The 72,089-nt window shown below is 35.6% G+C and overlaps 1 protein-coding gene and 1 long non-coding RNA gene across 4 annotated transcripts; both read right to left on the bottom strand.

Moving 5' to 3' along the window:
- Positions 1 to 26,423: 26,423 nt before the first annotated feature.
- On the bottom strand, positions 26,424 to 47,165 carry LOC119642849 (acetyl-CoA carboxylase). 3 transcript variants are annotated; one of them, XM_038042146.1, is made up of 15 exons: positions 47,060 to 47,165; positions 40,149 to 40,414; positions 39,934 to 39,978; positions 39,691 to 39,818; positions 34,386 to 34,752; positions 34,031 to 34,319; positions 30,867 to 33,972; positions 30,160 to 30,781; positions 29,627 to 30,100; positions 28,850 to 29,543; positions 28,594 to 28,787; positions 28,125 to 28,535; positions 27,717 to 28,064; positions 27,520 to 27,654; positions 26,424 to 27,081 (listed from the first exon to the last, which is right to left on the bottom strand). In XM_038042146.1, the coding sequence occupies exons 1-15, from the start codon at positions 47,067 to 47,069 to the stop codon at positions 26,932 to 26,934; spliced, it is 7,239 nt and encodes a 2,412-aa protein (XP_037898074.1). In that variant the 5' UTR covers positions 47,070 to 47,165; the 3' UTR covers positions 26,424 to 26,931. The 3 variants fall into 3 exon arrangements, with proteins under 3 accessions (XP_037898074.1, XP_037898075.1, XP_037898076.1); XM_038042147.1 differs by lacking the exon at positions 39,934 to 39,978; XM_038042148.1 differs by lacking the exons at positions 39,691 to 39,818; positions 39,934 to 39,978; positions 40,149 to 40,414; positions 47,060 to 47,165 and adding an exon at positions 37,333 to 37,665.
- Positions 47,166 to 48,781: 1,616 nt separating this feature from the next.
- On the bottom strand, positions 48,782 to 49,493 carry LOC119642855. The gene is made up of 3 exons (XR_005248151.1): positions 49,284 to 49,493; positions 49,061 to 49,207; positions 48,782 to 48,972 (listed from the first exon to the last, which is right to left on the bottom strand). It is a non-coding gene; the product is annotated as an uncharacterized LOC119642855 (long non-coding RNA).
- Positions 49,494 to 72,089: the final 22,596 nt, after the last annotated feature.

Genomic DNA, 72,089 nt, shown 5'->3' with positions numbered 1-72,089 from the left:
TCCGTACTCACATACCAACCAGGGATGATCTAAGGCAGCTATGACACTGGCAGCGTATTCGGTCCTTTCTTTCAGCGCCCGCGATATTAAAAGCGTAACGAAAAAGAAGTGCAAGTTCCAAACTTACAAGTAAAAGAAGAAAAAAACAAACCGGTAATAACACGACAAGTTGGGACACTTCGCTGGTTCCTTGCCTTAGCCCAGTTCTACACAAATTGCTGTACTTCTATCCAGAAAAGAGGAAACAATAAATCTAGGAAGCTATACACCATTCCCCCCGAAGGTCCGGATTATTTTTATTTCTAAATTTTCTTGCAACGAATCCTGGATTGACTGAGTCATACCCCGCCCAAGGAAACGCGTTACAGTATAAACGATAGTAGTTAAATAAAATGTGAATAATGTTCAATGTATAGCAATAATGTTCTTGAAATTTTAATTATTACTTCAAAGACGATCCGCCTGAGTAGCCGAAGGCGAGGAATCTCGACTAGCAAGTCAATGGTCGTGGGTTCGAATCTCAAGTGCGGTTTTTAATAAAAGCCGATAGTCTTAGATGCTAGTGCTTTTAAGAGTTTAGTCTTAGAATTTATTTCTCTGGCGAAGTTAATAATAACAATAATAATACTTCAAAGACGATGGTGGTGTAATTTAAGGTTAAAAATTACAAAAATTACAAAATTACAAAAATACCTTTTCCCAAAATTTTCTTGAAAATACATATATGACTTGCAAATTATAACAAGAAAACAAATGGTCGTCCCGGAACTGCATGGTGTTTCGGGGAGGTAAAGCGAATCGTTGGGGACGATTTGTGTGCAAGCTATATACCAAACTAGTTTTGTTTCGCTTACACATACGCGTATAATTTCTTTTACTTTCAGAATTTGCTCGCGATTGTTTCAAGCGACAACGTTCATATTGGTCTCGAATTTTCACTTAGTAACATTGCTGTTTGTGATAGAGAAGAGTTTTGTCACAATAAACTAAGTCCTATAGTAGTGGTCAATCTTGCATCCATTTTCGAAATTTCCAAAATTTAGTGAGTAATGTTCTTAATAACTCAGACGGAGACTAACCCTGATAAATTTACAGAAAACAACAATAACGTTAACAGAGGATCAATAAGAGGAACAACAACTACTGATGTGTTGAAAAAAGTTATGAAAGCCTTGAAACAATATAATAAGCTGGCATTAAGTAGCATGGAGATAATCAAAATTCAAAATTTCGAACATAGATTACGACACATTGAAAATAAAAAGGTCCCTAGCAATATCCAGGACGCACCAGTGATAACATCAACATCCGATTGTGATAGTCATACGAAGCAGCGAAACAGAAGTAAAAATTTCCAGCCAAGTTCACAGCAACAACATCTTGCACTCCCGAATAAATTCAGTAGTCAAATGAAAAATTTTGACTGCAACTCATGTTTAATTCGATGATTCTGATAAAGGTATAACCGTCGAAAGTTTTGTTGTTAGAATTGAAAAACTATAGGGACAACAGTTTCGAAGAACTCTTTGCTAAGTTTCACTGCCGAGTAATTGGCAATACGGACAAATGGTCTTAAAGGACCAGAAGTGTGACCCAACTTTTGACTATTTCGCGCTCAAAGGAATGATATTAGGACAACACAAGGCAGCTGATAGCGACTACAAGTTGACTCGTGAGCTTATGAACAGCAAACAGAAGCCAACAGAATCTTTCAAGAGCGTTTATGCAGAATTATATAACCTAAAATTCAGAAAGAAAGAAAAATGCTTGAACAAGTATCAAACAAAATTATTAAGTTCAATATTAGGCCCAGTTTGACATACTTGATTTTCGCTATTAAAGTTAATAAGATGTCTCAATGTAAAAACAGAGAGAAACTACTAAAAGAGAACAAGCAGAAGTCGAACCGCCTCAGCAGAACGAAATTATTGAAATACACTGACACAAACATGAAATGTACGCAGCAGAATATTATGACAATATACATTAAGTATTAAGAAACTAATTTTTGATAAGGTTATGGAGAAAACGAGTGATTGGTTTGCGACGGACGACGACTGCAGCTGGCGTAGACGTCACTTGTTGATCTTCATTCATTTATTTAACCGTTTAATTCTGGAATATTAAAAATATAATAATTGCATAATATAACTAGGCGCTGCGTAGAATAAGTTATTTTCGATATGGCATTTTGGATAAAACACGTTAAATATCTATGTATAAGTAAATTAGATGAACCTATATATAATAAACTACAGCATAATTCTTTTTTAACACTAAAATATTTCTTCATATTCCGTAATACGAAAATTTTAACTGAAATTTGCCAAAATAGTTGGCTAACATAAAATTTGGAATTCTTCAATGTGATATAAACGATGACAAGAGAACTTTTGCTACGTACATATATACTATTTTGTTTGAGAGAATGCGACGTCTTAGCACGAAACGATTAACAGAATCGATGAGACTGGATGACCAAGCTGTCAAATGACCACTAATTAACAGCTCCCCTATTGTTATTCATAAGAGAACTAGCAAAAGCTCGTGACATTTCGTAATAATTTTAAAAAAATGTCGGATCATGTATATGTTTCGTTGTCTCTGCTAAAACATAGCCATTTAAACGAAAACATAAGCTAGGAACTGCAGACAGCAATGACGCAAACCCAAGTTGAACGGATAAACAAGAAACGACGAACAGACTAACTTCCCACATTTGGTTCTCTGCCGACTTACTCTGGCAAATAAGCTTAATGTTAATTTTTTTTGTTGATACTAATCTCAATCAGTTCCGTACAAGAGAAAACTGACCCAAGATACGTCTCAAATAGTCTTTAAATGCATCTGTGGACTTTTTTATGTAAACGAGTGTTGGTGGTGAATACAGACGAAGTGGAAGTATACCCTTCAATCTGTGTCAGCTAAGTTTTACGATCTTCAAGGCGATAAAACTTATAACTTTTAATAAGGCGTCGATTTTTTAATAGCTCATTCTTTTCAGATATTATAAAAAATCTCTCGGTAAAAGCAAACCTTTTTTTTCATGCGTGCGTCGATCTTAATTTATATTTCAACCTAAGCAGAAAAAAATACAGTTTATTTTGCTAAAAGCTGCAAACAAAAAATTTATCCCTACATTAGAAAAATCAAACTTAATCAGATGAAATCTCTTCTAATTTTGGGCAGCATTTTAAATGACAGTTGCACGTTTCGAGGACATTAGGTGAAAGCTTTCAAATATTGTCAGTCTAAATGTGACAAGCTCTGACAGTATATAGATCATTGGACCAGTCTAAGAGCGAATCGGCAGACACAACATGTTGCGATCTTTTCAGATAAATAGAAAAAAAAGAAGACATTCCGAAATAGAATGTTCATCATATCCTCAATGTTATTTCTGGAAAGAGCTTTCTTTTGTGCTTCTAAGGAATTAATTAAGGTCAAGATATGGAATTCTTCCTTTCGCCAGAAAGCGATTAAGCCCGATGAACCCACACATTTTCATATCTCAAACTCCCACATATTTTTGTCGAGATAAGCCAAATTTTTTTCTGCAATTTCATCATCATTAATATCTGGAAGATCAAAATACTCTACAAACTCATTAATGGCCGCAGTCACGATAAAGTCTATTTCGAAAAGAGGTTGTCATATCAAATTCAATTTTCGAAGTTTGTCATACAAGAGAATCTGCCGAATATATCGATTTCGGATATCACAGGTTTTATAATATTCGAAACAAGCAATGTTGCCCATCTTGGAGAACTAATTTGGTTCATTAGAAGAACCAACTTGTCTTTTTTACTAATGATAACTTTTAACTATTCCTTACTGTTACTTTTAGTTAAATTTGTTTTTTAAATAATTTTATTTTAGCCAAAGCTTGCAATCTTATTCTTACATCATTATAAACACTCTTAAAATCTATTAATATTGTAGTGCGATCGCATACCGTCGTATGCATCCACTTTGAAGTGCGACAGAATTATGCAAATTCAGCATAGTTCTGTAGCAAAAAAAAAGTAAAACAAAAACTTTGTCGCACTTCAACTGGCTGGGTATTGCATTACGAAATGCAATATGATGCCAGGCGCCCTAATTAAAATAATTGATAACGTAGCATAAAATCACCTATAAATTTAAGTATAAATATTCCACCTGGCAAATAAAGAATTTTAATTGCTATCAAACAATTCAATCAAAGCGTATCGACTCGCTGTTTTAATAAAGGCGTTCTATCCGCCTCGTAACTTTAATTAGGGACCGTCTCTTGCCGAGTTCTTTTGGCACTATATGAGACGGATAGACTTGGCGTTCTGCAGCCGAGCAAATTAGGGCTCTAAAGCAGTAGGACTACCTACACTTGGAGAAGGATTCATAGGGAATCCTCCTAAATACCCAACGCATTTTTCTATCTCCACTACACATCGGCTAACTCTTAGCCTATATCATTACAATATACTTAACTAACTTACCGTGGTTTAGTAAGACAATTAAATATTAGAAGAATAGAAAAAACACGTTTTTCAAAAAATGTTCGAAAAGTGACGCTACTTTCGACTATTTCGCTTACTCGGCGGCAAGGCTTAGATTTAACTCCCTCATTATTGCAGATACCTGCAATTTATTAAATCCGCTCTGTTTGCTAAGCCTAAATCATTTTTTAAGTTCGTTAATTCCAAAAGAAAAATCTCCACAAATCCCTCACATGTTCCTTTTAATGATGCCTCGGATGATTTTAATATCTCAAATCTCTTTGCTAAATACTTCCGACAAAACTTTTCGACGTCTATTTCCAATTTATTAGCAAACTACCCATATCCTATAACTAATTTGATTTTTGATTATATGTGGAAATGACTTTTTTAAAAGGGTTGAGCGCTCTAAATTATAGTTGTGCGCCTGCACCCGATGGAATTCCATCATGTACACTTAAATTTTGCGCTGTCGAGTTATGTGGCGTTATCTCAAACATTTTTAACCAGTCCTTGAATTTAGTTGTTTTCACTTTGTGTTGTTTGATCTCCTTCATTTAGGTGCTATGTAGATTCAATTGAATCTGTTCAAAAACAATTCCTGCTGTTTGTCCTTAGGAATTTGGGACCCGATTATCTCTCTTCCGCCCTATGAAAATAGGTTGCTTCTGCTGTCCTTACCGTCTCTTGAGAAACGTAGGTTTGTACTTGGCGATTCCTTTGTAATCAAAGTAATAAATGGTGTTATTGACTCGCCTTTATTACTTGGTGAAATAAGCTTTAAAGCCCCTAACCGCTTCTCTAGGCACTTTATGTTGATTAAGCTTAGTCAATCTAAATACAATTATGAGCTGTTTAACCTGCTCCGAATTATTGGCAGAAACCTAAATGATGTCTATCACTTACTCTCATTATCAGACTCTTTAAAGTCTATTAAATCAACTTTGCTTAATATGCGTGATTTACCTACGTCGTACTAACTTTCATTCTTAATATCTCATTTTTAATGTAAAATATTGTTGTGTTGTTAACGTACTGGTTTCCAAGCTTATTGCAATGATTTAGGGGTTCACTTGCAACCTGGATCTGTTCTTGTTGATGGTGTGCTTCTGTGCTAGCTGTGTACATGCTTTCTCTTCTTTTTTTCTCCCTTTTTATTTATTTATACCTGAATTATTGTTTTTAACTTTTTAATTTATTATTAAACTTGCTTTGTTATTATTCTTCTTCTTTTTTTCTCCCTTTTTATTGTTTTTAGAAGAATTAGTATAAGATTTTGTGTTAAGATGCACCGAATTCGACTGTAATGTTTTTTAGTTGAATGTATAAATAGATAAATAAATTCAGTCCTCTTTTACCACAAGTGTCACAATAACGGCATGCCGTTAGGTGTTAGGTGCTGTTTCTCTGCATAATGACGGGTAGCCGTTAGGTATGCGAAAAGAGCAGAGAGAAGGAAAATCATGCGAGCCTATTGGGTTTTGCCTTTGTGTTTTTTGAGAGATCAAACAGTGAGTCGGAGGATAGCAGCCTGAACGGTTGAAAGCTTGAATTAGTGGAGTGAAGCCAAACTCGGTCTTTTGAAAAAAAAAAGTAAAAACAAAATGGCCATACGCTGTAAAGAATTCTTTTTGTTTCTTACCTAAGTTGTCATAAAAAAAAACAAATGAATTTTGCTAATTGACACTAATTTGCTAACATTGAAAAGGAAAAAGAAATCAAGGCGTGCTTCTTAAACATACACGAAGTAAGTATAAACAAAATTTTTATGCAACTAGGTGTGCTAAATAACCAAAATTGATAAGCAAAGATTATCCAAGCAGTGAAAACAATAAACGTCAAAAAGCTAGCAAGCAGAATATTATTCACAAAAGAATATAAAAAAATACGGTATTGCTATATATTCCGAAACTACAGGAAAAAAGTGAAAGTATTCCCTTTCCATTAGTTACAAAACGAAACGTACAGATATGCAGAGTATCGTTTATTCGGTTGGACGATAGGTCTTAGAACATGCAAACTCTTGTCATTAAAATGCGTGGATAGTCGGTTGAAAACACCATTTTCGTATAGAATACCTTGTAAGAAATATGAAAAAAAGCGATGTGTGTATATGCGTGGGTATAATTGCAAAGATTAGATGACCTTTTTACTATTGTCCAGTCTTCAAATAAATTACCTATGTACGTGATGAAAGAAATAAGTAAGTAATATTTATATAGATATGTAAATAAGTTAAATATGTATATATTGATTTGCAACTAACACCAATAAGTGAACCTTGTTTATTGCACATATAAAGGCTCTTATAGAATTAACGAGAAACAAAACGAAACAGAAACAAAACAAAAGAAAAAATTAATAAAAAAATAATAACAAAAGAGTAAATTTTATTTTGCTAAATAAATGAAAGAGGTTTCCTAAGCATCTAATGTCGAGAAATATGAAAAAAGTGCTTTGTAAAATTGTCAAAAGTTATAATAAACCAATAAACACTGAAAGTAAAATATTTGCAATTTCTTATTCATTACTACGGGTTGCTAGAAGTACTCATGTAAAAAGGAAAACAAGGTATCAGTAAAACTGCCTGTGAAGTAGATCAAGATATAAAGAAGTGAAAGATTCCCAAGAAACTAATTTACTTAATGTGAGTAAACTATAAAAAATTTACGGCGTTTGAGGAAAACTGTAAATCAATTAATTCTTGAGCAAACGTTTAAAAAAAAAAGGAAAAAAACCATTCGGTTTAACTAAAGAACAGTTTTAAAGGAAAAATTGGAGAACGTTTTAACGATATTTAATGAAACAATTGCTTACGGCCACACCATTTGTCGTCGCGACCACTGGAAAAATTGCTTATTGGAAATAGGATAAAGAAGGCGCAGCGGTTTTTTGCGTTTGGACAAAAGGCATTAAGGGCTGGGGCTGCTACAAAATAGGGAAAACTCATTTGGCGACTGCCGTTCATCCCTGGTCAGCCCGTTTGGAGCAACAACAACAACAATTTTGCCGCTGGACCTGCTGCCTCACACAGCGGTCAGATATTATTGTTTTTTTGTTTTTAGATGTAAGCGTAAACTTAGTTAAAAAGGCTTGAGAATTTAAAGCACGATGAGTGGTTAAGTTGAACTTGCTACCGCTGTAGAAGAAGTGCGGTAGAGGTGCGCGCGTGAGGAAAAGTGGGGGGACATTGGACAGATACGGACGGACTAACTCCGGACCAACGAACGACGGACCACAGACTTCAAGAACGGGCTCGCACCTTTTTTTTTTCTTCAGGTTCAAATCATTTTTTTCTTTAGTTTACATTTTCCTTTTTTTTTTTTTTTTTTTCATTGTCATGCGGCTCAGTAGGCTAGATCCATTAATTTAATCACTCTATCGACAGCGGGGCTAGAAACGTGACAACTTATGAAATAAATACAATTATAAAAATAAGTCTTTAGCACATATACGTGCTGTAATTGGTGATCCTGCGAATTTACCATTAAAAACAACAAGTGATGTTAATAAAAAGTTAAAAAAACCAAAAGAATATAAACAAGTGGCCAATTAATTAATGCTAAAGCTGAAATGAAATATTTAAACAGGGTCCGAGTCTATTGTACCTTAATCAATATTTTAAGTGCGTAGAGCCAAGAATATGGTTACTCTTGTACCACCTAATTCCTACACCATATGTAATTATTGTCCTGAAACAGATAATGTGACCATCTACATTTGGAATAATTATATTTATATTTAACGATTTATGTATAACAAGTTACTCTTATTATATATAAAAGTTTATATTCATATTACTAGCATATACAGTTACATCCACGCATATATACATATTTACAATTAAATAAATTAACCTCCTTCACATTTCAATAAATTCTTTATGAAATATAAAAAAACAACAATGTTTTTTTTTATATGCGAAGAAAGTAGGTTAAAGCGGTCTTCGGAACTAACTTCGGGGTCTCCCATAGACATCATAGGCCGAAGAAGATCATAGGCAGGACGGCTATAGAAACGCCCAGAGGCATAAGTGGTGGCCGTTCGGTGGATTAGGTTACGTCCGTCCGCGTGTTCGTGAGAGGGTAAGGGTGCTGTTCTTTTAGTTGTAACAGTCTGAGGAATGTCGGTGAGCCAAAAGCACACACATATCTTCCGAACTGGCTAGTTCAACAAAGGTACATACATTGATCTCATACGCCTTCAATTCTCTTAAAAGAGCACTTTGCTCTTGGGTTACTCTAAAATTTACAACAGTTAATAGGTTCCAGTAGACAGATGGGAAGGATGCAGACAGTATATAATCTATATAAAAGAACAGGTTACAATCTATATAAAAGAACAAACGTTTAAAACAAAAATAATAAATATTTTGTTCTTATTGTCAAAATATTTTAATTTTTGAAATTTCCCTTTTTTTTACATTTTTATACTTTTAATTTTTTTAACGCTTTATTTCTTTATCAAGTTGATTGACTTAAAATAAAATTGGGTTTTATTTATATTTAATTCTACTTATACATGAAACTCAACTAAACAAATAGCAGTCGAGTTCAATTGGCACTTAAAGCAAAACTTATATTAAATTAATAATAAAACTTAGTATAAGTATAATAAAACAAATAAGAAGGAAAAAAAAAGAAAAAAAGCATGTACACAACCAGCATAGACCCACACTTACAACTGGTACAGGACCAAATTGCAAATGAATCCCTAAGCCATCGCAAACATGCATAAGCCTGGCGACCGATAATACTTAACAACAATTCTTTTTCGAATCGTAACGACTTTTAAGGATAAAAGCTAGTTTAAGTAGGACATAGGTAAATCGCGCGTATTAAGCATTTGGACTTTAAAGAGTCCGATAACGAGAATAAGTGATAGACGTCATTTAGGTTCTTGCAAACTACTCTGAGCGCATTAAACAGCTCATAATTATATTTACACTGACTAAGCTTAACCAAGATAAAGTGCCTAGAGAAGCGGTTATGGACATTAAAGCTTATTTCACTAAGTAATAAAGGCGAGTCAATAGCATTTATTACTTTGATTACAAAGGAAACGCCAAGAACAAACCTACGTTTCTCAAGAGACGGTAAGGACATCAGAGGCAACCTATTTTCATAGGGAGGAAGAGAGGCAATCGGATTCCAACCCAAATTTCTAAGGGCAAACAGCAAGAATTGCTTTTGAACAGATTCAGTTGAATCTACATGGCACCTATATGAAGGAGACCACACAACAGAGGCATACTCGAATATGGGTCTAACCAAACACCTGTACAGCCTTTTCGTAATGTAGGGAACATCAAACTCTTTGGACCACCTTTTTATAAAACCAAGCTCGGACCTAGCTTTGCTTATCGAGAGCTCAATATGCAAGTTAAAACGTAACCTATGGTCAAATAGAACGCCTAAATCTGTAATCGAGTCGACGTCCTCCAACTTATACGAAACTATGAAATACTGAGTAATGAATGACTTTCTTCTTGAGAAAGAAAACTTCTTACATTTACTCAGATTTAGTTTCAGAAGATTCAGAGAGCACCATTCAACAAAATTATCCAAGTCACCTTGGAGCTGATGTGTTTGCGATTCAACAGAGAAGGAGGAAAACAGTTTCACATCATCCGCATACATTAAGATCTGGCTGGAATTAACCACCGATGGAAGATCGTTAACGTATAAACTAAATAAAATGGGAGCTAAGTGGCTGCCTTGATATAACGGGGAATTCATTCGAGGTGATGAAGTTAAATAAAATCCTGAAGGATCTATTGTGCAAATAAGAGCTTATGCATTTCACTAAATAGAAAGGGAAGCCAGAGGCTTGGAGTTTAAAGATAAGTAAGTTGTGGTTAACCATATCAAATGCTTTTCTTAAACCAGTGTATATCACGTCTGTGCGAGAGCCATTAGAAAAAGCCTTGAAAACATGACAAGTAAACTCTAACAAGTTGGTGACTGTAGATCGCCCTTTCCGAAAGCCGTGGTAGTGCGGAGAAATATACGAATTAATGGCAAAGGCCAAATGCTGAGTCACAATTCGCTCGAACAGCTTAGGCAAGACACTCAACTTGGCTTTGCCTCTTTGATTCTCAGCAAATTGTCTACTTTCACTACTGTGAATAGGACCACCTAAATTCACGGACAGGTTAAAAATCTTTGAGATCACACCACATAACTCGACAGCGCAAGATTTAAGTACACATGATGGAATTCCATCAGGTCCTGGCGCACAACAATATTTTAGAGAACTCAACTCTTTCAAAACGTCATCTTCCGAAAGTTAGGAATTGAGACAGAGTTAGTTATAGGATATGGGTACTATCGTTGATTTACTTATGGGACACGATAACCAAAATTTTACAAAGAAGACACAAAGACATAGCGCTAGTGCGGATATATTTGCTGGCTCTATAAAACCATCTCTATTTGGTCCATCTCAGTGAAGCTTCCAGGTTGGAGAACGATTTTGCCGACTCATGCCTAGGCGACCGAAGATCTTCTGTGTTTTATCGTCAATATGCCTAACAGCTCTTCCCACATTAAGTGCAGACGTACTAAAAATGATGTGGATTAAAAAGTTACCTAAGAAATTGTCGGTAGCCTTGACTGTCTCCAATATTAGGAATATAGACGAATAGATGAAATTTGTTTCTTCCTTAAATAAAATATGGCGATTAACTCGCAGCAATGCCGCCCTATTACAACATTTAGTAAATTCGTAGATAGCGCTTTATTGGTTTCGTAGCAATGTTAGAAAATCCGAGCAACCTTGCAGTTTCATCGAAAGTAATTTTCAGGTTCACAAAAAAACTTCCAATTTTATTTTAACGGCAGCCAGTGGATCTACAGTCAACACATTTTATAAAAACCTCTTAAATATTAATCTAAATCTTCGAAGCCAGCTTACTGCTACATTTTTAATTTAGGCTAATAACAGGTGCCGATTTCCTGAATAAATACAATTTATTGGTTGATATTAAGCATAGACGATTACCAGATTATTTGACCAATCTGTCCGTTGATGCAGTAGTACGCATTTGCGATGTTCTGCTACAAACAGAAAGTAAGTATATTAGCTTACTAAAGAAATACCCTTCTTTAAGAGCCGAGCCAGCTTATTCAAAACAAATTAAGCATTCAACTATTCACGAACTGCCAATGTTGTTCTTCCGTTTTGTAAATCCAACCGGCTTCGGTTATAACTCGCTGAAGCGGAATTCAATTTTTTAGTTAAGTGGCATTTATGGCAAAAGAAAAATCCCAACGAATGGCGCTCTTGGGGTCATTTTTGGTGTTTAAACGTAGTCGGTAGCCGATTAGTACTCGTTACCACGCGTTCAAAGTATAAAATCAAATTAAAACACAAAACAAATTTTTCTAAATTGGATTTAGTAACAACTCATCATCAGCTTTCAACGGCCCCTAAGATCAGTCAAACAACCGCAGCCACAACACCATTTGGAGTGTCTCAATTTATTTACATGACTTTGGTTTAAGGAACTCAACTCGAACATCCCAAACATCTGCAGATGAAGTTTTTGTGGCTAAGACTTCATTTTGGTGTATATAAATCATTTACCGACTGCCAGCAGGAATTAAACCGAACGTATTCAACATTTAGACATAATTATTGACTAGATGAATATGGGTTCATAATTAAGCCTCAAATGCATTTTTGGGGTTGCAACCATTAATTTTTTTTGTCATAATATATCAAGTGATGGGATTGGTCCATCTCAAGAGAAAGTAGCAAAAACTTTGAAAAACCTTTCAAACAAGACCAAAAATTTATAGGATTATTAAACTATTATCGTAGATACATATCTATGCTTGATGAAGCAACCAATCCTATAAACAATTATTACACTATTTCAATAGAGAAGCTAAAAATTCTTTAACATTGAATGTCTCAAATGTTGGCGTAGTTTTACCGCAGACAATAAATAACGCGATAGAACCATTAGCCTTTTTCTCTAAACAACTATCTCCTCTTAATATAATATACAGTGTCTTCAACCACAAACTTTTAACAATTTATTTAGGTATTAAATATTTTAAACATTTGGTAAAAGGCAGACAATTCACGGTTAACACCGATCACAAAACCTTAACAAACCCTTATCAAAGGGTCCGGAATCAAAAACGAAAGGAAGGACAAGGCAAACGAGACGATGGGAGTACATTTCGCAATTTACTGACTACATACAATACATACGCGACAATACAAACAATAAAATATAATAATTGCTGATAGCTTCTCTGGAGGTTTCGAAATTGATATTTTAGGTTCAAATGACCTAAATATTACAAGAAGAAAAACAAAATGATATGGAACCACAGAATTTTATATAAGGACCGAAAAACAATCTTCAATGAATTCAAATTCTTGTTTTAAATTTCAAATATAATAATAATTGCTGATAGCTTCTCTGGAGGTTTCGAAATTGATATTTTAGGTTCAAATGACCTAAATATTACAAGAGGAAAAACAAAATGATAAGGAACCACAGAATTTTATATAAGGACCGAAAAACAATCTTGAATGAATTCAAATTCTTGTTTTAAATTTCAAAATTCTCTTTGAGGTGACTGTGCTATGACCGAGACCATATGTGCCTTCCACACTTAGATATACAATCTTCAAGAAGTTGCATAACATTTTTTCACACCGGAACCAAAGTCACACTTCCATGATGGATTTTTTTTGCGAGGTATGAATGAACAAGTTAATACCTTTAGCAGAAATTGTATACAGTATCAAAAATCTACAGACATACAATATCGCCAGCGACAAAAACCATAAAACAGTTGTAAACCATTTACACAAAGCTGGATTCAAAAAGAAGCTCGATATTTGGGTGCCACACAAATTAACAGAAAAAGACATGATGGATCGAATTTCCATCTGCGAAGCCTTGGCCAAACGGAATGAGATAGACCCATTTCTTAAACGGATGGTGACTAGAGATGAGAAAAGGATCACATACGATAACCATGTGCGAAAACGATCGTGGTCAAAGAGCGGTGAAGTACCTCAAACGGTGGTCAAACCAGGACTAACGGCCAGGAAAGTTTTGCTATGCATTTGGTGGGACTGGAAAGGGATTGTTTATTATGAGTTGCTTCCATATGGCCAAACGCTAAATTCTGATCTCTACTGTCAACAACTGGACCGTTTGAAGATAGCGATTGACCAGAAACGGCCAGAGTTGGCCAACAGGAGAGGTGTCGTGTTCCACCAGGACAACGCTAGGCCACACACATCTACAGTGACTCGCCAGAAACTTCGGGACCTTGGTTGGGAAGTTTGAATGCATCCGCCATACAGTCCGGACTTGGCACCAAGCGATTATCATCTTTTTCTTGCATTGCAAAATTTCTTTAATGATAAAAAATTGGAATCTAGGGAGGATTGTGAAAATCGACTACTAGAGTTTTTTGCAAATAGAGACCAGGACTTCTATGAGAGAGGCATTTTACAGTTACCTTTAAAATGGCAACAAATCATACAACAAAACGGTGTTATTTGCCCCAAATCGGACAATCCGAAGCATGTTAAATAAAGTCCTAAAGTTCGTATAAAAATAATGGATTTCTTTTTCCCCAAACTAATATATTGTTTTACTCACTAACCGGAAGCTTATGCTCTTACGGATATAAGCGTGTCAGCCGTTGCTTCAGCCTGCTTTACAAATTATATCAAACGTCCCGGTGTACCTTTACAAATTACCAGTGATCGGGATACTCAATTCAATTCCAAGCTTTTCACTAACTTGTAAAACTTGTAACATTTGTAAAATTTTTGGGTAGTCACAAGCTCAGTAAGTCGCTTTATCATCTCCAGTCAAATGGTATCATTGAACGATTCCATAGGTAATTTAAAGCAACTATTTTATTTAGGGAATAATCTTATAAATGGGCCGAAAAACTTCCCGCCGTTCCTTTAGGTTCTTTCACCTGCTAAAATGGTCTGTGGCCAAAATTTACGGCTACCTATACTAAGTGCCACAGTAGCACATTTGGGATTTTTGGGATTTTTTAAACGGAATAAGAGAAAATTTCAAAAATGTGCAATCCGGTATAGATCATTCCATGCGAGCTATATATCCCAAAAAAATTGAAAGAGTGAAAATTCATCTTTGCACGCAAAATAAACAAACGCAGCTTAGAACAGCTACATGAGCAGAAATATTTCATTTCCAATCGATGGACTGAAGCCAGCAATTATATAGTAAATACAATAATCATAGTTATTCCATTGTATAGGATGAAGTCCTGGACTATTCAAATGAGGTGAAATATCTTGGTGTTTACTTTGACAGTGGATTAACCTGAAATCCTCACTTAAGTTGTCTAACGGAAACGGCGACTGGAGCATTCTTTGCCTGCCAACGCCTTTGCGGCAAAACACGTTGTATAAGGCCAAGTATGATCTACTTGTCTTATACCACCGTAAACGTCCCCATGCTAACTTACGCAGTTGGGCCTGGTGGCCTAAGGTGAAATAAAAACAGTGGCGACGGCATTAAATAAAACCCAACATCTCGCGTGTATTGGCATTACCGGGGCGATGAGATCCAGCCTCTTGAATACCCTAGAGGCGTTGCGTCACACTTCTTCCTATTGCTATAGGAAAGGAGACTGTGCTTAGACTGTCTAATTTCAACAGATTAAAACCAGGCAGTCACAGGGGATGCCTAAGGGATTTGAAAAACTTTATGGACGAACTTTTTGTGAAAATATCGGACCATTTTTGTGCAAAGATGATACTGTCCCACCGGTTCAGGGTGACTATATCGCCGAGATGTGATTGGGACGGACGAGCTTTTGAATCCCGAAATTAGGGAAATAGTACAACGATGTTTCAAAATTGGGAATGGTAAACCTGGGGTTGGGGTTTGTGGCCCGAGTTTCCAGAAGGTTACACCAATGGGACATATTCGTCCATATTCCAAGCAGAAGTCTACGCAATCACCGCATGTGCATTTGAATGCTTAAGAAAGCAGTACAGGAGAGAGCGGATTTGCACATACTCCGACAGCCAAGCCGCCCTAAGGTCCCTTAGGGAATAATAACATCCAGGCTTGTGTGGGAGTGCCTTTAAACACTGAATGAAGTAGGCAGGCACAATGCCGTTGTTGTAATAAAGAAGAATCTTTTCTTGACACAAGCTCCTCATACATTTTGCTTTGAGTTAGAGATCAATTCAAGAACGTTCGTGAAGACTCTACATTTGTTCCTAACAAAATTCCAGGGAGGAATTGCATTTATCTTGTCAAAAATATGACGCAGTTTTTAATAACAGAATGTGTGGCTGCAAGGGACAGTCTCATTGAGAGATATAACTTTCTGAAAAAGGGAAGGACTCATTATCTTGACTTAAACACGTTAAGGACGGCGTGTACCACCAGTGTCTCATAAGCGAATGGTTCATCTGGCAGCGTGTACCACGAGTGGCTCACATCAGCTATAGTTTTGTTAGATGGAAAAAACTTTGTGGTTAAAAATAATTTTTTTATTGAAAAATTCAAGAGCTTATTTTTTTAGGTGGGCTATAATACAGTTAATATGTTACTTATTCGTTCTTGTGGGTTTTTTTAAAACGTTCCAGGCATAGTGGTGGTTCTGTATATAAAGTGCCACCCTGAAATAACAATCCATTCATCAATCGCATTACAACGTTGTGTCCTTTCGTTGTGGAGTTTACGGTCTTTCCAGAATAAATTTCAACATTATATGTGGAGCCTCCAGTCAAACACAATTTGTATAATTTACCATCACATTTATGTCGCTTGCCTGGAATGTATTGACGAAACATGAGTCGCCCTCGCCATGGAACCATGCTTTCATCTATAACAATTGTTTTTCCATGTTTCACTGCGTTTTTGAATAAATCAACGATTATTTCCAAAATGTTACGAATTTTGTCCAACCGATTGCCAATTATAGCAGTTTTATTGTCAGAAAAGTGTAAATGTTTCAGTTTTTTACGATTACGCTCTCTAATTTCTTTTATACGTTCGTTTCGTTTTTCGACCAATATAACTTAATTTCTGGCAACCGTACTTGATCCATAATAATTAGTATACCAATAAACTTTTTTATTTCTCCTATCGTAAGAGGCGTCCACGATTGTTGATGTTTTCTGGTTGAGGAAAAAGATTTGTTTTCTACACCAACGTTAGATTGTTCGGCATATCTGTTTGTTTCTTTCGCTATCAATTCTAGAAGATTGTCTGACAAAAATAGCTGGTACAACGAAAAGGGATCATCGCAATTAACATTTCCTTTCAAAATTTCCTCTTCTTCCACTGATATATCAAACTATTTCTTCGTGTGTCTTGAAATTCTGCTTACCAGATAAAATCAACTTTTAATTCTTTTTAAATTTCCAAATTCTGTGCAAAATTAAAAACGAAGCTACACCTCAAGAGCAGTTCACTATCTATTACTAATCCGTAAAGATTGAAGAATAAAAGGAAACTACACTTTTGAGTATGAAGTTTTGGTAAAGAACATTTTGTGCAAGGTGCCGCCAGATAAAGCAAAGTACGATTTTTGATGCCGCCCAATAAAGGGTAATAGGAAAAACTGCGCCCTCCTTAACGTGTTAATTAGCTCCTTGGCAGTGCAAAAAAGGACTCTTTCGGAAACGGCCCATTCACCAGAAATGGCATTGAGAATATGTTGAGGAGTTGACGGGTCAGTCCAATACAACGTTTTAACATTCGATTTTCAAATGTTTGTGTACGTTTCTCAATATGTTTTGGAAAATTGCAACATGTAGAAGCTGCAAATTCAATTTTGGACAATAGCTAAAGCTTTGTATACGGTCCAAGCTTTTTTGGGAGGCAAGCCTGACTGATTGTTAGTCAAGAGTTTGATGATATTGCACCCGGATTGACAGACTTTGAAGGCTTTCTCATAATGTCCACGAAGAGTTAGGCAGTCTACCAAGAAACCGAAAAGATTTCACTTGATCAACATGACTTCCTTTGATGAAAAGCCTGATTTCACATTTAGAACCCTTCGAAAAATAAATAGTATTTGTTGCTGCTGTTAAAATATTGTTATGAAATTCGCTTTTTACAAGATACAGTCCCTATGACTGGATCGTGGACATTTTATTCAAGAGAAATACACTTCAAAGTTCTTTGATTTACAATTATATTCCTTACCAGTAGGATCATTTATTTACAATTATGTTCTTTAAATGTAGGATTATTCACAATTTATTTTGGCCGTACTCTCAACTTCTATGTTTTTGCCCGACTAACTCTCCATTCTACAAATATTCTATTTATATACGTTTTTACAAGCATGTTACTATACCTAAGTTTATAGTTTTATTTCTAATCCCAGCCTGTTTTTCCGCTAATCTTTTTCATTGGCCTGCAGCTGCATGAGGCGCCTGCGAATGCTCATTTGGTTTTTTCCTTCTTTAGGGAATTTATTATTTTCGAAAATTACTTAGCTGAAATTAACTGGATTTGGGATTTTCGTAACAATATAAATTGAGATCGGCGCATGCATCGATAAAAAGATTAGTTTTCATCGAAAGATTATTGACAGCAGCTGAAAAAGATAAGTCCGCAGATACATTTAGGAAATCATCTGCATATTAAAAAATGTCATCTTGAAGGAGCTGTGTATAGATTGAAGAGTACGGGGCTTAAACAACAACCTTTTTTTAAACGAGCTATAAGAACAGATAGCTCATTAACGCACATATTCTTAGATATGCGTTTTTGATAGGCATAAAAACGAGTTAGAATAATGGTCTCAGTTTTAAAGAAATCCATTAGTCTCTCCGTAACCTTGAGGTTGATAATTTTCATGAATGCAGGAAAAAAAAAATAAAGGAAGAAAGAGGGGAAAAAAAAGGGGTAGTGAAAGTTGCGATTGGCAGAGTATACTGATAATGGCTCTGGTCTAGAGATATCGCAGTCAACAATTGGAAGTGCATACGTTCATTGTCAAAATTTAAGTGAAGGCAACCTAAATACACCTGCTGCGCTGCAACCGGACAACAACAACAACAACCTTTCGGGTCATTATGAATTATAAATCAAAGGAGGCAACAACCCTTTGCTGGGAACAGCAACCACCGATGTAAGCAGACTGCCGCAGACGCTACACCAATTGGATTATATTGTAAGTTATTTTAGGTTGTTTACTTTCTTTTTTTGTGTGTCCCCGATGAGTGGCTAAGCGTTACAGCTGCCACCGCTGTAGCTGAAAGAAAAAGTGGGTGTGCGTATGTGTATATGTAGGGCAGACGCCAGACAGTTACAGACTGACTTACGGTGGACAGACGGACGGTAGACAACCGACGGGACTATTCCTTCTTTTAGTTTTTCTTTGTCAGGAGGCTCCGAGAGCCAAACCCCATTCAAAAAAAAAAATATATATATATATATATATATGCTCTACCGGCCGAAAAGGAGCTAAGACCGTGACAAGTTGCGTGAAATGAAATTTTCTATTTTCTTAACGGAATTGTTACAACTGTGGAATAAAATGTGAGAGTGCTGACTTTTGCCAATGGAAACGTTGGATATGTTCCAGTTGAAAGATAAAATAGTTGAATTGGAGAAAGTTAGATCCAAAACACTCCTCGCCGTGCGACCACTCCGGTTACAGTGAAAGGTAGTATTGCCATTATTTAAAATACTGAAACTGCTGGAATTGATGGCATTTACAAGGATCTTGTTTTTGTTGGTCGAGAGGATCTTGTTTGGTTGGTGATCGCCATACAAGTAACGTCTTGCACTGAAATCTCCAGCTAGAATCACATTTTGTTTGATACCAAAAAAGTCACATAATCTCTTAATCTCATCACGAAACGTTTGCACATCAAGACTGGGTGGAAAGTAGCTTGATGCTATGAAAAGATTCGGTTATAGATTCATGTTTTTGATGATGATAATGTCAACAGCAGAGTTATAGGCAACACGTCTGAAATTGATACCTTTCTTAACGAATATGCTAACACCGCCGTAGCCATCATTTGGGCATTTGGTGGCTGAAGCATAGTTCGAAGCTTTAACTACAAAAGAGTTTTCATCTTTCAGAAGATCTTCACTTAAGATATGAAAACCAACTTCATTCGAGTTCAAGTAAAATTCAAAAGCGGTAGGTTACGTCGAACACTTTGGATATTATATTGTAAAAAGGACATCATATAAACTGGAGGAGGAACCCTGGCGGATTTCCTCGTAGTGCTGGGTGCTTGAACGAGGCCAAAATTGGCACAGACAAACATTTTCTCTTCAAATTTCTTAATAAGATTATGAGGGATCATCGAACAGATACTTTCTTTAATTGCAGAGATTAATATCTCAAGTTCTGAGGAACGCAAATAGTTGTTTGAAATTACTGGACGCCGAAGATTTGTTCTACACGGCTTGGGGGGTGAATTGAGAAAAGATTCGGTGGGTGAACTGAGAAAAGATTTGGAAAGAACCGATTTGCTTTTGACGGCAGCATTAAATTTATTCTTGGTTAAAATTTTGTTGACATTTTCATTATCGCCCTTACTCAAAATGGCAGACGCGTTCTCCAATGAAGGGAAATTGTCATCGTAAGACATGCGAACTAATTTGAGGGAAACTTCTCTTTCACCTGTTTATAAGAAAGATTTTTAATTGCCATAATTCTATTGACGTTTAATTCAAACTCCCTGTTCGGGCAAGAGTTGTTGAGAGTGTTGTACTCACCTGAACCACAGGACAAACACTTCATCTTCTCACAGTTCACACACTTCGGAGACTTCCCATAGTTCATGCATCCGCTCTCTTTAGCTTTACAAAGTTTTGAAACGTAACCGTGTCTACCGCATTGACCGTATCTAAAGCATCGCTTTGAGGTTGGTGCAAAGTACTCGACTAACAGATGACAATGATTGAATTTGATTGACTTAGGAAGGGCTTTCACTTTAAAGCCGATGTTGATGTTGGCTGTTCTTGGGATTCCTTCTTTGAAAACGGACAGTGGACATGATCGGAATATCGGATACGGCGTTTTTACTTATTTCATCTACACTGTATACGCATGGGAGATGAACTATGCTTTGATGGGAAGCATAGATGTGCCGAAACTCTCACCTCCCAGCGGTGATCCCCGGGCAACGGCTTCGGCCGGCTAAGAAGAGTTTAAGGTTTTGGGCTGCTAACTCGGCGACGAGTTTCTGAGAGATGGTGGAGGGGTTGGCTGGAGGAAGAGCTCTTACTCAATAGCTAGTTACTACCGAGGAAATATATTGAATGGTATTTAAGTACGATGAAGTAGAGTGCATTAGATTAGTCTGCCATGTTCAGTGCAATACCCGAGACCTATATATCTTGAAGAAAAGTAGTTCACTGGTGCTGGCAACCAGGAAAGTATGGAGAATCCGAAGCAAGTACGGTTGTTTTAACAACCGCCCAAAGTATGCCAAAGGCTTTGCAAAACAAACTGGGAGCCACGGGGGTCAGGAAGCTCGCCTCACAAAGCCACGTATGCCTGCGGGTATATGATGGACTTTGTCCTTAAGTCGTAATAAATAAATTAATTATACTATTAATGCAAAAAGGAATTGACGGACGGCCTTCCCTTTGGCCGATTGATAGAAGATGTCTGGTAAATTAATTAATACATGCAAAAATGGAAAAGGGATATGACGAATAAGTTTTCCCCTTTTACCTATTTTTACTTTTGAACACATGTCACGGATGCCTGCGGGTAATGGTGGTAATTGATCAACAGCACAGTGGAAGCCTTATGGCGGAAGCAGTCAGTTGATCAATTTGTGAGTCCTGACTGCTTGGGTGCGTCCCTTCGGGGAGTACTCGTGGTGGTTGTGGTTGGCGAGTTCCTAGCTAAAATGGAACAATTGAGTGCAGCTAGGCCTCGCCATTGACCAGAGTGGAGTTTATTGTTCCATACACAATAAACTGTTCTGGACTCTGGTGCTGTTTAGGCCCCTACTCTGTGGGGATTGTCTAACTCGCCAGGGGGCGTAGTACGCTTAAAAGTGGCTTGGGCCACCGTGGGGTTAAGCCTTTCAGGCAGGAACCCACGTTAAACCCTTGCCACAAATTTCTGTATACGCATGGGATGTTTTGAATGACTCAGAATCTCTCACTGAACGACCTCGGTTTGTACGTCTTTAAATTAATTTTAACAATATCGTTATATGTAACAAAGTTTTTAGCATTGGCACCAAAGCTGAAAAACAGTTTGGCTCGGCCCCTGCTTATCACTTTTAGTTCTTGTAACCCGTACATGGTGAAACCCTTCCGGTAATCGTAAAAGAGATCGGAGTTGATATTCATGCGATTTCCTTCAGCGTTTGCGCACGTTTCGACCAAAAACGACGCAATTGCACTTCCGCAGGTAGTTTTGGGTTGGCTCTAGCACCCAAATCAGAGGCTTTGTCGACTGCCTATTTACTAGACATAATTGAAACATTTGTGTTAGCCTCCCCATTGGGAGATAAAAGAATTTTATTCTAACCCATCCTCGATCTCTCGGTGCGCCCAGTGGCATTCATATAAAAATCTTTAAAACAGTCTCTATCAGTAGTTATAAGATCAGACCCAGTCTCCGTAGAGAGATAGGCTGACGTTGTTTTGGTTGTTATCACGGGGAACACCAAAAAAAAATCTAACCAAAAAGACAAAAAAGTTTAATATGCATATTGCTTTTTAATTTTTTTCTCACGTTCTTATTTTTCCTTCTATTCTTTTCTTCCTTTATATTTTGAAAAAATTTGGTTACTTTCTTAAATCTTCTTTTTTCTTCCCTCCTTCCTTTTTTTTTAAATTATTTAAAGTCTCCTAAGTTGTTTTTTTTTTCCTTTTTTTCACTAACACCAGCAAAACACAAAGATTAACAGCTGCCGTTTGCCGAGATGACGTGTTGTATCAAGTGTGAATGTTTAGCGAATGCCAGTTGACGATTAGACCAACATATTCAGTATAATGATGAGTTTTTATTACATGTTGATACTTTACGCTTCATCAATGATAGCGACATTGTACGATGACGTGTGAGCAGATCGATGATACACAATTGATTGAAAGCTTTGGTGAATTAAAAATATTAATTAGGAGCAAAAAACAAAAAAAAGACTTAATTCACACACCTTTCACAAATTGAAGTATTTTGTTTTGGTTCAGCTGTTTGAAAGTACACAATATTTCCTGGAATTTTTCTACAATTTACAGCTATAAACTAATACAAACCATGAGCAATGTTGCTTACACCCGATTTAAAACACTTGAGATAGCGTTTCTCGCACTTTTTGTGCGTACACTTTGCACCAACATGGAAACTAGTTAACGCCAAACATAGTCTGTGTCACAGCTTGCATTTTCAAATTTTGACCTGCACAGCATTTGCATGCACTATAAGCTGCCAAATCGGGAAATTTAGGATTTAACTCCTGCAGACCCCGAACCTTGCGTTTTCAAATTGAAGAAAATTCATTTTAAAACATTTTTCCTTCAATAAATATACATTCTCTAAATACATATATATATTGTAAAGGTACGTTGATGTATAAATGTATAAGATAAAAAAACCGAATTTAATGTTCAAGCTCACTTATAATCGAAAAAGCAAGTGAAAATTGAAGTAAAATTGTGTTAACTTAATCCGCAGTTACTACCATGCCACTTAATTCCTGGGCCCCCTTTGTCGGGATAATTTGTTGGCATTCAAGTTTCTTCTCACCATGTATTGGTCGTCCATTAAAACTTAAAAAAAGATAAAAATTAAATAAATGCAAATGAAATGTTAGTAATTTATGTAAACTTACTTTTCATCATTCCCCTATATTTTTATTTACTAAGCCCATTGAATTTAGCTCTCTTGTGGCGAGAAAACATAATGTACTCATAATCAAAATTGTCTGCAATTTATTACTCACAACTTATTGGAATTTGAGGTATGTGTAAATATTCGCTCCGATTCGGCCAACAATACAACTCATTAATTGCAATTTCACATTTCTTCCTTTTTTGATTTTTTCGTCACAAGTTTCAAATAACTTTATATTTATTTATGTTTGTGCGATTTTGTTATTCATTGCAAACGTCAAATTTATGGCTTATTTTCCCATTACGTTTCCGAAATAAATTTCGAAAGCCATGCACAACTCGCAACCAAACGCCTTGAGAGCTAGTTAACTAAAACATACATAACCAGTGCCAAAACTTTTCAACAATTGAATGACGATTGCAAAATGATTCCAAAAAGCAGAAACCTACCCAAGTGGCACCTTTGAAATGTACAATACGAAAGAACCGGTTGAACATTTAACTGCCGTAAATTTAAACACATCAGGAAGTCTTTTAGCGTCTTAAATGCATGTAGTAACCAAATTAAACGATCTTTTCAATGGTTACAGGGAATTAACTTCTTTCATTAAAAACGCAAATATGTTATTTTAATTATACTAAATCTAAATTCACTACTTTTTTTCTACAACATTCATCCTTTGAACACTTTTTTATTAACTCTTTGTGTATATGTTTTCTTTTCCTTGTAGAGTTGTTGTAAGATTTCTTTTTAATCACACTAAACCTGCAACGCTGCTGAGAGTTCAGCTTAAACCCTAAAGTCATATATTTTAACATGACCCCGTGTAATCATTGCCGTTCGTATCGGTAAGATTGCCAAATTTACATATTTATGTCTGTCATTATCATTTCATCGACGGTTTCTACGTCACCTTATTTTATTTTTTGAAAGTTACCTCCTTTAAACGTGTTATTTACACATGGAATGAAACTTGCCCTTCGCCTCTTTTAGCGTTGATGGAAAAGAAATGTATTAGGTGCTTGCACGAAAAATGCGTTTATTGAGAAAAGTTGACAGAAGACCTATTGATCAAAATATTTTCCATCATTTTCTACATCTTCCTACAATGTGGCGAAACCACCTCGAAAGAACGACATTAGTTTGGCAGCGATCCAATCGTCGACCCTTTTTCGCATGTTCTTCAACTTTGCGGTACAGCGTGCCAACCAGGCCACGCGACAAGCGGTAATCATATGGCGTTATGTCTAATGTATACGCTGGGTGAGGCAAAACATTCCTTTCAAGCTGCAAGAGTACACCATTGACAACTCTTACACTCTTGTGACCGAGCATTCTCAAGCAAGAGGATGACTTCTCGTCTGTTAGCCGTTATTGACGGTTTTGTTTGCAACAATACATCGTTCAATTTATACAATGGACGTGAGCAGACATCTGCAGTCACAGTTTTATTCGGTTTTAGCATTGTGTAACACACTACATTTAGCTGATCCCAACATGTGCACATATGCATCTTTAGAGCTTGCGAGTATTGTAGCCATCGTCAATCACAATACGCCGTAGAAAATTCCTCTTTTTTTGCATAGCAAGCAATGAAAGCAAATGGAAATAATAAATGTCGAAAATACAATTTTGAGTGTTCCATGATTAGTGCCTTTATATAGAGAAGGACTCAATAATACTAAATGAAGAACTGTTATTTGAGAAAGGTCAAAATCATTGAATTTAATAGTTGTGTACATTGATACTTTACTATTTTCATCAATAGATGTCGCTGGCCAAAATATATGGAAGCAGTTATTGAATTCTGGCAGCTATACTATTTGGCTCTGCTTTCATAGTTTTAAGGCAATCTCATGATATCTCTGTTCCTGCTTTCGAAAATTTCATTCCTTTATCATATCCACGTCGTTTCTTACAGTAAGTGATTAAAATGGCCGAAAAAAGTTAATTTTCGGAAAAAGTAAACTTTGGCGCATCACTATTCATTGGAAAGCTACAGCTAAGCCTTGTAAAAGTTTTGACAGGATTGTTCCAACCAATATTGATAATTCAAACTGAAAACTGCACTTATAAAAAATGCAGCAAAAGGCAAAGATTAACTATTGTTCATAGCATAAGAAGAAATTTCAGAGGAAGAACGTTTATTGATTGGCAGATCTGGAACAGATTTCCAGACAATTTTGACATGATTTTTATAAAATATTTTTCATATTTAGATAACTAGTCCCCTGAAGACTTTAACAAAGCAGACCATTTTGTCTTAGTCAAAAGGAGGACGGATTTTTCATTGAATTACGCTTTTTCTTTCTCCTGCGAATTTTTTATTGATGACGTCAATTGATGTACGCACTGGGCTTTACCATAAATTATTTTTCTGCCTTGGATCATAAATATTAAGCCAGGGATATTGCATCTTGTGTATTTCTCATTAAACGTCATAATGCAACAGCGATTTCCTTTTAAATATGACTTTTTTTGCGCTTAACACATAGTTCCAAAACCAACACAGTTGCATTTTAGTAACGCAAGTCTCACCTTGGTAACACACTACGTTAGTCTACAATTTCGATGGTAAGGTTCAGTAAAGTTGCTTATTGCTCGCTTTCAAATGACTTAGGCGTTTATGATTGTCTCATGTAACACGGAGTTAAACTGTAGCACAACAGGACCATTTAGCTTATCAGACGGGTTTCAAGAAACTTGGAAAAGGATATCCTTTCCAGTTGCTTTGCGTAAATAGACATACTCAATTGGATTTTAAAATGTTGCCAGTGAATTTCTTTCTAAATAGGAAAATATCAGTGTGCTATTTATATTATACATTTGTGTGCAGTATGCCTAGTTTAGGCGCAGCAACGTTTATCAAAGTGCAGATATTCAGGATCTACATGCACAGTTTATGAGATTATGTTTTGCTGCGATTTGTAATTTAATTTCCTTAAACAGAATTCGTAGGAACAAAAGTTTCACGCCGAGTTCGTTTAAGAAGAATTCAAAATGTCGGACGAATGTGAACACATATTCGAAATGACTGAACAAAAAACACGACGCGATCTTTCAAGTGGAAAATCAAATGCCAAAGAATCGCAACAGGTTTTTACTTTAAAGTTGAATGGAATGGTTAGCATTATTATAATTAATGGGTGAACACTTTATTACGAAAATCTTATAATTAATGGAGAATTGTTCAACACTTTATAATTCTTTCATTTTTTAAATTAGTAAATAAAATAATTAATAACGAAATGGAAAACTTCTGTTGGACGAAATAAGCTGAGCGTTCATATTATTCGATATTACAAATGAAAAATGTAAATTCTAAATTAATTCCAAGTCTCAACGAGCCAAGCAAAGAGACCAAACAATTAGAAAAGAGAAAAAGAAAGGAAGGTCGCATACTCTTGTTAAAAATTATTCTGAGAATGTAAACTAACATCTCTATTGAACTAATGATAATAATGGTAACGTTATCAATAGCACTAAGGACCAGGAAATATAATTAAAACTAAAATCGGTCGATAGGATATTAATATGAAAATGCCGGGGGTATTTTTAAAAATATTAGTTTCGAAAAGTTGACTTCGCTGTATTAAGCATTGACTTAGCTTCGAATTTTGTAACTACAAATAATGCTGATATCATCCTTGAGTTGCATTTGTACTGGAGGCTGCTGAAGTTTCCTCATTTAATTGCATTTGTGTTAAGGTGCGTACAACAACACCACGGTTGACTGAGGTAAGGCCTTGACACAAGGCGACTACAGTATCTAAAGTAACTTCAGGATAATCCTGTAGAGATAAAAAAATAAATACACAGTTTTCTCTCATTAGTCAGTTCATTTCTTACGAATAGCACTATAACTAATTATTGATCTACTGTATTGCGAAGCTTCTGCAACACTATCTCTGAGAAAAAGGGCAGATATTCATGTAGAAGTTATAAATATGAAGGAACAGTATACGGATTGGATGGAGAGATAAGGAAGATGAAAATGAGAATGACAGAATACCAAGGGAACGACGATGTAAAAAGAAGCGATGCTAAAAAGGAACATTATGCACAAAAATAGGTCGTTACAATAGCCCATGTTTACGGTTATTTCGCATCCAATGAATGAAGAAATTTCGTTAATCATGAAAACTTTGAAAAGTAGGTTACGCTTACTCCGCCTCTTTACCAATATCTTTAAATTCGGATAGAAAACTACACTTTATCTTCGCACTTACCTCTAACATTTTGGTTATTGATGAAATAATAGCATCTTTACGCACTGCATTTATATTACGCAGGACTACGGAGTCGGATTTTTCTTGTTCCAGATACCAATGAACCATATCTTCGTTTTTATCCCAGATATAGGACTATAAAAAATTGATATAAAAAATTTATAAGAAAAACTCTTTTTAAGAGTTCCCATACTTACCTCCGAAGCTCCTTTATCTTCTACTAACCAACGTCGCAACATTTGTTTAGCTTGACCCACTGAAAGATTTTCCTGGGTTTTGAGAATCTTCTTAATATACGAGTCTTCTAATATGAGACGTCGCAAACGCCAATATATCCAAAGACGTGATTCCCGCCAAGGCACAATTCCACTGATGCAGTCTTTTTCCATCATCCGTTCTGGAGTATCATGTAAATCAGCAAAGTGTACGGCTACTGTGTGATAGACATGCATCAAAGCGGCAATTCGTTCTTTAATCCTATTCTCTAGCAAAACGACTTTCGCTTTGTCGCCCTTGGTCAACAATTCGTCCATTTCTTTTTTCAACTAAGTTAACACACAAAAGTTTAAATATTTCTTCGATTAGAAAAAAGCACAAACGCCTACCGTTATTGTGGTAGGATCTAAGCGATGTATTGTTTTGATTAAATCTTTCTCCTTAAATTTAATCTCTACAATGCCCTCGGGCTCTAAAACACCCCCTCTAGCCTCTGGATCTGCATAAGATTCCATATAACGTGGATTAATAAGAGGGTCCAAGACAGCCCAAGCCCCGCCTCGCAATTCAGAATTTGGCGGCAAATAAATTAAAACTGGCTTGTTATATTCCCTTAAACCGTCTACGATATAGGCTCCAAATTTAACAATTTGTTCATACATATCTTTCATGCCACCAGAGAAACCACGCCAATTGGCAAAGATGATTAAAGGCAAACCTTCACGATTGAAATCTTTAATGGCCTGAGCAGTTTTAAAAGAAGAATCTGGATACCATACTTGGCCAGCTTGTTGTAAGGTCTGAAATCATCAACAATCAAAAAACAGCTACAGAATACTATATGATCGGTTTACTGACTTTAGCTTCCGAATCTAGATTGGCCGGATCAGCAGGCATTTCAAGTTCAACAGTGCGAGTTTCGACCGCAATTACCCCACAGGGTATGCCGCCCAATCGTGCTCGACCAGTGACTACAGTTTTAGCCCAAGGTGCCATAATTTCACTCCAACTATTGCGATCAAAGAAACCATTTTCCCACTCATTAGAATTTGCTGTAAAGGAATCATTTATCAATAAATGTTTCCGTTTGTATTATCATAAAAGCCTTATTTACCCGGATTAATTCTTCCACCCAACATCCAACGCGGATCATAAGGCGACTTGGTAGGTATAAAATCTACAGGTCGATCTATACGGTCATTAGGCTGAACGATTGGCAAACCACATCCAATGTATGCCGGCATATATGATAACCAATCCAGAATAGTATAAACACCCTCTAAATCATAAGGTTCTGTCTTATGCGATACACCGTTATTATACATAATTTGGACACCACCTAATTGATTATTCGAAGCATACACTTTTCGACCAAGCAACTTGTTGAGAGCCGCATATCCCGTTAGAATAATATGAGAGTTTTCTATCTGTATCACGCGTTGGCTCAAACGGACAACGTACGCACCAATACCAATCGCACGACAAGTTACCATTGAAATGGTAACAATATCTTCGTAAGCTTTAGAAGTTTCTCCAGCTATAAGGCCAGCATAACGTAGATTTTCTACCCCTAAACTATCGTCTTTACCAATGATATCAGTGATTTTATAACGTGGTTCGCCTTCATCTTCGATGAGTATAGCTCGTATGGAATTTTGGTTTGCCACCTTTGCATAATCCTCTGTGGAAAGATATAGATATTTAAAACCCTTATCTGGTTCTTCAGGATCTTCCCAAGCCACTCTGAACAAAGATTTTACTTCTTCTGCTAAACCAATGCGGGCTCCACTGTTAGCCGAAATATATATCTGTAAATTAATATAAATACCACAAAATACAAACATCACGAAATGAATATGTCCTATCTCCCATTGCCCAGTTTTTTACTTACTCTAGGCACCTTTCTGGCTCTTGCCAGCTCTGACGCTCTGTGAAAAAGAATATCTTCCTGTATGCCGAAAGAACCTATGAAATACGTCAAATCGTTGGCTATCATAATAATCTCACGGCCTTCGGGATATTCTGGTGTAGCCAAGACTATACGCCAGGCTACCATAGCCACCGTGTTCTCACCCGGTAAACGTTTCATTTCAATTAGACTATCACCATCGAGAACAAGTTCCACACATTCCAACAACACCTTCTCTGGTATACGCACATCGACAGTGGGCCGTGCTTTAGAGAACTGCTTCCAATGGCGTTCTGTCATTTGACGAAACATGTCGGGTATGTCGTACACGTAAGTAGTACCATTACTTTGAGCTTGGAATCGTTTCTGCTGTAAAAAATCTTTAGTGACATAAGGAGTTGAAATAGGCAGGCCATGTAAAGACCCCTGCTCTTCACCATAAGCCTTAAATTTAATCTACAAAACGAAAAAGTCAAATTTTCTCAATTATATCTTTTCTCTCTGCGAATACCTACCACACCAGTATCGGCGTCAGTGACCTCGGTGTACATAGATATATCCAAGAAATAACCGGAATCGTTTGCTATGCAAAGACGCACTGCTTGCGTGGGTGACTGGGTTGACTGACGTATGACCATTTTCAGTTCGGCTTGCAGAACACGTAATTTCAACAAACGTGGTCCATAACGCATAATCATTTTCGTAACTGATTCTTTGATTTTGGTCGGATCCATAATAACAGTTGGTACAAAATTCAAAAATATATGATTACAATCAGTACGCTTGGCATGAGGGTGAGAAAAAGCTACTTCCAATTCGTCCATAGCCTCCAATAAAACGCGTTCACCCTCATTTTGTAGGTACTCGAATGAAGCCTCTTTGGTTATTAAATCTGAATGTCGTATAATTGATCGTATAAAGAATCGGTAGTCCGTGACTTCCTGGCCTTTGGATACCTTGGCTTTGCCAAGATACAAATGCATTTTCTGATTGGCAGTGGGTAGCGCTTCGAGTTCATAAGTTTTCATGCGATTCAATTCCAACTGGAATGCACATGCTGGTTCTAGGTGACGATAAATGCGATCCTCTTCGAAATTATCCCGAGCTCGATAGGTAAAAAATTTCGGAAATTGGCGCCTAAGAATAGAGCAAAAACAAATCAAAACTTCCAAAAATCTTTTCTCTTCCAAGCCTCTCTTAAAGAGACTAACACAAAACTCACTTTTTCAAGGCTGCAAAAGTTATACGTCGTATACGTCTTTGGTATAATTCATCGAGATGCGCTTTACAGTAGTTACCAAAAATTTGCGACATTTGCATGTCATCCATGTCTCCCGTCTCTCGCACAGCGACACTGATTATGTGTATGGGTTCAGTGGACTTAGCTTCTTCAGCAGCGTTAGCTCGCGTTATAGGGTCCGACAAAGACACATTTATAGATGTGCTTAAACGCCCATCAGAGATTGAGTCGACTGCTTCAACTGCTTCCAAAACCTTGGCATTAACCATAGCAGGCGACGCCAAATCTTCTAGCAAATCCAAAATCTCGTCAGAATTAATTTCGAAATGTTCAAAAGAATCAAAGGCCGACATACAGCCCGTTCGAATAAATGATGTAGGGGAACTGTCGGACGGTTGATCGGAGCCTTCTTGAGCCATGCGCAGGAATAGTCTATTAGGATGAGCGGTTGGTAACAGAAATTGGAAATGTACTAATGGTAAGCCACCGGATAATTCCAAATGTTGCAAACAAGTGAGCTCATAAGAAGTATACGCCCGCCTTACGTACACCTCTAAGGCGGCGTTGCAAACGGCTCGATTGGAATGGTAAAAAAAATCATGAAGTATATCAAAGATAGAAGTCTCCGATAAAATAAGACGTTGCAAATTCTCAGGATGAAAGTCGTGGCCATACATATCCACAGCAGATAAGAAAATAGATTCCATTTGATTGTGTCTCAATTCGTAAGCTGGCTGATGGGCAGCAATTAATACTTGTCGTGAACGTAAAGCAACTCGTGAATGTTCAGCGCGGTTGAGGGAAGTGAGCTCACTGAGAGTATTAGCTAATTCGTCTGTCAACCCAGGCTCATTAGACCACAAATGATCAATGAGCAGAGTTACTAAAAGATTTTTTTTTGCTACCTGAGAATGTGAAAATATCGTGTTGACAACAGTTTGCATGTCATCTTTGTTTCTTTCACGAATTAAGCCCACACATTTATCGTAATGGCCGTGTTGGAACTGTGACTCCACATCATAATATTGACGCAACAATTCATGAACAGCGGCTTTCATACGCCCTCGTGTGCCGTTTCGATATCTTTGTACCAACTGAACTATACTTTGTGTGGTGAGGAAGAACACATCGCGATCTGCACGTTTCTGCAAGGTAGCGGCGTGAGAATCAATAACACTGGCTATCTGCTGCGAGGGAAATTGAGCCAAAACACTGGTTATATTACGTTCGTAGAGGGTCATCAATTTACGTATCTTCTTCTCCACTGAAATAGGAATACGTCCAGAAATGGAAGCTATTACTTCCTGCAACTCCAAAAGAGGTAATGAGGGGTCACGTAAACTCTGCATGAACTTTTCTATAACATCTCTTAAACGTTGGGCATTATATGGTTCGGGTAAACAATAACCGGCCAAAGTATTTTCCAATATCGCTTTGTAAGTGTTATGAATATGATTGAGCTTTTCAGGCACAGGAGTATTTTCAGGCTGTAGAAATTGACCTCTATAGGGTTGAGCTTTCGTAACCAAAGAAGGATCATCTAATTCTAGATGGCCCAATAAAGAACCAGCCTCTACTACAGCCCCCGCTCGTCTTAGGAAGGAGACAGTACCACATTCTTGCGAAGTGAGAGTCATTACCATTTTCATAACTTCAATTTCAGCGTAAGCCTGACCTTTATTGACATGGGCCCCATCTTCTACCAAAAGATTAATAATTTTACCAGCTGAAGGACTACGTAGCAGAGAGGGATCATTTTCTTTTTCAAAAACACATGTTTGGTTCCCAATAACTATGCGATAACGATCCACCTCTTCTTTCATGTAAGTAGTGTAAGAGGCGCCATCGAGCGAGAGTAGCAGACCTCCATCCGAGAGGCGATGGACTTCAATCACTTTAAAGGAACTATTCAGGAGTAAAAAGTAAGAGTTTAGACCACTTTTTGCGGCCTGCACTTTATAGCGTATGCCGTCATTAATTAGCTCTACGTCGAGAACATTGGTCAAAGTGTTGGCAGCTTGAATCTGTCCTCTTTCCAAAGAATTTTGAAAACTGGAAAAGGCCTCGGTGATGTGGCGATCTGCTATATGCAAAGCTCCGCACATAACGCCTAACAGAATATCTGGTTTTTCTGATTGCACGCGCTCGGCTATTAAGGCATCTAACCAGGCAGTATCAATAGAATTGTCTAGAAAGCTATTTGTTTCCAACAAAGTGATTAAATATTCTACAGTAGTACGAAAATCACCGCGTATGGAAAGCTCTTTAAGCGCAATCACCAAATTCTCGCGAGCCTGTTGACGATTTTCGCCCCATGAAAAGCAATGACCAAATTGGGAGTCTGCAAATTCATGCAACCCTCCAGAAGCAGCCACGCTAAAATAACCCCATACGTTTTTACTGGAGCGAAAATTCAGTTCCTGCACGGTACCTGAACTCGGCTTAAAGCCCTCGTCAGGATTTTCAGAAGTTATACGAGCAGCGATAACGTGGCCTGATGGTCTTGGTTTATGAGAAGGATTTTCGAAATCAATAACAGAAGTGCCCCAGGGGGATTCTCCATAAAGCAGACGTATATCCTTGAGCCGATACAAAGGAATTCCCATACCAATTTGTAGTTGGCAGGCGGGCAAATTAACGTCAGCCACCATTTCTGTACATGGATGTTCGACTTGCAGACGAGGATTTAATTCAAGAAAAAAGTATTGACCTTCACTGTCGTAGAGATATTCTACTGTACCGGCGCTAACATACCCCACCATTTTAGCTAAGCGTACTGCAGCCTTCTCCATGTTTTCAAAAACCTCCGGTTTGGCGACTATAGCAGGGGCTTCTTCAATAATCTTTTGATGGCGTCGCTGGATTGAACAATCGCGACCGAATAAACTGATAGCATTGCCGTACTGATCAGCCAAAAGTTGTACTTCCAAATGTCGAGCACCACGCGCCAACTTCATTACAAATATAGGTGAACCGGGTACTTCGGCTTGAACTTGCCGAAAGAGAGCAGGAAAGTCCTCAGACGTATCCACACGACGTATACCTTTGCCACCTCCGCCTTCTGAAGCTTTAATCATGACAGGAAATCCTAAAAATTAAACATTGAAAATTATATAAAGCATTAAGTTTGGATTAAAATACTTTACCAATTTTATGGGCGGCAGCCAGGCCTTGTTCAGCATTACTTACACAACCGCGTGCAAACAAATCACTGGATATTTTAATTTTTTTGCCACTGTAGTGAGCTTTTAATTCGGATCCAGACCAAGGCAAAGTAGGAATGTCAGCTGTTTGTGCTACAATTGAAGAGGCTACTTTATCGCCCAAGGCCCACATGGCACGTTCTGGTGGGCCTAAAAAAACTAAATTTTGTTTATGCAATAACTCAGGCAATTTCGGATTTTCTGAAGCGTGACCCCAGCCAGCCCAAACAGCCTAAAAATAATAAAATGAAAAACTGTGGCGAAATGTTTAATTTGGCATAATAATGTTTTAGTTAACCTGAACTTGTGTACGCAAAGCTATGTCAACAATCAGCTCAACATTTGCATAGTTATTATTATTAGATCCTCCAGGGACAGGGACGTAATGATCGGCCATTTTTATGTACTCAGCGTTCGCCTTCAAATCTTCCGGCGTTACCATGACTACAAAACGTATAGCCCTCTCATTTTTGAACATTTCGTATGACCAACGGCGTATTGAACGCATACACTTGACTGCTGCAATGCCATTATTGGCTATTAGGATACGATTTATAACGCGTATACCACCAAATTTCTTAACAAATTCTTCAGGTGTAGCTATATGAAAATCACGGTCGAGCAAACGATCTTGACTGAGGCCGGCGCCCCTTGACATACTGGGCCTGAAAAATCCAATAGAGTTGAAAAATATATATAGTTACACATTATATAGTTAGTAAAATATGATCCTTTATTTTAAATCCAATTTGTAGTCATTGTTCATATAATATATTTCTATTTTAATTGAGTATTGTTTCACCTTAAAAGTTTAATATTTTCTTCTTTTTTTGGTGTTAATATGGGTGATTGAGTGACTGTGAGAACTACATCCCCAATAACTTTTCTTCTATGTTCGCTATTATTATTACTTAATTTTTTTACATTTTATTGAATATTCTAAACGTTATAAGATTTCTTTATTAAACATATTGGTTCCTGAATTTTTGCCCTCTTGTGTGGAATTTTTCTTCAATTGCCGCTTTCAGTGCCGCTTTCATCAAACACAGCATAAAACTCTAGATTTTCAACGCAAAATGTTAGTTGAAACAAAAACAAACTTTTGTGTATTATTCTTATTTTTATTACTTGTTCGGACCAAAAAAATATTCTAGCACTGAGAGCAGGATGAGCTCTAGCAACGAAGAATTTCGACTTGGAAAAGATGCACTTTGCAATCATTTGAAATATGTAAAGAAAATAAACATTTCCCTTTTTCGACTACTTACACTTAAAATTGAGTGAAATTCACATGTTTTTAAAAACACAGATTGAAACTGCCAACGTTTTGCCGATATTTTCTGGGCAAATGAATTTGCCAACAAATGATGGCTTTTTACCTGAAGATTTGATCGAAAACTACATTTACATAGTTTAAAGTTTTTATCTTACAATTGTCGACTCCTACGATGTCAATATATATGAAGAAATTTCAACGAATCAAGAATACATGATCTGAGGGTATCAAGTTAGAGGTATATATTTTTTGAGCGTCATTTCGGCCCTATTTTTTTTCTTTACTGTCTTCGAAATTGACGTCTTTACGGTCAAGTTGCATATCATTACACTCTACATCACTTTGGCTATTCATTGAAATTCGTTATAAGACACAAAATATTATACCCTTTTTTCAAGTGCAGGCATATTTTTCTTCAGAACTCTTGGATTCGAACGTGGCCAAAATACGATACAACGTGGTCTTTATTTGGGATATTTAATTTTCTGATTTCCTTTGGTTTTTTTTTTTTTTTTGTATTAAAAAATTGAAACTCGACTTCATCTCTATGTACGAGCTTACTTATCATAAGAATTTTTATAAACGGTGGACCTAAAAAATACAGCTATGCTACCTGAATTTGTTACAGTTATTTTTTTATGTCAAATTGCTATTGTGAGCAGATTTTTGTTGAAAATATTAAAAAGTAGACCAGATTTTTCATGAAGCATTTTTCTGTAGACTGGCATCCAAATAATAGACTTGCTTGGTTCCAATTTGATAGGGTTAGGTGTTATATACTGTCTAATACTAATTTTCACTATAAAATATTTTTCCATACGGACGTTTAGTTGTCGGAGAGACTCAAAAAATTGGCCCATCCAATCCAAATTCTTCACTTCAATTTAGGTCGTCAAGCTACTGTTCCTTCAACACCGTCTGTTTTAATATATGTATGATATAAGGGCGGTCGCAAATGTTCCAATGGGACCCGTGCTATTGATAGTACTTGGTGGAACACAAAAATACGTAGGCAGACATTCGACAAGCAGGCAAAAAATAATTCTGACTCCATTAGTACAATAAAACGTGAGTCTATGTACCGCAAGTCATGCAAGGTCTAGTTACACAGTGGCGTAGCGCATAAAAATTTATTATATAAATATAATAAGAACTAATTGTTCTTTAGATTATATTCACCGCGTTCTTTGTTGAGCTCATTATGTTTAAAAGAGTTCTTGCAAATTAGTAGTGTAAATGCCATGAAATTTGGACACGTATGGTTTGAAGATTGATACTATCCAGAAATCAAGTGGGCCTGCCAACAGTAGTGCCGCATATGTATCAGATGAGATATTTATTGAGTGGTGTGTTATATACATTTTCTAAACACAGTTTGGCACCACCTGATTGTTTAAAGCCATTCGTATAAACTTCAATCGTACGATTAACATAGGCGTTTTATTATTTCCGCCTCTAAGGGATGCCGATTTGGAAAAATGCGCTGTAAGAGTATTGTACACTTCGAATAGTTGACCCCATTTTTTCGCATATCACTAAAGGTTCCTTGAGATAAGTTAATTATTGGTGTAAGTTTAATTGCATTCACCGTCATCAGCTTATGTAGCTCGACTTTCAACTCAATTTTTCGTTCATAACTTTTTGTATCGATAAAATGCAGAGGTTCAATGCAACAGATGGTGAAAAAAAAGTATTTGAAAGAAAGGAAATAAACCATAACGCCTAATAAATTTAAACAAAGAGAGCATTAATATTGCTTTTAAACAGACATAGAGGCGTAACTAAGATATTTTTGTTGTAAAACTTTTCCCCAAAAGCAGATTACAAAAACCGTCAAGAATAGATGGAATGAACTAATACTTTTCACGTACACAAATAGATTACGTTTTATGTGACCGGTTAATAAAGCAATTTATAAAAACGAGATTAGAAACTATAATACGTAGTAGTGACACAGAGTCGGTCTTACTTTATAGCTGCAGATCCTGGTAATAACGTATGATCACCATTGTATAATGACGTATCCATAGCAGTTGTTGTTGGAATTCCAACACTTTCTCCTGCATTTCCTGTACTTATTGCATATGAGCTACTAATATTGTTGTTATTGTTATTAATTGTATTCATAATGTTGTAGGTGTCGTCGTGCTGTTCACGGGATTCTACAAGTACAAAACGTTTACTTGGACGCCTCTTCAACATAATGGACAATATTATGGACACTGCTAAGAACATTCACATTCGAAACAGACAACCAAATTAAAGCAATACGTAAAAATTTTTTTTTTTTGCAACACAAATACGACAACACTGTTTTAATGCAATGAACAAATTTATTATTTAAATTGGTTGCGAATTACCACTACTCTGCTAATATTGATTTCAACGATATTTTTTAAGGCTTTTTTCTAGAAAACCGCTCTAAATTTTTACTCTCCAAACTCAACCACGTTTAAAGTGTTACTAAACCGAATGTATAACTCTTTTAACGGACAGATTACAGCGAAATGCTAATCTGCGCGTTTACATGTGCCAGTGTATAGACAAAATTGCGCATTTACGTCTCTCTCAGTTGAGTTGTTATAAAAACTTAATTGACGTTGTTAAGAGCTTTGACAAAAAGCAACTTTAAGTCTATATTTATTATCACCATGCAACCAAAGTAGCAAACTATGTCTTCAGTCTTTAAATTCATTGTCAAGTGTAACAAAATAAATGGCATGCAATTTTGTGTTAAGTCTCCGCAAAAGCAAATTCTCTTAAAAGTGAAAGTTAGTTGACTTGTTAATATATGTAAGATTCAGATAGAGGTTTAGTATTTATTTCACTCTCAGCACCCCCCCATAGTCATTAAATAGGAAAAATACATATTCATTCATGAAATATTAGTCGTATTGGCACCAACGTACGTAAATGTGTGTCTTTCTATTTATATTTATCATACGATGTATCAATACATATAAAGGTTTTTCGTGGGTTGCGATAACATATACGCACATTCTCGTGAGTTATGTTTTGTTTTTTGAAAGTGGTTGGCGGCAGCTGATTGCATGTGTTTACATACAATTGTGTATAACTACGAACAGCGGCATTTCTTAGCATCACCTGTTTTAGAGTATGTATTTATTATTCAATTTATACGGACGTCCACACGTGCACGCTACGAAAACTAAAGCGAACAATATTTTCGCACACACTACCGAAGGATAAGGACGTATATGTTTTGTCTTCACCTTTCAGATACACAAATATGTCATAGTCTTCTCAAAATGTAAATATTCTTGTCTTACTTATGCATTAAGAAAGAAGAAGTTATGGCCTTTGGCATGAGAATGATAAATGTTTGGCAGCTCGCTAACCGGAGTTGCTTCGAAGCCATTTTTTGACTTACGATGATACTTTTTAATCATAGTAATTTAGAATTCCATATATTTGATAGAATCAGGGCATACGCTAGATAAATAGGTTCTTATTAAAAGTTAATTATTTGATAACGTAAGGGGAGTAAGTTTGTTAAACTTTTGTAAAACTTAGAAACGAGTAACAAAAATCCCCTAATAATATATGTATTTCGCTAAAATAACAAATAATGCTTTTTGTAGGAAATATCATATCTACTTAACTACCACTATTAAACGTGTTAACATGATCGCATCCCAATTTTTTAAAATTCATTTAGCTGCGGTAGCAGATGCAATTGCAAGTACTATATTAAAACCCACCTATGTTTATCTAACGCCGCATATAGTTATAAGTTTTGTGCACTTTTAAATTAATTCTTTTAACTTAGGGCGGATAGGAAAGCACCTGTAAAGTAATAAATAGACGACGGGTTTTCAATAAACCAGAAAACTTGTGGCAACTTTTTAACCGTCTGAGACCATTTATGGACTAAATATTTGTTCTTAGTTTAACATAAATTTGAAATCGATAAAGTAAAATGATAAAAGTATATAAAAAATTTATTTATTACGTATTGCCGAGCGTCTAGACGCCATTACTTACAGTCATTAATCTGGCATAATCGTTGTAATGAAAATACATAATTGTCATATCAGAATAAAATCCACATTTTTAAAGGGCTTTCAACACTAAATTAACTTAAGGTTGCGAAAATGTTCCATCGTCAAAAACCTTCCTAATGGTAAAACGTAATCATTATAATCAGAATATATGCTCCATATTTTTTAACGAGCTTCCAACACCTACCTAGTTGTAAGAAAAGGTAAATTTCACGGAACATTCTCCAACTAAGAAAATGTGATTCCGTTTCTAACTTCTTAGCCAATATTCTAAGCCAAACTTAACTACTTCTGAAATCGCTTACCTTAAACGAGTACGTTTGTCTGCTACATCGCCGGTGTCTGTGCTCGTGTTTTGTATGAATTCATCATTTGATTCTCCCGATTCATGAGGATTGTTGGATGGAATATCAATATCAATATCATCGCCCACCTGCAAAAAAAGCACAATTTCGAAATTGAAGTAAAACAGATTAATAAATAATATGTATTTATGTATAATTTTGTTCGAAATTTCTAAAACTAATTCCCCAAATGCACAGACCTACCTCTTCTAAATTAGAGCCACTAAAAATTCTATGAAACAAGCCTACCTGCAATTATGGGAAAATATTTGTATGTAATTGCTCTCAATGCGGTTGAAAGTTGTGTAACAATACAAACGTGTATTTAATCTAATATAACTCATAATTTGTAGCCATGCATATATCAAAACAATCAAAAAACCATAAGCCCCCACCGACCATTAAGATACCTAACTTACCAAAAAGCTCGGTCTGTCATTTTTTTCTGCTACTACAGCGCTGCTCATATCCTCGATTTTATTATTGTTGTTATTGCTCTTATTGAGATGATATTGCTGAAGATGATGATTATCTGCGTGATCGCTCTCTAGGCAACAGTCCCTTAGACTATCACAAACTTCTGTCCCAAAGGTAATATTTTCGCTGGAGAATTTTACTTTCTTGATGCGTCCCGTCGTATTATTTGTGGTGCTATTTCCACTATTGAACGTTCTTGAAGATGTTTCTAAAAATTCATAAGACATATAAGTACAAATATATATTTCAAATTGAAAAAAAAAAATGCAAATTAATGCAAAAGCTATCACTGACCCGAGCACGCCGTATTACTTGTACTACAAATGCATTATAAGATTGGCAACGTACTTTCTAAAATGTAATCAAATAGCCTACAATAAAGCACTTATGAAATACAGTATACTCCATATAAAAATCGTTATCAAGTAAATCCAAAAAAAAATGCTTTTTTATTGCTAATTGGTTGGAATCTGTATACCGTCCTGTGATTGGAATCTGTATACCTTGAAATAAATATAGTTATCGATAAAGCGTGTGGCGTGTCATGCATAGCATGATCAGTTCGTGACTGAAGTGGATTGTGCTATACTAATGCATAATATTAAAACCGACCGAAACATATTTTCATGTTCTATTAGAACATTTGTTAAACGCTCTCAACACGTTTATCCATTAGGAAATATTTGTATTCTGTTTGCCTTTCTTCAAAAAAATACAGTGACTTAAGAACTTTATATAAGAAAAAAAGAGCTGCATATAAATTTTGTATCATGCTTCATAAAATTTTCAATCCCTCCATACATGATTTGGTCTTAAAATCGTTCCTTTATAAGCTTGTAGCCTATAAAATGTCGTAATCGTATTGCGCAAATTGTCAGCTGCACTAGCAACTATTTCCTGCCGACAAAATTTCGGCATACAAAGATCCTATTATTTGGTTGGCTGTTTTTTATACCGTGGACTACTACTCAAAAGGACTTGGGATAGGCCCATCTTTTATTGTATATACTTTAGCTTGTAAGCCCGTCGTTGTTGTGCTCGTCTTGTATTCTTACGTTTAACTTACAGTTTACAACTTTTGAAATATTTTGACGAAATTTGGTACACTGAGGTATTTTCGCTCAAGAGCGTACGCTATTGAACGATGTAATGGCGGCGGTTTTTGAATTTTGAAGGCAAAAAGAATTAGCAAACAGAAAGCGCTTTGAGCACAAATTTAGATACTTCCGTGAAAATGCACCAAAGTTACATGATTTTCTTGCAAAGGATTACTTTTCAGCAAAACTCTCACATTTGAAGGTGCCCAAAACGTCAAGTGATGTGGCCCGAATTTAGCAAAGTTAATTTGCTTTTCATAGATTTTATTATTTTCTTTTTTTTTTTGTCGTAAAATATTGCAAATGGAAGCTCATCGCCATATAAGAGCTTACCTTTCATGAGAACCGTTACTTTAATAGACCTATGTAATCTAAATTTCCTATGGTTCACTTGCATGAGAAATTACAATTAGATACATATTAAAAATTAGTTCTTTTTAACATAAAATAGGTCATTTTTCATGAAGATCTCTGTATTTGGCTCACAAAAAAATAGACCTACTTGATTCAAATTTGATGTAATTGCCGTGTCAAGGCCCATTTTTCATGTGAACCCTTATGTGGAGTGGGATCAAAGTATAGACCTGTACAGCTCGGCAAAATTAATATTTATGTTAAATTAGTATTATAGACAAATTTTCACCATGAAATATTGAAAATGAGAGCTAGTAATTAGAACATACGAAGTTTCAATTTTCTTACGAACAATTGATTATATGGAAGGAGTGCAAAAAAATTGTTTCATCCATTCTAAATTTTTCACTTTTTCAATTTTTCATACCCACCATAGTGAGACGGGGGTATACTCACTTTTTTTTCCATAACGTGAGGAGGTAAGTGTTCAATACTTATGGTTTTGTGAGGTTCTTCTTCCCTGACTGTAGGACCAATGTTCAGAGTGTCAACATTGTCCTAAAAAGACGACGGCAATGTTAATACCAATAAGCCCATTTCACATGAACATAAGGACTTATAGGATTCGTTTGATAAACTAAAAAATTAGAACCACTTTACACTATTTCAGGCAGCTCTGAAAATTGTAGTGTAATGTAAAAAGGACATCGATTGTGCCCTAGCAACGTGCACAGTTCCATTAAGGCCAAGATTGAAACATTGTTCAAGTCGCAAATTGTTAAAAAGTTCTGAGAAATTAGCAATTGCAACTTTGCTCGCCATAATAGACTTAACGCATGTAGAGCCGGTGATGTCCTATAATACAGATATGAATAACGACACAAAGAAACGGCTATCATTAAGCTATAGGGATTTGAAGTCAATTTAAGAGGTTGGAGGGTATGTTCAGTCGTATTTTAAAAAGGTAGGTAATTTTTTTTTGTTTTTTTATCCATTGTATAATATAAAAGGGGTCTTTTTTACTGTTCATCATTTACTTGTGATATTTAAAGTGAAAAACATGTCAGCAGATAAAGTAAGTTTATGACAGTGCATTTTGTATGCCTTCCAAAAAGGAAGCAACGCATCGGTTGCATGTAAAAATTTTTGTGCGGTATTTGGAAAAGGTATTGTAAATGTTCCTACTGGGCCTCCAAGAAAGTGATCGACTTGGACGACCATCCAAGATCGATAATGATGTTTTGCGATCCATTTTGGAAAATAATCCACATTTAACAAGTCGAGAAATTGCAGAAGAGTTAGGCATTCGTCATATAACTGTTGGAGATCACATTAAATCTCTTGGGTTTGTGTTAAAGCAAAGTGTTTGGGTTCCACATGAATTAACGGAAAAGAATTTGTCTGATCGTGTAAGAATGTTTTCATCACATCTGCTTGGACACAATATAGAGCCGTTCTTGGACAAGCTGGTTACTGAAGATGAAAAGTGGATTCTTTACGAGAATATTAAGAGAAAAACAATCTTACTGCAAATTAGGAACGTCATCAGCCACAGTTCCAAAACCAAGTATCCATCAACGAGAAGTATTGCTTTGTTTGTGGTGGGACTGGAAAGGCCCAGTGTACTATGAATTGCTGAAACAGGGAAAAACCATTAACGCGGATCTCTACTGCAAACAGCAGGATAAATTGAACGTAATTATCAAAAAAAAAATGGCCAGCATTAGCGTCCAGAAAAGAAGTAGCGTTCCATCAGGATAATGTTCGACCGCATAGTGGAATGGTAACACAACAAAAACTGAATGCGTTAGGATGGGACATCCTTAGTCTTCCACCGTATTCATTGCACCATCTGATTATTATCTGTTCATATGTCTGCAAAATTATCTAACGGGAAAAAATTCAAGTCTTTTGAAAGTGTTTCTAAGGCAGTTGGTGAATATTTTAACTCCAAAGACGAGAACTTCTACAAGACAGGAATTTGGAGCTTACCTGAAAGATGGCAACATGTTGTAATAAATAACGGAGCATTCATAATTGATTAATATTAAACACGTATTTTTATAAATGAATTCAAATGTTTTCTTTAAAATGCGACAGAACTTTCCCTCCAACAGTCAGCGATTGCCCTCTCACAAATTTGCTTGAACAATGTTTCGAAATTACTGATAAACCATCGTATTTAACCTATTACCAGTCTATGCCCAATATTCACGTAACAAAGAAAATGCGTTGTGGGTCCTTGTAGATCGTTTAACTGATATTAAGAGAAGTAGTGACATTTTTTCATGTAAAAAATTTGTCGAAATAACATGATACATGCAGATGTACATGGACAACAGGCGGGCAGGCAGACTGCAATCGATTCAAAAAATCCATGGATGTAAAAGCAGGGCATCTAGCAGGTATCGCACCCAACCGCGCTAGCTGATGTAGAGTACAAAATTATAACCATACGTTTATGCCGAAAAACCCATATTACAATAAAATCTTCAAAATTGTTGTTAGCAAAATGCGTACGGAAAAATTGCCAATATCTAAATTTTTCCTATATTAGGAACCTTACAGTTCAATATACAAGAAACACCTTCCGAGATGTCGATATTTGGTCGAATTAATTTTGTATTACTTATTGAAATAGAGTTATTAACTGACTCCAAAAATTAATTAAAGATTTATTTTTGTTTAATATTCTATTTTAAGATACTAGACTGCTATTAGTTCGCAGAAATTATTCCATTAAGGTAATCATTAAGCTTTCTACAGACGGATTATACGAACTTATAGCGAGCGCGGCCGATTATACTTGACGGAAAATTAGCTTTTTACAGCGAATGTTAAATTCGTATTGACGTAGAAATACTCATTAGCTAAATGAGTTGAATTGTTTTTAAAGAATTCGTAAACTACACAAAAATTAAAACTTTCTTATGAACTTTACATTAGCATGCTTTCTCAAACTGTTTTTCAAAAATCCCGCAAGAGCTCAGTTTAAAACTCTTGCTCGGAAATCTTTTTTGTCAAATGGTACTAAAATTATATGTAAATAATAATACACTCTTGCTTGTGAGAGTCCATTCGAAAAACATATATATGTAAATAAACATATGTTGTAAAAGACAAATAATTAAGAGAATCAATTAGATGAGATATATCTCAACCCTAAAAACGTATTGAGTTATAAGCGATGATTTAAGTCTATGCAGTTCAAGCGCCCATCTGTTGGTTGTTGGTATTTTCGATTTTGCATGAAATTCAATGGAAAATGTTGTTTTCACAGATCAAATACCATTAATTCACCGATCGCGTGCAAGGCAATATGTGTGTTTGGATACCCGGAGTTTAGGCTAAATACATGAGAATTCCGAAGGGGGAAAACAAAATTGATAAACGTTTACACGCTTACAAAATTAACTTTTCAGGAAGAACCTACGTTGCGGGTTACGACGCAATTAAGAAGTATTGATCATGTAATATGCACTTAAAATTTAATTTTAAAAAATAATAGTCATCCCGAACAGATCGTATCGTCTAAGCAAAAAGTACTGCGTTCCACAGTGTTACTATTCAGATCGTTTTTTTCTTTGCTGGGTATATTGAATAAATCTACATTTCGGTAAGAAAATTAAAACTTTTATAAAATGATTTTTGCTTACACATTAGACTTTACACTTGACGTTGAACTTTGAAGAAAAAAGAAATTTGCATTGGATTGTATGTATGAACCAAAAGAATCGAAGAAGAACTGAACTTTATTCATATGTAAAAAACAATAATTAGGAAAATTTCGAAAGATTAAGGCCATACAAGCATAACAGTGTACAGGAATATGTAACACCGCAAAATTAATAACGTTTAAACACCAACTATATTTCGTAGTCTTGCAATTCGGACATATTTTTTTTGGTTGTTAGGAATATTGAATAAGACTAATTTTTAATAAGTGCGAGGGGGAAAACCTTTATAAATTAGACCTTAAACGCTTATTTGAACTCTAAAGAATTCGGGAAAGTAAAAATATTATAATATAAAGAGTGCTCTTCGTACGTTATTAACAGAATTGTACAGGCAATCAAATATTTTTAACACGAATCACGTTTTGTACATATTAAAACTTTAGAAATTTCCTTTTTTTTTGTATATAAGAAAAGAACTCAATTACTTTGGTTCGTTTATTTAGAAAATTGTCTTCTTTATTAACGATACTTTATATTTAAATTGCTAGAGAGTGCAAATTGCTACACTAACATTAAAAGGTAAAATTACAAATTACGGTTTTTTAACTGTAGGCAGAAAGGATCCCACGCCACTAGGTAAACTAAACAAAAAGAAAATAGGAAATTCAATAAATTGAAAAACCACTGAAAACCACGATGGCAGAGTAGCAACTAAACCAACGTTTGACCACAGCTATTGTCGCATCTATTACTATGCAAATGAATGGTTTGATTTGATTATTATTATTACTGTATGGCGTTGTCGCAGTAAACAAAAAAAAAACCAGAAAGCACAAATGAGGTATTCGAAAATGAAAGAAACGCAAAAACATAAACAGACTCTCATTGATATATTTTCCAAGTTTTTCAGATTAGATCGATTGCAAGCAAAATAACGTGGAGATCGTACTCATCAATCAATCATTCTCATCTCTGAAATATTTCCTGAAAACGAGCTTTTACCAGTTTGTAACATTTTGCATATATTTTGTACGGTTTTGGTTTGTAACTATAATATACCCATATCATATTACGCAAATATATAGCGCACACAAAAATCAATGTCAAGAATAATTATAAAATAACATGATAAAGAAATTTCAATCGATTTAAGCCGTAACGTTTAATACTTAACATTTTTTTTTAAATTATATTATCTCAAATATTAATTAAAACTGCCCAACTTTGCAAAAATTAGGTAAGTTTTAAATTCTCCATGTAAATGGAACGGACGACAAAGACATTTATTAAAATTGTCCACATCTTGTCGTTAGATTAACCAGTCAATCAAACTAACTTCTCCCTTGCAGGCCTTTTTGTTTTTACCGTATGTCGTATTTTGCAACTGCACTTTTTTTTTACCCATGCACCGCTATTTTTTCAAGGCACATAACAAATTTTTTACACTAAAATGACAAGAGTGCGATTTTATTTTTAACACGAAATAACTCAAGAAAGCGAAAGTAAAAGGAAAAAAAGAAAATGTTATTCTTAAAGCCTATATAAATTATTGAGAAAAAAAACTTTCCCATACGATGTTAACGAGCAAACGTGACTTTACTCTCTTCTTTAGTTTTAGTGGCTTTTTCACAAGCCACACATTCTGAAAATCACCTGATATTTTTATTTGTGTTGCTATATATAAAGAAAATTATCTTTTTGGTCCAAAAACATAGTGATACGAACCTTTTTCCATCTTATACAGCGCTCCTTCGAAGAACTGCAGAAATATGAGTTTGGATTCTATTATTCATTGATTTGTTATCTTTCAATACATAACATCTAATAAGTATTTCTTTGATGAAATTGGTATCTATACCAAATAGGAACACAGATGTAATGCAGGTAAATTTATTAAAATACAAGAAAGAAATTACGTGTTAATTAAGACAAACAAGTCGATGTTTCTGTTCATTTTCATCGAAATATATCTATTGTCGCCTTTTAAGTTCCCTTTTTTTTAATATAATCCGTGTTCTTTTTACGCTGTTTTATAAATGTCTTCATAAAAATACATTCTCTATTTACTTATTTTCACGTTAGCAGAATTTCATGCGGTTTAATTCTCATGACAGTTGATTTTCCTATGCTGCCACTAAGATAAGTTCCTGTGTTTACAATTTTTTTTGGGTAAAAAATCGTTTGCAGACTTATAAAGCGTTGTAAAATGCCGTATATTTTCAAAAAGAGTAAACCGGAACGTAACGAAAGTAACAATCCTACGCCGCGGTACTTAAAATATTTAAGAAGATTTTCCAACTGCTTACGTATATTTTATAAATAAACGAATTATTTTTTTATCAATATTTCATTTTTAATAGTTGTTCAGTTTAGAAAAATCATTTTGTATAACATATTTAAGTTCATTCAAATCGTTTTGTAATGTACATTCAGTGCAAAATACAAATTACTATGTTTATATATTTTTTAAGAGCTACCAATAAAATAAAATTAAAATTGACCGCCTTATTCTGATCATCACTACTACGTTATTATTGGCCACAAATACCTCATGGTTTTTGCAGTCCCGAAATTTATCCTTATACCTTAGGATATGAAAATCGCAGTAAAAAATGATAGGATCGCTCCTACCGTTGTTCAGCGGGAACGTATAGGTAGTGATATCCCAGTGGTTCTGCTCAAAAAGAGGCTGTGTCTGCTATGGTACAAGAAATTGTGGGAGTATAAACTCAAGTTTAGCGACAAACCAATTATCTTAGCAAAATCTCTCCCAGAATGATGGAGCTAATAATAACATATAATAAAAATCTCTAGGCTGTAATCATATCAATAACACCCTGATGCAATTTACACAATGTAGGAGTAGTAATAATAGAAAATGAGACATTCAATCTTAGATTATAACAAGCATAGATTAATGCAAATGTTGTAGAAATTCTTAACTTTACTAGCAAACATGCGAGTGCCCACAAATGATGTGATATTCGCGACCAGAAAATTCTACATTATTACTCTTTTAATAAAAAAAAGTCTTGAAGACGCAAGATACGTCTAGCAGTATCACATTTAAATTTTTCTTACAAATTTCCCAAAATATTGCCATGGTTTGTCTGGTGGATCAAAAATAGATAATGTCTTATACATTTATTTAGCGCAGTTTGGTCTTTTTTTTCGAGATATATATTTTTTATATGGTTTATTAATTTCACATTAAAAGTACTTTAATAAGCGAAAAAAGTGCGGAAAACAATAAAAATTTTCAAAAAATAGACTTTGACTTATGTGACCGCTGAACGTTTGTGGTAATTTCTGAGTGAAATGATTCCTTACATTTCGGGCGTACCGGTCCTTCATGTTTTTCACAAATGTGTTCGTAACGTATTCGCAACGTGTTCGCCTTACACAATTTTTGTCGTGACATCTTGGAGGGCTTTTGAGTCCATAATTTTTGTATTGCTTCTTATACCTTTTAGTTTAATTTCAAGAGTAACTTTGGTGCAGTTATTGGCTTTTTAAGTGGCTGTTCAAATACATCTATACGTCTACTTCGTCTTTTGGCTCGTTTACATGTTTTTATCATTAAAGTAGCTGTTGATGCTTTAAACTTCAGGAGAGACATTATAGTGATAAAGGATTCACTTAAAAATTGAAAAGCAACAAAAAAGGGCGGTAAAATTTTCGTGGTGTGCGGATAATTTGTTACCATAGGATCAGACATATCTATACCTGCATAAATTTATTATATTCTTTCGCAGCGAATGGTCTCGCTGTTGACATTTCTATCTTCTTCTTATGGTGCTATTTTTATCCATTATACTTAGGTTCCACACAGGCGTAAGAAGAAATCATATGAACGATATTATTGTCATGTTTCTATTAATAACGCCAGTAAAATGCAATTTTTTTGTAAATCCGCACATGAAAAAACGAAACACAAGGATTGACTTACGAAATAAAGAAGGGAATTCGATGCACATGCAATTGTCGTGAAACCTGCTACTTTTTTTGTGGAAACTGAAGCGTTTTTCGGGAATACTGCGGTCGTTGTTTGCAGAAACTGTGCGCGTTTTTCGTGGACTGCGTTACATAGTTTAACATATCGGAGAAATATAAACAGGTTATCTCAAATTGAAAATGTATTTACCTAATTTTGTATTTCATGTTACATTATTTTAACGCTTTTTTATATTATATTTTACGAAATTTCGTTATTTTACAGGAAATGGAAAATATATTTTAATAAATTATTTATTTATTATATTAAAGTTATGCATAATTATTTATGTTAGTTATATATATTCATATAGATTTGTGTACTTTTATTTTGTAAATGACTTGGTTAGCCAGGCAAGTGCTACTTTTATAAGCGAAGCTTCATTATGATGACAAGCTTACGATCAACTTTAAGATGGTTTGGGTGCAATTATACTCGTGTTTTTTTTTATTCGTAAAATTAATTCATTTAAAACATTTATCTTTGCTTTCTACGGCTTTAACCGCGTATGTTTGAGAACTGAAAAAGAGCATATCACACATTATTGTACGCAACCATTACAAGCACATGAAAAATAGGGAAATTAACGTAAAAGTAAATAACTATTATCGTTGATTAGCGAAATCAATAATTAAAAACTCATTTGCTTCTATCGACTACACCAAAATTAGAAAATAGTTTTTGAAGTAATGCAATAAAAGCAATAAAACTTGAAAAATAACTTTTAAATTTGAAATATATCGCCTTTAGTTGTTACTGTCCATTTTTAGCAAGCGATGTGTACATCAAAATTTTAAGTTAGAGAATGTGCAAAAGGTTTAAAATAATGAAATGCAGAAATCAAATACTAAAGATACGTTTTACGTTTTTACGTTTTACATGTATCATCTTCATTTCTTTCTTAAAAACAAATACATTAATTGCTAATCTGTGTGACGCCTCATAAACAGTTGAAAAAATCAAAACCATTTCTCATTTTGTTTGACTTTGTAGTTTAAGTGTATTTTTATTTATGTATTTATGTTAAGTACTTTAGGATACGGCTCTGGCGCATGTAATGAGTATGTTAATCTAATTCGAAGATCAAAAATATGACTTCGAAAGACGCTTTGACAAGGTAAATTGGCAATACCTCGTTTTGCCGATAAAAATTTAAAGGGTATTCATGTAAGCACAGGATAATCGCTAAGAGAATCCAACGTGGGCAAATTTGCTGGTGATTATCACCAAATACGCTCTCTCAGTTACGTTAACTCTGACGATTCGGCTATCGTTGATTCGGCCGGCAACAAAAAAGTTAGGGCCGTGAAGACCTTCTCGCTTTAGGTAGCCACCCAGGCTACTCTGTTTACGTCTCCAAAGATTATCGGCAATAATAACAAATCCGACTCTCCCCCTGTTCGGGTGTTTTCGCTGGTCACCATGCTGCACAAGTCCCCTCATGCGCTCACCCGTTCATACTTCTGCGGATGGATAGACGAGATCTTTTTCTTTACCCTATTTTCTAAAAAATGATAATTCTTTACCCTATTTTCTGACGACAGTAGTAGTAGTTGAGAAAAAAATTACATTAGTATTGAATATAAAACAAGCAAAGTCACTTTGTGCTTTAGTTGAGTTTGTATCATTATAAATCCGTGATGCATCCATAATTCCTTAAAAATCGAATGGTTACCACTGCAGAACAAATACTTCACCAATGTAGCTGCAACACTTATTAGCTTATAAACTTTTTTATGTGTTATAATCCCAATTACCAATGGTGCAAATGGTGGTTACAATGCCAATTGTACGTAAAAACCTTCGTCTTTTTGTGAAATGAAGAGTGGAATTTTGTTCTAAAAATACGCAAGTTCGTTACATAAAAGCTCAATTCCCTCAACTCCAATTGTTTGTTTAAATAATAAAAATTAAGAAAATACACTCACGTTTACGTTGAAGACATCGAAAAGGTGGTGGAAATGAATTCCAACAAATTCATCAAAAAAATTTCACATCATTAATTAATGCATTTTGTTGCAAGATTTTTAAATTTTGCAAATTCCCCTATTTGTCTCTTTTTTTTAATTTTATCTTTGTCAAATTTTTATGTAAATTGCTCTTCTTCACACATTTTCACGCATCAATTCGAAAGAAAGTTTTTTGACTTGATGAAAAAACCGTTAGCTAGTTTTTATTTGCATATGACAACCAAGTATCAAAAATATCACGTTTTGACAACGGAGATTCAAAACAATGCATTTATTAAATATTGCCACCAAATGCAGACTCGCTCTTTCATTTCAACAGAATTGCCACCAAATGCAGACTCGCTCTTTCGTACCCACAAATTGTTTTTGGCTCCTTCAATTCAATAGAATCGCCACCAAATGTAAACCCGCTCTTTCGTACACAAAAATTGTTTTTGCCTTTTACACACATCATCAATTTTCGTATTGTTGTAGAATAAAAGGTCATTTTCATCGCGTGGTTGGTTAGTTAGTTACCGTTAGTTACTCTCTCCTTTAGAGTTGCGTTTGTAAAGAAGCAGCTGCAAAAAAAATATATAAATAGTTGTCAAAGAATGAATTATTACTTCAAAAATTAAAAAAAAATAAAAAAAATAAAATGTGCTCGAAATGGCATTTGTGAATTGTGAAAAAAAGAAAAAAAAGTGGTGAAAGCATGTACAATTTTTTTTTAGAATACCGAGCCAAATTAAGCTAAATATAGCTTAACATAAATTCTACATAATTTTCTATGCATTTCATTCTACATGCTTGTTTTTTACCATATGTAGTTTGCTTGTACAAAACAAATAAGCGTCAGTTTGGCCCCCAATTTTTACGTTTCTTTCAGTTAATAATGCATTGTTATGGAAAGGTTAAGGGAAGGCTTAAAAAATCGGGCGATAATCGCGCGTTTGCTTATTTCATTTGATGTCACCTGCCTCTGGAGGGATTTCAATTTATATCTTATGCATATGTAATCAATTAATTAAGTACATCCGCAGCGTTGAAAGAAAGAAAATTATAATTATTTTATCGCCTCTGTTGGTAACAAAGCCAACGAATTTTATTTATCGCTAATAAAAATGTTCGTAGTCGTAGTTGATTACATAGCGCCGTTCATAGAAATGGTTGCTTAGCGACGCATTACTAAAGTTCAGCCTTTCTATAGAAATGAGATGTTTTGCCCTTTTTAATGTAAACATTAATACATTACCTTAGCAACTCTGCGCACGCGCTGTAGTCGCAATGTTTTATTTTGTGTGAAGATATTTTGCAATTTATCTTTATATCTTATTGCTTTATACGCGCTTGAATTGATTAAACTGATTGAATTATATTGAACCTTTTTTTATGATATGCGATTCGATTTCTGGGGTCAGCACTAGATGCTCTCGTTAATAAGTCTCGCTTTTTTTTTTTTTACTTTACTATTTTTCTCTTGACTTGCCCTTTATTAATTTTTTTTTTAATATTGTGAAGTTTACGGACCCTGAATCTGAAAGATTCATCAATTGATGACTTTGAAAATGTTTTCGTCATACAAAGTGTACAGTCCTTGATCCTTCGAAAGGTTTGCATTGGTCATGTCCCGGCTGTAGAAAGCGTGATATTGACTGTTCACAGAGATAAAGAATAGGTTTCCTGAATTGAGCAAAAACTTTTTTACTTCGTGTGGAAAGTGTGAAAAAATCAAGACAATGTTCGATGAATGTTATTTTCTAGAACACTCATCTTCTGCCCTAGCCTGTAAATTACTATCTCGTAGAGTGGCGTGTGGTACTTCATCTCCGTCGTCTAAATCTGATTCGTCGACTCATCTGAGTACTCCTTTCTTGCCTACAAAGAAAGTTAGCGTTTTCGCTATTGTTGAGCCGGCCGGTAATAAAAAAGTTTTAAATGAGCTGGGTAGCCCTCCTCTTCCTAGCTATGGTGAAGTGGCAACTGTGCCTCCCCCCAGTGGTGGCATTCAGGTTACTCTGGGTACATCTTTAAAAAATATTTATAAAAATGAGAAATTCGCCTCTCCTCTGACTGTTGGGGTGTGTCTGCTGGGAAAGTCGCCAAGCTGTAAAGGCAAGTGTGATCATGTCCTCTTTATTCTCGCTAGAATTCTCAGAACTCTCTACCTGCGAATCCTATTGTTCCTGGTAGGGGTAATATTACCTTGACGTCTGTACCCACCAGAAAGGCAATATTCGCGTCAAGACTGTCAAGACCTCTGAGGATAACGTAGAAAGTTATCCGGATGCAAAAGTGCCATCGATCAATTTGAAGCGCGTAAGCATTTTCAAATTGGCTCCATCTCAGCCTACGGTAATGTGATCTTTTAAAGTGTTAGTTCCAACTGAAAAACTGAAAATGTTGTTAAACAAATAATTGTGGCCAATTGGATCCTTAATTAAGGAATTCATTCCGCTGGATCGATCTTGTAATAGTAATTCGGCAGCTCTTCCACCCTTAAAAACTAAATGTTTCTTCGGGCCCAGTAAATCTAATTTTCCGCAATATAAGGAGCCCAAACTCAAAAATTCCCTCCACTTTTCTAAATTCAGTGAGCACGGTGTTTCTCTCCTTGGTGTTCACTGAAACTTAAGACCTTATTTACGTTCGTCGGAACTTTTTCACAACACTTTTTAGCATTCCGGAAAGGATCGATTGGGTCGCACTGGTAGTAGTGTATTAATTGCCATATCGGCAGTCTAAACCTACTGATAGACTCAAGGCGTTGGCCATAACTCACTTGGTGTTATTGTGATAATTCTGGAAGTATGAATACAGTTATTGTGGTTTTCAATGAATTATTTGATCGTAGTTTACTCCTACTTATAATGACAGGCTACTAGATCTTTGCTTTGCCAATTTCGCGGAAGTAGTTTTAAATCGCTATCCGATTCGTACCATCCATCAACTTGTATTTCCTTTTATTACAAGCATGATGGTTGGTTGAACTACTCTAACGTGCCAAATCCAACGTCTTCCAATAAATATTATGATGTCAACAGTACCAATATTTTACTGCTTAAATATCATCTTTCACACATTATGCTCGATTTCTCTGCTGGAAATATTGAAACTTTATCGTCATCTTTCTATAATGTATTATCCTAGCTACTTTTTGCATCCGTTCATAGTTTAAAAAGAGTGTTAAATATTACAAAAGTAGAAAAGACAAGCTTATTAAAAAGTTAATGAAAAGTGCATCTGCTTAAGATTATTTCGCCTATTTTGCTGCAAGGCATGGAAGTAATTATCTCAACCACCAACGTTATTGGAGCTACCTTCACTTGAAAAAATCCTCACTGTTTCTTATTCCTAAATATTTTTTTAAGTTTGTCAACTCCGAAAGAAACATCTCCTTATATCCCTCGCATGTGACTTTCTGTGGCTCTGAGTTCTGTGACGATATTGAAAACTCAAATCTCTTTACTGAATAATTGCGACGAAACTTTTCAACTTCTAATTCCGACTTAACTACAAACTATTCGTGTTCGATATCTAACTCGGCTTTGATTCCCAACTTGAACGTTTTTGATAGTTTGAAGTCTCTAAAATATAGTTTCCCGCTTGGACCTGATGTAATTCCATGTCCTGTATACTTAAACCATGCTCTGTCAAGCTACGTATTGTTATTTCAATGATTTTTAACCTCTCTTTGAAATCAGGTGTTGGAAGAGTATTCCAATCCACAAATGTCTTATCTAAATTTTTTGAGCGAATTGTTACTCAGCACTTACATTTTGCTTTCAAATTTTATATTTCGATATTCCGGCATGGCTTTCTGAAAGGTGAATGTACTGTCACGAACCTCGTAAAGTTTAGGTGCCATTTTTTCAAGGCTTTTTCTAATGGCTCTCGCAGGGATGCCGTATATACTGATTTTGGCAAAGGATATGTTTTACCTAACCATTGATATTCACAATCCAGGCCTCTGGCTGCCTTTTCTACTTAGTGAAAAGTATAAGTACGCATCTGCATAACAGATTATTCAGGGTTCCGTTTAACTTCATCACCTCGGATGAGTTTCCCGTGACGTCAAGGTAAACCCTTTTTATATATAATGTATATCTTAGTGGCCTCTACTCGTTGATTAAATCCAGCCAGGTCTTACGATGCACGCTGACGATGTTACTCTATTTTCTTCTTTTTCTTTGGAATCACAATCGTATAAGTTTCAAATTCACTTAAATAATTTGGTTACATGGCGCTCGTTAAATTTTATGAAAAGAAGTCATTCAATACTGAGTATTTCATTGATTCACATAAACTGGAAAAGTTGATGCGTTCATCTATTGAGGGGTTCTATTCGACCAAAGATTACGTTTTACGATCTCTTTAAGTTCAGATATGTCCGTGCTTGATTTCATTAAGAGCTGAAGGATCTTTACAAGAAGGCTATGCATGGGGTTAGTTGAACTCTTGAGTATGCCTCTGTGTGATCTCCTTTCTATAGATGTTATGTAGATTCAATAGAATCAGTTTAAAAGTTATTCTTGCTGTTTGTCCTTAGAAATTTGGGTGGGACCCCCTTGCCATTCTTCCTCCTTACGAAAATAGGTTGCTTCTGTTATTGTTAACGTGACTTGAGGAACGTAGATTTATTCTTAGTGTTCCCTTCTCAATTAAGTTGATACTATGGTACCATCGATTCTCCCACATTACTTTAATGTCCCTAAACGCTTTTCTAGGCGCTTTATTTTCATTAAGCTTAGTTTATGTAAATATAATTATGAGTAGTTTGATCCGCTCAGAGATGTTTGCAGAAACCTAAATAATGTCTATCGCTTAATCTCAATATCGGACTTTTTAAAGTCCACCAAACCAAAAATGGTTAATACGTGCGATTTGCCTATATCGTGTTTAAATTAACTTGCAATTTTAACATCCCACTATGATTCTAAAATTAACTGGTATTGATTACTGTATCGCTTGCTAAGCTTTTACATGTTTGCAACGGCTGAAAGCCTCACTCAATTTGATTCTGCACTGGTTGTGGGTGTGCCTCTGTACTAGTTGTGTGCATGATTTTCTTCTTTTTAAATATTAATTAGTATAGGATTTACTTCTAAGAGTAAATTGGATGCAGCTGTTAATTTATTTTAGTTGGGTTTCATAAGATAAAAACAACACCATTTACTTGTTATTATTATCAATGCTAGTACTTCTTATATTACTGTTATACTGTATATACTTGCAACATTCAATATTATATTTATTGTTTATATTGCAGTGTGTGCACACTATAAAAAGAAAATACGAACAAAAATAAAAACAAAATAAATAAACTAAGTGGAATACTTACAAAGATGGTAACAGTGCATTTCGTATAAACAGATGTCACATACAACGAAAACGTTGACCTGCAATAGGCATTCAAAATGTTAAACTACAAAAAGTAAATATTGTAAATCGGAAAAATAGTATTTATGCATTGGTCAGGTTTAATAAAGTATTATTTCTATACTCATTTCCAACCGAGTAGTAGTAGTATTTATGTACTAGTCAGGTTTAGTAAAGTATCATTTCTATACTCATTTCCAACCGAGCATATCTCTTTAACGTGAAGTCATGCCGAATATATCTTAGCGCACCTGAAGTAATTTCTTTTGCATGAAACACCTGAGCTATTATTGTTATTATTATTATTTTAATTTTAAACTAATCAAATGAATTCTTAGACTAAAAAAAAGACATTGAGCACTAGCAACACAGGCTTTTGTCTCTAATTTAAATAAATGGATATTAGATAATAAGCTTAGTAGTATTAATAAAGTAAAATATTGAATTGATATTCTGTTCTGAAGCTGATTGTAGAATGTTCAAAGGGTTAATCGTTCCAAATGCAATACTTCTAGCCAAGGAAAAGTTGAGGCAGTCGCAGAGAATGTGCTTTATAGTAAGAGTTTGTCCACAACAGCAGATTGTGGGAGAAGACTTCTTCAGGATCCATTGGTGAGTTGCAATTGTATGACCAAGGCGAATTCTCGAAAATGTTTGGATCTTGGTTTTCTCAACATTTGTTGGATATAGAGGTGGAGTTAATTGAGGGTTAATGGAAGAGTAGTGTTGATGATGGTATTGTAAATTTCCTTCTGCAATTTTCTCTTTAACTTTTCTTCCAATGTATCTTTGAAGATCCAATTTTTCCATGACATCATCCATAATTAGAGAAGCAGAAGCAGCATACTTTGCCGCTCGATCAGCCTGCTCATTTCCCAGTAAGCCGATGTGACTTGGTACCCATAACATTTTAATTTTTCCGTCGGGTGTAGTAATTATATTCCTTAATTTGTTGATGGTGCTCCGTCTCGAAGTCGAAGGATTACGAACAGCTTGTAATACAGACAAACTGTCGGTAACAATAACGGTTTTGAGTTTGTTTTTATGGGCAAGATTGGCAGTGTGAAGCTATCCAAATTTGAAATTCCTTCTGTTTCTCTATTTAAACAACTGATGTAACTTTGTTTCATACTATACAAATTCCTTCTTTTTTCTTTTAAAAAAACGGGTGTAATTTTTTTTTCAATCTACACAAATTTGAAATTCCTTTTGTATTACATAAGTTTCTCCTGCTTTTATATTAAAGAAACTGGTGTAAGTGCCTTTCACACTATCCAAATTTGAATTTCCATCTGTTTCTCTATTTAAACAACTGATGTAAGTTTGTTTCATACTACACAAATTTGAAATTCCTTCTGTTTTTCTGTTAAACAAACTGGTGTAGGTTTCTTTTATATTATACAAATTTAAAATTCCTTCAGTTTTTCTTTTAAATAAGTTCCTTCTGTTCTTATATTAAAGGTGTAAGTTCCTTTCACACTATCCAAATTTGAAATTCCTTCTGTTTCTCTATTTAAACAACTGATGTAAGTTTGTTTCATACTATACAACTTTGAAATTCCTTCTGTTTTTCTATTAAAAAAACTGGTGTAAGTTTCTTTCATACTATACAAATTTGAAATTCCTTTTTTTTCTCTATTTAAACAAATGATGTAAGTTTGTTTCGTACTATACAAATTAGAAAAATTCCTTCTGTTTTTCTATTAAAGAAACTGGTGTAAGTTTTTCTCATACTATACAAATTTGAAATTCCTTCTGTTTTTCTATTAAAGAAGCTGGTGTAAGTTTCTTTCACCCTATCCAAATTTGAAATTCCTTCTGTTTTTCTATTAAAGACAATAGTATAAAGATGAGTGCTCAATAAAACGACACTCATCAAACCTAGACCTAATTAGCTCAAACTTCTCCCACAAGAAGCAGAGATTTCTACTCAATTCCTAGAAATCATTTCGCGTTTCCGTGAAAAGTTTGTAAAAATCAATGTCGCTACCTAGGGTCGGCGATTGCGTCATGACCAAAGCGCTCGCAAAGCCAACAAGAAACGAATCTATCCGATTCCGGGCCTGTTTTTGCGCGACATAGTGTATATAAGCACTCCATGTCAAGTCAACGAAAGGAAAGAAGCGAATTATCAGGACAAAAAAAGAAAAAAATTCAAAAGAATCCACTACACTAAGTTTATCTAGATATTGCCTTGTATATTAACAAGCGTTTAAGTCATAGAATTGTGTCTTAGTCGAAAGATGACAATGTTTGGAATATTTGGCTATTTAAATTGATACTAATACAAGCAAATGTCTTGTAATGCGCGTATAATACGCACACAAATAACTGCATGGACGAGGTTTTTAAAACGAAGTATAACTTCTTCATACTGTATGAACATATAATTTTGCCTAGTGACTTTAATGTTGATTTGGTGTTAATGGTTTCCCTTGCCGATCATTAATTATCCTCTCTAAATTCTAATTTATCTGTGCTATATAATTCTCATGTTCCAATTAAGATCTGTGTTGTTAATCCGTCCAAACCGTCATAGTTTACTAATGAAGTTAAGCGAACGATTAAACTTAAGAGTGGTGCATATAAAATCTGACGGCGATGCTCTAGTGCTGCTAACCAGGAGGTTTTTCGCAAGCATAGAAATAAGGTGTATAAAAATATGACAGATGAGGCATCATTATTTCAGCAGGAGATAGTCTCCTGGCTAAGGTACTTTGGAGAAATTCGCAGACAATTAGAATTAGAGCGTGTGAAACTATTCGTGATATCGAGCCTAACTTTTTCAATTCTTACTTTCTGGAGACTAACTACGTGGTTGGAGACTGATCTTTTATAGAGATTCAGGACTCAGATTGTATTTCACTTGCTTTCCATGAATTTACTTTCTGAAGTTCAATCTGGTAATAAATAAGGTCATAGCCGTTGCAACGCCGCGATGCTCAAAGTGTTTGAAGGTATGTGTGCAGAGAATAAGCCCTGGTTATGATTGATTTTCCTAGGGCTTCGATTCTGCAAAGCATAATTCACTCTTGAAAAACTAAGTACTTAGTTTGGGTTTGGTCCAACCGCGGTCAAGCTTGTCAGGTCTTACCTTGTTTACCCCAAAGCTTTTCATTCATAAGTTATTTTATAATTGTACACTAAAATATCTATGCGAGAAAATGCGGTTTGTCAGATCCAGACGTACGATGAATTTGATTCATCCAGATCATTTGCATTTAAGATCATCAAGACTATTTTTTATCAATGCCATAAAGTTATGAATCTCGTTATTGACTAATTATACCGGCTATTGTTAGCGTGTATAGGTTCAGTAATCCTTAGTGTAATGAATAATTATGTAGTTATGTCTAATTTCTTCGGCACTGAGTAATTGTTTGAGTTGAGCTATTCTGTATTTTTTTTCTTTTGTTTTATTTGCGTCAAAAAAACTTTATAGTCCTACTGATAATAATTCGTAACTAATAATGCAATTTAATTGTAATTGTTTATTTAACGATTAATTATTGATTAAATTAAATAATTATAAAAAAATAAGTGGCAAATTTTGACGTCTATTTGTATGCAAACGGGTAACATGACAATCAAAGACAAGGTCATACAGTTACTAAAGACAAAACTATAAAAAATAAATACAAGAAAAAAAAAAGACGGGTACAAACAGATTGTATCTACAAAGGACCAGATAAAGGTCAAGAAAGCAGTTGATATTGACGGTGGGCGAAGAGAGAGTTTTCGAGCTGACAAATTTACCGGGGAAGAATACAATAAAATAAATCTTTTTTTTAAATCAGCTTCTAAAAACCGGCTTCTAAATTTCAACTTTTTAACTTTCAAACAGCATATCATAGAAGCAGATTTATTTCTTATATGCTTTACTTTAATACAATTCCATTTTAAAGTGAAAAGACTACGCGGGTTCTTATTTCCTCAACGACTTTTCCGCAACGATAACTATGCTAAAATCAGTTGCGGAAGTTCCAAAAGTTAAATACCGAAGCCGAACTCTTTTCGCACAACATTTCTCTTCCATTTTTTGTAACGTCTTTGATACAACAGAAGAAAAGTTGCCCTGTGTCACACTTAAGTACAAGTCGCTAACCGCCTTCAGACCCCAACAACTCCAGGATAAAGCGAAGCGCTTTATTAGAGGTATGTACTTCCTTCTCAAACCATCACTTGCGTCAATTTTTCCTAAAATGTATTCAATATGCCCTTTTGACCCGCTATTTTGCTCTTATTTCATTTGCCAGATGCGAGAGAAAGCATTTCGCCGCTGTACACGGCGATCGTAAAATATTCATTCATTTCGTTCGTTGAATATTTCATTCGTAATTACCCTTTAGGTCTATTCTCAAATTCTGTGTACCTTAAGGCGACAGCATTTATATCAATTGTTAAAATGTGTTTTCTTCAAACCATTAAACGCTTTCTAAAGCATCCAACATTATCTTTGTAAACCAGCACAATCAACTTTATAAATATCAACGTCACTAAAAACATCGTCTTCTTGCTCACCAGCGGTATCAGAACATGCAGCACTCTGCAGTTATCATATTATTATTGCTATTTCAATTCTTATTATTAAGTAATCGTTCATCACACTAATTTGAAGGTTTTTAAATGCATTTGATGTAAAAGTGTATTTATATGAAAGCCTTGTTTCTTTACGGTAATGTTGCTAGGTGCTTTCTTAAATCTATTAAAAATATCTTAGAATATTGAATTATGAGGGGAATGTGTCTTTAGGAGTCTGGGGAGTTCGTGGAGTTCAGATTTAAGTGAAGACCGTAGGTACGATAAATTCCAGGCTACCCTCGAATATAGCATTATGTCCTGCACCCTAAGTCTTTTCCTGTGAGATCTCATATATGGCAGACTGTTCAATATGGAGTTTTCAACAGGGGCGAAGTTGATAGGTTGTGCAGTTGATAGGTTGATCAGGTTTTTCCGATTTCGAAGGAAAGGCTGAGAGAGATTAAGACGAATAAGTAGGTAGCTACACAAATCCAATCTGAAACTTGTCATGGAAAAAACTGAAGCCATACTGGTCAGGCATATAAGGCTGTTCCGTGCGCTAAAAATAAGAGTGGATAGGCGCCGGACTCAATTTAATTATAATTTGAGAAATCTGAGAGCGCAATTGAGAAGAAAGTTTCGGGCAACCACAACCACTTTGGGCAAAGAAAACTGGAACAAGCCAACTTTTTCCTAAGCCAGTTTTTCACTGATCATGGAAATTTTGCGAGTTGCTTACGCTACCTCAACTTACGAGCAGGTAAGGAATGCGACCAGTGTCACGGCCTAAACGACGATACACACCATACTATTTCCGTCTGTCTGATTCGGGTATATTCGAGATGCAAGCTTTTCAAATCTTTTGAAGTAGAAATTACGTCGTGTAACCTGCTAACGGTCATGTTAATGGACACCGAAAGATGAAAGAAATACAAGACATGCTTGGATATAAAGCCACACGAAGGCGCCATCCAATACCTAAAGATCAGGCGATGGCGAGGGATGTAGAATGATGTAGTTTGGTTTAAGCATACGTAAGTATTCATCTCAAGGTAATGCGAAGGCGATTATGGAATGGCTTTGATTCTCGTGTAGGTTTAACAGTTGGCAGTGCGCTGCCATTTCGATGATCAAAAAAAAACATCACTCCCTTCTAGTATGTTTAGTAAGCTTTGTTTGTCCGTCCTCTTTTTCGATATGGTAGTAATGACTGGTAAATTCTTTTTGCTTGTAACTGTCTGCGGTATAACCGGCGAACGTGATTAGAGCCCCTAGTAAGTACCGAACAAACTAATATCAGACGGCGCGTGTTGGCTATTCAAACTTATAAGCTTTTCTAGATAATACGTTGTCAACAGTTTTAGACAATTTAATGTTTTCTTGTCTTCCCAGTTACACTTTGCAGGTCCTCAATCAATTTCTTGGCTTTAAAGTTAAATAACTAACGAAAAAACTGTCGTTCTTAAGAAGAAGTTTGCACATAAGAGAATACTTCATCGAGTCACATAAACGGCAGGACGTAGAAACGTTCTCGAACTGGGATGATAATCAGCCCTAACTTAATTTACAGATTGAACTCTTTATTAATAAAGATAGAAAGCTGCTCGAGGGAATTTTAGAATTCATACTTCGCAAAAAACTTATATTTATCGACCTACACTTGAATACGCTTCTGCCGCATGATCTTCGTGCTAAAGTTGCCACCTAGACGCTATGGAATCACTTCATAAGCAATTACTACTTTTTGCCTTAAGCAATTTGCCGTCACATCGTTACGCTTCATTACCATCATATTAAAACAGATTATTATATAATCGCTCTACTTTCAATGGAGAAACTTAAGTTCAGTCGGAGAATAATGCTATAGATATACCAGCACTGTTAAATGAAATTAACTTTAACTCCTGTCCGCCCACTTAGGGGATTTCGGCTCATAAAATTTAGTTGTGACTTGAATTGTGTTGTTAATTTGTTGCATGCATGAATTTGAACGACGCTCATAACCTTGTTACACTCAATACAAGCCATAAGAAAAGAACTATCTGCACTGTTCCGGCAGTGCCGAAGTCATACCTTAACAACACATGAAGTTAATTAACTCATGGATTATAAGAACAGATACGTTATCGACTTGTGTTCTGAGTAGTGCGTGTTTTGTTTTTCGTCTGCGATTTTTTAATTGTTTTCGGTGTTTTTCGGCGTTTTTGTTTGTTTAACTCGTGTGTTCTCTGTGCTTTTGCAAAAAATGATTGCCGCAGATACGATATTTGCTTTCTTTTTCTGCAAATATAATAAAAAAATCAAAAAATATAAAAGAAAAATAGAATATTGAAAACAATTGTCATTATCCTCAGCAGTTCCCAAACCTTTTCAAGTGAGTGGTTATTTCCCAATTTATTAAATAAGAGACAACCATAAGGCATAATGGCCCCGGGGCCGCCTGATATAAACTCAAATATATTTCATCTATTAGCAGACGTATCCGTTTAAAAAAAAAAATTAAAAATTCCGAATTTCCAGTGTTGCCAACCAGTAGCATCGTTCCTATCGACAAAAAATTTGTTGTGATTTCTCCTACTGATCCCTCCATAACAATTTCGCAATTCAGTCCTTTCGCTATTAAAAAAGCACTAGATTGCATTACAACGCATATAGACTCTCTAACGATTTTACGCGATGGAAATTTACTTGTCCTGGCTGGGAAACCGAGCGCAACCGAAAAGCTCATAAAGTCTAAATCATTAGCCAATTTGTGCGTTATATCCGCTAAACTGCAATGCAAACTCAACTCGGTTAAAAGCGTAGTTTATGCCCCATGCTTAAAGCATGTGCCGGAAGATGAACTTGTGCGCGAAATGGGCAGTCAAGGAGTGACTGAAGTCTACAAATTCACCAAATTAAATGACGATGGAAAACCCGCTTTCTTACAGGAAGAATTAATTTGTCTTTTGACCGCTACCGGCTACCGGCAACGGTTGATGTAGCTTGGTACAAATGTAAAGTAGAACTCTGCATTCCAAATCCCATGAGGTGTAAAAACTGCCAACGCCTGGGCCAAACGGCAAAAAGATGCACCATTCCTCCATCCTGTGCTAACTGTTGACTTCCTCCACATCCTGAAAACTGTACGCGTAGCTTCTCCTTAAATTGCAACGATCAACACTCAGCGTTAGACAAACAATGCCCACGTTTTATACAAATGCGTGAAGTCCTACAAATCAAAACAGAAAATTACTGTGGGATGGTGTAACGAGTCTTCTTGGGCAGGGTAGAAACTCAGCCACTCCAAGGTTCGTTGCAAGATAATGTATATGAAACAAAATGTTCCGGACCTTCGGGGATGTTCTTATATATTCTTTTATTGGTATGCGAGATTACAAGTGGTTTTGTAGAGGGTTGGCAAGGAACCAGCGAGGCGACCCGGCGAATGATTTGACGCACAGGTGGCTAGAGGTTTACCATTTCTCGTACTATCGCGGTTTACTTAGGCGGTTATGGCTCAATTGAAGCGTTTATGACCGGTTTGATGCACACGTGGTTGGAGACTTTTCCTTGTACTATCGCGGTTTACTTACAATTGAAGCGTTCATGGCCGGTTTGATGCACACGTGGTTGGAGATCGCGGTTTACTACAAAAAAACAAACGGATGCGTTGCTCGCGTCATAGCTGCCTTGGCTATCTGGGCCAACGGTTTGTCTCTGGTTGGTCATTCGTCTGTAAAAAAAGATGTTCCCCAGTCCTTCAGGGATGATGACAGAGTTGGTCTTCATGTTATTTTAAGTCTCTTGAAACCATGGAATGTTGGCCCCAAATTCTTCAACTACATCAGATCATTCATGTTCAAGAATCAACAACGATCTTTCGGATTCCTTTCCGCTAATGAATGGCATTCCGCAAGGATCTCCTCTCTCTGTCATGCTTTTCCAGATCGGAAACTGCTCTCCCAACTTTAGAAAATAGTCTGTATGAGTTAAAAGCTAAAATAGTCCCCAAGCTTCTTAATTCAAACAAATCTATTCTCGGTGATGACGTGAAAAAGATTATTACTGCGAAGAAAATTCCAACGTCACCATCTGCAATTGACCATTGTTTGTACGGCGCAAAGGAATTGAATGTTCCCTTAAAAATTTTCCGTTACACTTTCATTACTCAATAATAGGCATCCCCACTTGATAGTTGAGCGTAATCTAAATTAATTGATATAACATGGTGAGAAAAAGATTGTGTTGAGTGTTTGTTTCTTAAAGATGTCTAGATCAGTTTAAAGGGCTTCAGGAAAGCGCCACGATGGCACTATGTGGTCAAGCTTTTATCCAATTGGTATGACGTAAGGGTTTTGATTAATATTTATAACGACAAAAGATGAATAATTCCTCAGAACTTTATCAGTTTCCTTAACAAAATTCCAGTCAGAGTAATAAATAACACAATTGGCATCTGTCATACTTAATTCGTCGCATCGGACGTAAGCAAACTAGTTCTCATTACGCTCGCAATAACAAACGATTTGTGCTTTCATCATAAAATATAAGAGCCGACATAAGATATTCTACGAATCGCTTTTCCATTCTAAGCACTAGTTATGTGTGATGTTCATTTTCGACTTTCGAGTTTTTTTGCTACATGTATGCCCAACAGGAGTAGGAAAGTCTTGCTCATATCTGTGAAGTCCAACGTAAGTTACATAGTTCACGTCTTGATTTTATAAAAGAGAAAAGCTGTAAATAAAAGCGAAAAAAAATTCCAAACAAAATTAGTTTACTTGCAAGCAGCTGAAGCAAAACAAAAATTTTAAAAATTTTTCTGTCCAAGGATAAATCCCATTGAAAATGTTTTGGACCGAACCGCTTTCTCGACCACCCACCTCCCTTATCACGCTTTATTATAAAAAGTCTTAATATCAATTGCAGTAAATTGCTGTAGGGAATATAATCGTGAACCGTGGTCCGCTATAATGATTTATTTCTTTTTATTCAATTAATATTTAATATATTTTTTAAAAAATCTTCTAGCTCTATAAGGGTGAATTCCCATGGATATCCGAAAATGGTGACAAATTGTATTTGATGGATTCACCCGTTATACACGTTATCGGACACAGAAGCTAAGTTATTGCAACGAATAGGAATGGAAACAGCCGGTGAATTCAATATTAATATCAGCGAAAGCGGCTGTAAGCATACACATGCGTATTGGAACAATGTGTTTTCAGTTTTTCACTGAACTTGTTATAACCACCAGAGGATGGGCAATTTGACATTGCGTTTGCTAATTATTGAAAAATGGTCATCAGAAAACTCATCGAAATATTAATACAAATATTCTGTCTGTCTACTTATCAGCTGAAGCCAGATATAAAATTCTATCTTATCCTCTCTTTTTAGACACGGATAAAGAATCGCATAAACGTCGACTTTTGACAGAAAAGAAAACTCTGACCACTAATTTATGTGATATAGGTAAAAAGGATCACAGTAAGTGAAGAATTAAATTTGTTTACTATAAAAGTGTCGCTACGTTGTTTCCGAATTTTGTAATTCCATCCAAATGACAATCTTTGGAAACTACAAGCAAGAGGCAATAGATAAATAGCATTTATAAAATTACGCAGGAAAAATATTAAATTATTTAGGAAAAGATGTAAAAAATTTGAAAAAAAAATTTTATTTTTTCAGTTTTCAAGAACGCCTGGTAATTATACAACAACAATATGAAAGTAATGGTTGGCTCCTTGGTAGGCAGCAAGATAATGTGAAGCACTACGTAACTGTATTATTCAAAATCTTTCAGGTGGTAGCGGATACCCTTTGGAACCATGGTTAATGACGCCGTATAAAAATGCGACCCAACTAAAAGGAAATATAACGACATTCATCCTCAGGTCAGAACCATTGTGAACAGATGTATAGATTTATATAAAGGTGTGCTATACTATTATATATAATCTATAAGTTAAGTCTCTATTCAATTTCTAAGGTCGTTGGCGCATTTTCATGGAAGATCGGAAGAACAGGCACAATGCGCTTTAGAAACTTATAAATGTACCTATATAAAAATTGTGAATACCTTTACTTTGCTGTATTTACAGCACGATTTTCCTATATTTAAGGAAAGAAATTAGTGATTTATATATATGTTTATATAATATTGCATTTACCTCCACTTTTCTGACTTTCCTGCACGACTTTCCTTCAAAATGATGGCACATTGGTGACAGTTTCTTGTAGCCAGTTTTCTCCAAACAGCAACAAATTGATGATGTAGCCTAGCAAATTTGTTCGGTGGCTTCTTCTGTTTGGACAGCAGCCTGCTCCCCTGAAGAAGGCAAGCCGGACTACTATTATTGCCTGCAGGCGCTTGCCGATGTTTGCTTCGACCATATGGTTCAGCATCACGAACTGGTATATGTCGCAGGCGTTATGTCATAGCAGGCCCGCCTGAAGCGTGGTATTGAGGTGTTCTTTAACTTTTTCTAGCTCCGCTTTGTGGGCCTGCCGATTGCTTTTGTTGATTTTGCCGCCATGAAAAACTGAGTTAAGTTTTGTCATGACGGCGAAGAGTTCGTACGTCCGAACTGGTATGTCATTACCAATGATTCCTCTTTCAATTGCTATTTCCAACATTGCTGGCATAGCTGGTGTAAAATATCGGACTATTTCTGCTATATTTTTAGGTGAGGCGACTAACAAACTGGCGCCTCTCCTCTTCCAGTGTTCTCAGATGGGCGCGTTCCTCGCAGCTACTTTCGACAGGTCGTATCGTCGCTTTAATACCATCGTTTTTTGGCGGAATGCTTCCAAGCTATGAATACAGTCGTACATGTGTACGTCTATACACTTGCTTGCGGAAATCCTTATTGTATTGTAATTTGGGCTGCTACTGTCGCAGACCACTGCCTTTACATCCAGCCCGATCTCCTCTGCGGAAAAATATTTACTGTAGACACTAGTTAATTAATTACTTGTTTTCAAACACACAGAAATGGTCGAAATTAGAGGGGAAAATTTTAGTGAAAATTTTTCGACAATAGATGGGTAGATGTACACAAAAATTCCCTAAAAATAAGGTAAATGAACACATAAAAAACATTCTAATTAGAATAAGTAGACGATGAAGCACAGAAAACACAAAAATTGAAAATTTTATCGCTTACGTACATGCATGTAATTGTTTAAACAAACGTACGCATAACCGCGCAGAAGTATTTCTGCTTAAGTGCGAATACGCTCACGCACATGTCTATTCAAAACGTCATAGTATAGCACATACATATTCATAGTGAAGGCTTACTTATACTTGTCGTACAAATTTTAGTAAATGTTCTCATTTCATTTACTTTACTCTCTCTGTTACGGCCTTTCATCGTTTGTTTTCATCGTACTTGGGTACTTGAGTACACAGTACTCAATAATTTTTCTGCGCAAATATTGCTAGCGAAATGTCTTCAAATAAGCGCATATACTGTAGCAAGTTTGGCAACTCTGCGTGCGTGCTATAGTCGTTTTTTAATTCTGTGCAAGAAATATTTCAAATTCTTAGTGTATTTCTTAACTTTTTGGTTTAATTTGCTGAAAATTTGTGTCGTGGAATCTTTTAGTTTTTTGTTCTTTTTTTTCTTCATAAGCACCTTTTGTTGTTTTTCACTCGATATGGATTGTTTATTTACACCATGTCGTGCGAAAGCAAGCCCTGAATCTGAACGATTCATCTCGTGTTGGCTGTGTAATCGTTTTTGCCAAGCAAAGTGTGCTGGTATGGTCGGCCGTGCTGCTGATGCAGTCGTTGACCCCTTGAAAGAATTACGATGGTCATGTCTGGACTGTAGAGAGCGGGGCATAGATTTCTACAAACTCTTCACGAGCTTTGAGCAAAGATCTCGGCTTCTTGCGACAGAAAGTTGAAATAATTAAGATTAAGTTTGGTGAGTGTCGTTATATTGAGCACTTATCTTCTGCGCCAGCTAGCAAAGATACAACTCGTTGCGTAGCGTGTGGTGCGTCACCTCTGAGTTCTCCTAAGCCTTATTCGTTGATACAAATTAGCGCTTCCTCAAAGTCTACAAAGAACGTTAGTGTTTCTACGACTGTTGGGTCGATCGGTAACAAAAGAATTACAAATAAGCAGGGAAGTATCTCTTTAAACATAAGCTTAAGTGCAATTCCAAAAGTTATTAAAAACATCAACCATATAAATTCTACAAAAATAGTTTTTTTTTAGTAAAATTTTATTTGTTTGATGGAATCTATGCTTTTAACGAAATTATTGGAACAAAAAATGTAACTGTCTAGTTTCACTTTATTAATTTAAAAAAAAATTTAAATCAAAAATGTTTCTACCGAACGGTCTTTCTGCACTATCTGAGTATTTGTTGGAGAGTGCCCTTTAATACCCATTTTTGCCTTCGTTCTCCTACTCGATTTTACTCACTCGTAGATCTCTCTCTCTTTGTCAGCTTTGCGTAAGGCTGCCCTGATCTGTCTCCCGGCGTCTAAGTCTGTAACTACCTTAGCGAGTATGAATTATCATAAAGCAAACCAGTTGCATTAAGCAAAACCCACCTTCATAATATGCAGACGCACTTTGCACCTTTTCTCTTTTTATAATTCTTCTTTTTTATTTTAATACTATTAGATCAAGTAACTATAAAGAGGAAAGTACCTTAGCAATGTTCAACTATATCATTATATATTGCTCTTTCGCAAAGGACAATGGTAAAAACAGACCAACAGAAACCCTCTGCGTTTATATACGTAGACGTTACAACACAAGATTTGCGAACATATGCAACGCGTATTAATAAGGTGATGGCTGTAAATGCTACCTATCTGTTTGATCAATCGAATAATCGGAAGGCGGACTTCAACAATTTCATTAGAGCAATTGAACATCGGCACTTAATTAGAATTGGAGGTTGATGAGATCGATGTACGTGCCTTTGCTGAGTTAGCTAGTTTGCGATTTAGCTAGAGATTTGGGGAGGTTTTATATTTGGTCTCTCGGACACTTCTCAGACGTTTGCACCTAACAGAGTAGCGGTCATTTAGCCATTAACGAGCACGCGGATGGACGAAAACTAAGTTACCGAGCGGACAAACTCCAAGCCCTGGGCCTAAGTCTGCTTTCCTCTCAAAAAGCAAAATTTAGTTAATGGATAATTTTGTATCCTTAAATACTTCTTTTTTTTTTTTTAACCTCGGATAAATTTCCCGTGATGTTTGGCGTCTTACAAGGCACCTGCTGAGGATTCCTTTTATTTAATTTGTACATTAATGATCTCCCCTCGTTTATTAAATCCATCCAGATCTTAATGTACGCTGACGATGTTAAACTATTTTCTTCCTTTTTCTTGGAATCGCAATCGTATGTACCAGCTTCAAATTGACTTAAATGATTTGGTCGCATGTAGCTCATTAAATTTTATGAAACGAAATCTAAAAAAATTCAAGAGGATTTCTTTCTTAAAAAGGAAGCCATTCAATACTGACAACGTCGATTCGTTCATCGATTTAGGGGTTCTATTCGACCAAAGATTATATTTTAACTTGCGCATTGAGCCCTCTTTAAGTAAAGCTAGGTCAGCGCTTGGTTTCATTAAGAGGTAGTTACATTACAAAAAAACTATACATGCGCTTAGTTAGACAAATTTTTTGGAATGCCTCTGTTGTGTGGTCTCCTTCTTATAGGTGTGATGTAGATTCACTACATTCAATTCTAGCTGTTAGCTGTTAGAAATTTGGGTTGGGGGCGGTTTGTCTCTCTTCCCCCTTATGAAAATATTATGGCTCTGTTACCCTTAAAGTCAGTTGAGAAACGTACGTTTATTCTTGGTATTTTCTTCTTCATTAAGTTAAGTAAATTTAATATCCCTAATTGCTTCTCTAGGCACTTCATTTTCATTAAGTTAATGTAAAAATAATTGTGAGCTGTTTAACGGGTACAGATTTGTGTGTAAAAACCTGAATGATGCCTATCACTTAATCTTAATATCGGACTTTGTAAATTGTTGTTTTCTGCATCGGTTTCCAAGCTTTTACATGTTTGCAATCTCTTAGGGCTGGCAATTTGGTTCTTTAGTTATTGCGGGCTTACCTCTGTGCCTGTGGTGTACACGCTTTTTTTCTTTCTTATTTATTTATGCATGAATTATTATTATAATTGTTTGGTTTTTCTTCTTTAGTTCTTCTTTTACACTTTATATTAGTTTTTAATATTAGGGAGCATAAGATTTACTTCTAGGAGTCTATTGAATTCGTCTGTTAACTTATTTCAGTTGAGGTTCATGTGTAAGTAAATAAATAAATCAAACTTTTAATATGATACTAAATTTATAAATAAATAATAAATTGTTGAGTTAATAAACGGAATGTACCAATAAAATGCGAGTGTTTACTCTTCAGATAATATATATACAAAGTAGGTATATTTAACTTTAGTTAAACTTATGAAATTATGAAATTTTTCTTTTGTTTTTCGCTTATCGTTAAATGCAAAATATAGAATTCTGGGTCTTGGAATTCCTTTATTGGTTGTACACAGCTGACAACAATGAAATTGCTCTATAGTATATTGTAAGGAAGCAGAATTCCTTACACGCTCCGAACGTTGAAAGAGTTCTTGTGTAAATGTAAATAGAAATGAAGTAACCTATGTATAACTCTAGTTAAGCTCATTAAACTAAGTTCTTACGTTAAAAACTCTAGGCCTGTTATTTTCACGCAAAATTATAACGCAACGCTGTATGACTTCGTTTTATAGCTTTATATACAAGTACGAATATTGCTTTCAATAAGCTACTCTCCTAAATGCCTCGTGGTGAAAGCTCTAGATATCAATGTGTTGAACAGGTAAGTCAAAGAAGTAGTAGTCGTTGTCCTGTCTGTCCGGAACGAGAGCCGTAAAATAACAATTTGC

The sequence above is a fragment of the Glossina fuscipes genome, unplaced genomic scaffold, assembly GCF_014805625.2.
Source record: "Glossina fuscipes isolate IAEA_lab_2018 unplaced genomic scaffold, Yale_Gfus_2 262, whole genome shotgun sequence".
Taxonomy (NCBI): Eukaryota; Metazoa; Arthropoda; class Insecta; order Diptera; family Glossinidae; genus Glossina; species Glossina fuscipes.
This window is presented reverse-complemented; position numbering and strand designations above follow the sequence as displayed.

What these genes read in the sequence shown, in the direction of transcription:
- LOC119642849 (XM_038042146.1), bottom strand. An exon ending in GGCTGCCGCCCATAAAATTG is followed by an intron (nt 33,973 to 34,030) that starts GTAAAGTATTTT and finishes TTTAATTTTTAG; the next exon opens with GATTTCCTGTCATGATTAAA. An exon ending in GAGCCAGAAAGGTGCCTAGA is followed by an intron (nt 29,544 to 29,626) that starts GTAAGTAAAAAA and finishes ATTAATTTACAG; the next exon opens with ATATATATTTCGGCTAACAG.